Raw genomic sequence first — 60,948 nt, 5'->3', positions numbered from 1 at the left:
GGGGCGAGCCGGGCTGCCGGCTGGGGGAGGGCCCGCGCAGCCCTCTCAGACAGGCCCGCCCGGAGCCCGAGGCGGCCCTACAGCTCCAGGGGGCTGGGCCGGCCTCCCCCACCCCTTGCGGGGCGGGAGCCTCGCTCTCAGTCTTTGAGAAGCTTTTTTTTTTCCAGCTTTCCCCTCCTCGGGCCCTTCCCTCCACCTCATGTAGGAAGGGGTTGAGGTGTAGGGAGGGAGGGGGGGCCAGGGCGGGCGCCTTCCCCCCCCACCTCTCTTCAGGAGGAGACTTTGCTGGGTGTGAGTTGGGGGGGAGGGTGGGGATTGACTTTGGGAATTCTGGGGGATTCCTCTCCCATCTAGAAGTTAGGGGAAGGGGAATGCCCAATTCAGAGAGACATGGGGGCAAGAAGGATGGGGGTGGAGGGAGTTCTGGGGCCATGCATCCATCATCTCTGGGTGGTGGTGGTAGCTCCAATAGCAGAGAGAGGCATAGACTTGTGTCCAAACACAAGAGGCACAAGTCCAAGCACTCCAAAGACATAGGCTCTCTAGCCCCTGAAGCAGCCCCATTGAGCACCATGATCAAGCCTTTGGTGGAGTACGACGACATCAGCTCTGATTCGGACACCTTCTCTGATGACATGGCCTTCAAGCTAGAGAGAAGAGATAATGATGATCGTCGGGGTACTGATAGGAGTGACCGGCTCCACAAACATCGCCATCATCAGCACAGGCGTATCAGAGAGCTATTGAAGACCAAACAGATAGAGAAGGAAAAGAAGTTAGAAAAAAACCAAGAAGTCTCCAGCAAGTCCGTGTCCACGAAGGACCGAGTATCTGGGACTTCTAAACGACTGAATGAAGAGAATGATGAATACGGGAAGGTAGTGGTGTCTAAGAGTAGCAGTAATAAGGAATCCAGATCAGCCAAATTCCATAAAGAGAAGACTCGAAAAGAACGAGAGTTAAAGTCTGGACACAAAGACCGTTCCAAAAGTCATCGGAAAAGAGACCCACCCAAAAGCTACAAATCAATAGATAGCCCCAAACGGAGATCCAGGAGCCCTCACAGGAAGTGGTCTGACAGCCCTAAGCAAGATGACAGTCCTTCTGGAGCATCTTACAGCCAAGAGTATGATGTTAGTCCTCCAAGGTCTCATACCTCCAGCAACTATGACTCCTACAAGAAGAGCCCAGGTGGATCCTCGAGAAGACAGTCAATTAGTCCACCTTACAGAGAGCCATCAGCCTACCAGTCCAGCACACGTTCACCCAGTCCATACAGTAGGCGGCAGAGGTCAGTGAGTCCTTACAACAGGAGGCGATCATCCAGCTATGAGAGGGGGAGCGGTTCATATGGTGGTCGATCACCTAGTCCCTATAGCCGAAGACGCTCTAGCAGCCCATTTGTGACCAAGCGCTCTGTGAGTCGGAGCCCTCTCCCCAGGTATGTAATCTTTTCAAATCTTTACCTTGGGAGAAAATGGGTTGTGGGGGATAAGGGCTGGAATGCATTGAAGGACCTTTGCCTCTCAGTAAATAGGATCACCAATGACCAAGAACTTTTGTTGTTAGCTATTTGTGGGAATAGATAAGCCCCTCTAATATCTAGCAGATCTAGTTTTCCAAAAGCAGAGCGTTTACATGGTAAAAACTATTTGCCATGGTGGTCCTAGCTCCTTTCTTTGGTAACACTTTCATCTGCAAGGTTCAATGTGAATAGCCACCCAAAGATGGTCCCACCAAAAAAAGGATGAGACACTGTGGGGGAAATCCATATTTTCTAGGTGTTGTGTTTATAATTGTGGTCCAGATGTCCTGAGCTTGTCAACCTATTCTTAATTTTTAAAAAATTCCATTTGTTAGTTTGAAGATGTTTAGGCATGTTCATATTCAAATTACTAGCATTCTATTTTCATCATCCCTATTCCCTTTTCATATTAATCTTAATCCTTCCATCTTGTGTTTAAAATTTATCATAATATTTTCCCTACTTTTGACAACACAATAAGATAGAAATATGTAATGAAGAGAAATAGGTGTCCTTTTAACTCCATCAATTTACCTTGTGACCATGGACTAATCTTTTCCTTTCAGTAGATTGAATTAATGCCTAACTTGATGATGTCCTTAGGAAAAAAACATGTTCCTTTCTCATTTGAGATACACAGCTTAAAAAGTAAATTACTTATGAAAAAGTTTTTATTTTCAAGAAATGGTAAGCAGCACCCTTTTTTTCAAGCATACTTTTACATGGTGTTAGTATTTTTACTCCCATTTTTAAAAATGTGTGTGTTAGATAACACTAAACTACCCTTCTCTTTTTATGTGCCAATATAAGCTCTAGGAATAAAGCATGGAAGAATCTAGCACCATTCTTACAAGAGTTTTTTGCTAAATCAGTGATGATATTAGACAAAGTCATGTATAATATTTCTTCCAACTCTAACATTCTGTTGAGCTATGAGCCTGTGTAATGGCTCCTTTTTTTAAGGGAGCTGGAGTATTTTTAAAGAATTAGTTGTTTTGTTCCAGAGTATTGACTGTTTTCCTACCAAGGTAAATTTTATTGAATATTTCCTGGTAGTTATAAAGTAATTTCTGAAGATATCATTGGTCCATTGGATTTGGGGCTACAGAAGTGTGCTAATTTGTAAAATTAGGGAACTCTCTTAATCTCTAAGATATATTCCAACTTCACTCTCTAACATTCTTGAAATCCCAAGCTTCATTCAGGGCTCAAAATGCAAGAACCACATTCTATATGAGGTATTTGAAGATCCATGTTAATTGTTCCACTTCCACCTTCCTGGAATTACTTTCTGTTTTTGTATACTTTGTATACATTTTGAATTTACTTTTCTGTGTACATGTTGCTTTCTCCCCTCACACCAATGGAATGCTTCTTAAGAGTGGTAATTTTTTTCTTTTTGGATTTTTGTTTTTTCAAAACCTAATATAGTTCCTGGCATATAGTAAGTGCTCAGTAAATGCTTGTTGAGTTGAACTGAAGAAATGCCAGTAATAACTTTTTCTGAGTAATGGTTTTGGATAATGATAGAAAATACTCCATCTCATTTTCTGTTTCTTTCCTCAACTTTGTTGAAGTTTGTCTTAGAGTAAAAAGTTTTTAAAATAGAAAGGCATGATGCAAATTTGATGCATATTTATTTCCTGGAGTTCCAGTCATTTCTGTATTTTTTTGTTAGTTTTCCTTAAAAGAGCCTTGCCTTTGCATCAGTGTTTGGTGTTGTCTTGTGTGTGCATTCCAACCTCATTTCATTGGCAGGTCAAATGGTGCCAAAAGTTCAATGCATACTTGTCAGAGTGGATGGAACATGAATATGTGGTACCTTTCTGTGTCCATCCTTGTTTTTCTTTTTTTATACTGTAAGAAGGAAGTAAACACAGTAGGCACTTGAGATTTTTTTTATAAATTTAAGTTGGCAACACTATTAAATTAAAAAAATCTGCATTAGAAATTACTATGTTGTAAACATAGTGGTATTTCAAATGCAGGTGGGATTGAACTGGTTTAATTTAGTATCATAGATTTAAATTTGGAAAGAGTCTCATAGACCATCTAGTTCAGCCCCCTTATTTTATATCTGATGGAAACAGACCCAGTGAGGTAAAGTGACTTTTCCAAGGTCACAGAGGTAGAAAAGCACTAGAGACAATATCAACTCAAAGTCTTTGACGTCAGAGCCATTGTACCGTGCTGCCTTCCCAAGAAGTTAAAAGATAGAATTGATTTTTTCATAAAAATGAAATTGAGACTAACATGCCTCACTTCAACCTCCAATATACCTTTTTTTGTAAAGAGCTTGGATTCGTATCTGACACAATCATAGTTCAGAAAGTCTTATGTTAATTACTTTCAGTATTTGGCTCTCCAAACATAGGGATATAATAGGACCTGGACCTAGGGAGAAGTCAGAAGCCCTGGAGTTTCTGTCACTTAATAGTTGTGTGACTTAAGTCAAGAAATTTAACCTCTGGACTTTGATTTCTTCTTCTGGCAACTAGAAATTATAACAGTTGCCCTGTCTCCATCATAGGATAATTATGAACATCAATTTAGTATATATTTTAAGTGTTTATGTACAAAATATTGTGGGAGATAGAACATAGTTCCTATTCTTGAGGAGTTTACAAACCTAGTATTTAAATTGAAATACATGAAAAAAATTAGAAAATTGTGAAGTGTACTACATATACAAGAAAAGATGGTAGAATTAGTACTAATAAATAATACTAAAACATTTTATTGGAAAATTTGGTTTAATTCTATAACATTGATGAAAGAAAGACAAAAGACAAAATTTTGGCTGTAGTGAATAGTCTTAAAAAAGAGTTTATGGAAAATGTTTCAGAAATTTTCTTTGGAAAGAGGAAGGAATTTCATTTTCTTTTATAATGACAGAAAAGAAATTTTTTTTTAGTCAGATGTTTATTTTTATTATTATTAGATGTTTAAAAGAGGAACATTATTAACAGTATTCCTCAAAGATACATTTGATAAATCCACCTACAAAATTTTTATCTCCATAAATGTGCATAATTTGACAATGGGTTTATGTTGAACACTATAGAATATCATGGTAAAGTTAAGTTTTCATCAGTAACTTTTTGGAGCAGACTTGCCAAATTACTGTAAAGGATGTTGATGATTAAAAATAGACTGCTGGGAGAATTGGTGGTTTGTCCAACTTGATTTTTAGGAGAAATGCTTCTTATACTTCCAGGATTTCATAGACAATTCAGTCTAATTCTATTTGACTTCAGATTTAATTTAGATTTCTCTTTTATCGATATATTTTTCAATTCAGATTTAATTTAGATTTCTCTTTTACCGATATATTTTTCTATTTCTTCATAGTTTCCTTTAAGGAAGGGAGGGAGGGAAGAGGATGTGGTAGTAAAGAAGTGCCCTGCCTTTTTATGATCTGAGTTCCTGAAAAGTAGAATGTAAATCAGAACATTTTAAAAGGGGAGCAGGAAGATTGACTCCTTTTATTATTTGATAAATCCTGAGTTTAATTATTTTTGTAATACAACACTAAATTTTTCTGCATTTTTAAAAATTCAAATTTTTGTCTTTACATTTGGATACAGTAGGGAAACACCTGTGATATTTAAACCTACTAAAAATCCAGAGTAGATTGCTTTAGCCTTGAAGAATTTGTCAGAAGTATGTAAGGTAAACAGCTCCTAGTCAGAAAATTTGGGTATCTGACACATGCAAATTATTTTTATTTCTTACAGATGATCATAATTTCAGGAATATCTTTAACATTTTTACAACTTTCTGGGCAACTAGATGGCTCAGTAGAGTACAGGCTTTGGAATCATGAGTACCTGAGTTCAAATCCAGCCTCAAACAGACTTGAAACTTAATAGTTATATATGAGCTGGGGCAAATCACTTAATCCTTATTGCCTCCCCTCTCCCCCTTCCCCCACACAAAAAATCTTCAGATATTTTCATAACTTTTAAAAGTGTTTGAAATGAAAAATCTAAAATCTTTGTGATTTTATATTATTATTTTTATTACCCCTTCAAGAATACAAAAAAGAGTCATATTTCCTTAACCTAGTGAGTAGAGAAGAGCTTCACTTAAGTGAAATGAGGAAAATTTAGACAAAAGCTATTTAACAACTTGAGTGTTACAAGTGTAACATGGTATTGTTAGATACAGGTACACGTGTGTGTACACAGTTAGATATTGTAGTGGATAGAGTTCCAGGACTGTAGATGCATCTTCCTGACTACAAATATAGACTTAGATACTTACTAGCTGTCACTTAATCCTGTTTGCCTCTGTTTCCTTATCTGTAAAATGAGCTGAAGGAAGTGATAAACTATTCTTTGCCAAGAAACCAAATTTTTGCCAAGATAGTCAGAAACAACCAAAAAATAACTAAATGATAATAAATTCTTGTGTTCTAAAGGAATTAATTGCTATCGACTTATTTATTAAGGTAGATTATAGAACCATTGATGAAAAGCTAGAAGGGATGTGAAGGGGCCAAACCTTCCGATTCTTTTTCTTCCATCTCTCTCTCTTTATTTCCCCTCCTTTCTTACTGTACTTCTTTCTTTCTTTCTTCCTTCCTTCCTTCCTCTCCTATTCCTCCTCCTTTCAGGGAAATTGAGGTCCAAGTGACTTACCATGGTCATACAGGTAGTACAAAACAGGCAGAGTTTGAGCCCATCTCTGAATCCAGAGCCAGTTTCTTCTATTATATTCCACTATATTAATTTGAGTAATGTTTTTTCCCATCTGCCAAAACTTATACTAATTCTTCTTTGTTTGAATATGACTTTGAGAGATTAATTTTTACCATAAGTCTCTTCTCCCTACAGGAAATCAGTGAAATCTAGAAGTAGAAGTCCTGTATATTCTAGACATTCATCTTCCCACAGCAAAAAGAAGCGATCGGGTTCACGAAGTCGACATTCTAGTATCTCGCCTACCAGGCTCCCATTAAACTCCAGCCTGGGAGCTGAACTCAGCAGAAAGAAAAAGGAGAGGGCTGCTGCAGCAGCTGCTGCAAAAGTGGATGGAAAAGAGGTGAAGGGGTCACCTGTAATTTTGCCTAAAAAAGAAAACATCTCAGGAGAGACTAAAGAAATAAGCCTTGAGTCTAAAAAATTATCTAGAGTTTTAAAATCTGAAAAATCTGCTTCAGATACGGAACTGGTAAACTTAACACATTTGAACACAGAGATCAAAACTTCTTTAGATCCAGGAAAAGTAAAATTGGATGAGAATTCTGAGAAGAAGCATCTTGTTTCTACTAAAGACTTGAAATCACAGGGATCAAAGGACTGTAAATCCATAGCTTTGAAAGAGGAGATTGTGATTCCAAAGGAATCAGAAACAGTGGAAAAAGAGGCTCTTCCACCTCTCCCCACAATTACTTCTCCACCCCCTCTGCCAACCACCACCCCTCCACCTCAGACGCCTCCCCTGCCACCTTTACCTCCATTACCTGCTGTTCCACATCAACCACCTCTGCCACCTCTTCAACCAACTTTTAGTCAGGTCTCTAATTCTGTTACCCCAACCTTGTCATCTTCTCATCCAAGGACATCTGCTCTATCCTCTCAGGCAAATTCTCAGCCCCTTGTACAGGTTTCTATGAAGACACAGATGTCTTTGACAGCTGCTATTCCACACCTGAAAACTTCAACTTTGCCTCCTCTGCCACTTCCACCCTTACTTCTTGGAGAGGATGACTTGGATAGGTGAGTCTACTAGATAACTTTATTTTTTTACTAGATACCTTTTTAAAAGTTAACTCTGATGCTCTGCATGTCAAGCTATATGTTTTATATTTATGTTTAGATCTATCTACTTTATCACTACTTTTAATATCACACGAATAGAGTACATTTTTGGTTTTTGACTTTTATTGGAAAAGGGCAGAATCAGGGCTTCCATCAGTTATAAAAATTTGTGGAAATAAATGAGGCATGTTAACCACATCACTCATTTTATTTTTCAGTAAAACTGCTTTTGATTCAAATCAAAGGTTGTTATAGCTACTTTTAAAGTGAGGCTGCTTGGAATAATGGATCAAAAGTAAAATTGAAGTAGGTAAGATCAATCTGCATTTCACACTTGCTTTGTGACCATGAGTCAAATCACAGGTTTCTCAATCATAAAAATGGAGTTAATATCTATAAAACCTACCTTACTAGGGTTATTGAGGGGTCCAAATGAAAGAATATACATAAAGTGCTTAATAAACTGTTATTGACCAATTTCTTTCTAAAAGGTAAAGAATAGATAATAATTCCAGAATCTTCATAAATGAGAACAGTTAAGTCACATGGGGTTATAGAAGGGTGGTGTTGAATCACAAATTTGATTTTATGGTAAGCATTTAAAAATTGATTTACCTGTGTCCTCTGAGTGACTGACTCTAGGTACTACCAAGCCGACAGAACTGTTTAACAATTACATGTGCTATGGCAACTTTGTTTGTTACTGTTTCTTGCCATTAGTTCTTTTATTCCCTCTGAATCTGCATTGCCTTCATTGCAACATTCTTTCTTCGTACACAGAAAAACTGGTCCTGCTGAATTTTTCACTTTCGGATTTCCGAAGTAATATTGATAGTCTAATATCTTTCAACTCTTCAGATTTATTTTCAGTCATCCTCAAAATAATATAGATGTGACTTTTAAGGAAAAGAAAGATATTTTTTTTTGTCTTTTTCTGTTTGTATCAGCTCATAGTAATTTTTTAAAATGACTTACCATGTTGTCTCTATATTAGCCAGTAATTATCACCACAAGATCTTAAATTTAGAGCTAGAAAAAGGACCTTGAAGATCCATCTAGTCCAACTCTCTTTCCAAATGAGGAAATTATTTGCCCAGAGTCATGTAGCTAATAAATTGTTAGACGAAGGATTCAACCCAAGTCTTCCCAATTCTAAGTCCAGTCCTCTCTCCACTACATCACAGTGCCTTCTTATATCAAATACCAAAAATTTAATCTTAGCAGCAATACAACCACTTTGCCTGGAATTCATATAAAAACTTTTGTTAAAAATGCTCAAACTCCTCATATATTAAACATGCATTTAAAAAATGTAGTCTTATTGAGAAGGGAAAGTATTGGTCTCTACTCTTATCTATAGGCCTGAAGGTCTTGATTAATATTAGTTTTCATCTATCAGTATAAATTTGTCTTTTGGAAGCACAATAACTACTTTTCAAGTCAAATTGAAATTCCATTGAATATTTTTCAATTACATAATGTGTCCAGCATTTGATTTTGCTTCTAGGTTATATTGTTCTTATTAAAGACATAGTGAAATGATTATTTTTTGAGTGTGGGATGAAATGGAAAGGAGAATAAAATTGTCATGTGTGTGTATGCAAGAAAAGTTGAGTATGGGACAGATTTTGGGAGAGCAGTAAGAGCTTAATAGATCCTTCATTGAATTAGGAGAATTGGCTTAATTAAGAGATCTTCACCCTTCACCCCTTATCCCCCAAAAATCTCCCATTAGTAGTATATATCTATTTTGATTTTGACAAACGCCTTATTTTCCTCTTTTTGGCTTACTTGTTTTTTAATATGCTACTATATTGGGTACTTGTAAAGATAAGTGAGTTAGTAAGTTGAATATTGGGAGTAATTGAGAATTTTTGACCATAGCATTAAGGGTATTTATCATTTGCTTAAATTCAAGAGTTTGCTTCTGTTTTTAAATAAAAAGAAGTTAGTGTTGTCCCTTTGTATACCAGCCCTTCTCGTTTATATATGAAAAACAATTCAAGAAACTGAATTTAGTGTTGTGCTTTCCTTTTGAAGAGAAATTAAAAATTTTCTTTAAATCAAATTTGCATTTTATTTTGTACAGAAACTTGCTAACCTAGGTCTCAGTCTAGGAATAAACTAATTTTGGGGCTTAATTTTGTTTCATTTCTTGTAATAAAGCTAAATATCACTGTATAGTAAATACTGCTGATTCATGATTTCAGAAAGCAGAAACTGCAAACATATAACTCATACCCACTAATCTTTTGTTAGCATTTTGTCAGAACAGATTAATTGAGAATTTCCCCTGATAGGTATAGTATTCTTGGAAATGGCTAAGTTTTAACCTCTTTCATTGAGAAATAAAATAAATCTTTATTTCTTTTCACATGTCCCATCATACTTTCAGTGTAGCCTATCTTTTGCTGACAGCCTAGTTCATCTTGAAATTTATCTGTGTTTATGTTATCCAAAACAAAAACAAAAACAAAATCACCTGTTTCCTGATAAATCTTGTGAAAAACAGAGGAGTGATATTTGAGATCAGATTTTGATTCTTATGATAGCTATTTACTATTGATTCCCTGGTTAAATATTTTGCTGATGCATGTCAATAGCTTTTGTTGCTTTTAAGGATTTCAAAATTGAATAGTGGTTCATTTTTCATCAGTTTGTTTGCAATGGAAAGGAAAGGGTAGGTGGCTCTGTTTTTAACTCTGCGATTTGAAAAATATTGATAGTTTATTAAATGCATGTAGTTGATCACCTTTTGTTTAAATTGTGTGTCCTAGGTGTTTAAAAGTTGATATTTAGGTGATATTTTTAAGGTTGAAAAGGACTTTAACCCTGTTTGACAAATGAGGAGGCTGAAACCAGGAGAGGCCAAAGTGACTTCCCCAAGTTTTGCTAGAGGCTTATAAGTTGACTTGTCAGCTAGTAGTAATCTGAGGCAGGATTCAAATACAAGTTCTCCTGACTGGAGGATGGAGGGATTTATCTAGTAGCTATCAACTAGACCAAAGTGCATTTGACTAAAGATTCCGTGGAAAGTTAAAATACTAAAATGGAGGATGGAGGAATTTATCTAGTAGCTATCAACTAGACCAAAGTGCATTTGACTAAAGATTCCATGGAAAGTTAAAATACTAAAATGAACTCTTAGGATATACTCTGATTACATAACTAACCTGTTCAGTACTCTTAACATACTACTACTAAATGACCATAGTCCAAAAGGGAGATGTCAAAAGTTTGTCATGGGGCGTTAATAACAGTTGATTGAATTCAATTAGCATCACATATTTTGATCTGACTCATTGGATAAAGATTTTTCCTGCCTATACTCTTGTGGTCAGATATCTTATTAAACTGTCCCAGTGCCTTTCACACTTCCACCAATGGGATTGGGGAGTATTAAGATTCTATAGACACAAAATGGAATTTGTTTTAATAATAATGGGTCGGTATTAGTTTTGTCCATGTACCTTAATGATATGTTCACATATATTTTAACTGAGATCCACATTTAATATGGAGTTATAAGCTTCAAGTACTTGAAGGAAACCAATATTCTAATTAATAAGCATATGTCTCATGCTGATAATATAATTTTAAATTTTCTTCCCAGAATAACATTTCTCTTTTTTAGATTTATCTCTTGTTTTTAATCACCTAAATTCCCCCATCTCCCAAATAATAAAGAATAGTGGTTTTTTATATGATAAAAGAAAAAAATATATTTATTCTGTGTCCCTTTTAATGGCCACTCAACATTTCCAAATTAAAGAATAGATTTTAAAGAAAAAAGATAATGAGAAAAATAATCAACAAGACGATCAAATCAGAGAAAAAGAAATCTGAAAATGGACTTGATCATCTTGTTGATTGTTTATCATTGCAGTGTTAAATATCTATGGACTCTCCACTTTTGCAAAAGGGCAGGAAAAATTATCCTCTCCCATTTTGTGTATGTTGTGTGTGTGTATGTGTGGTAACTTGGTAACATTTACTTTTGATTGTTTGATGCTTATTGTTCTATTTCTATTGATATCCTTTTTTTTTCTTGGCTCTGCTATACTCTGCATCAGTTTATATAATCCTATATTTCTCTGTTTTTGCCATCTTCATCATTTTTAGAGCACAGTAATATTCTAGTACATTCTCATGTCAGAGTTTGTTTAGTCGTTCCTCAGTCAATGGATATCTACTTTGTTTCCAGTTCTTTGCTACTTCTAAAAGTGCATAACCTTTTCTTTGATAACACAAGAGTCAAACAAAAAAACCCTAGAGATGACAAAAGCATAAATATAAAATTCAGAATTATAGTGAAATGATAAAGGCAAGACACTTTATCCATTGTAGATGTACTTCATATCTACTGGGGATGGGAGGGAGGGAAAGGAGACTGGCTTCTGCGGCATAATCATTTTAAAGTAGATAAAAAGAATTCCTGACATCAGTGGTTGGTAGACACTAAACTGTAGTGAAAAAGTGAAGTGAAGTGAAAGTGAAAAAATCTCTTTCTTTGGAAGTTAAAAAAATAATAATAATTCCATGTCCTTTGTATCCTTTTGACTTCTAGATGTAGGTACTTTAAGTTTTTTTCTAGTAATTTAGAATGTAAATTTATGGGTAAGATATGCCAGTTTTTCCAGAGAATGGTTCCTATTATCTTTTTAGACATATTTAATTAGTTGTACTTTTCTGGATGTGATGTAATACAGCTAACTTGTGCTGTTTTAGACTTAGTTGTCATGTTTTTCTAATATGGGGTTAAAATGATGAAAGACAGTGAGAAGGATATTTTTCATAACAAAGTAGTAACTTTATTCATTCTTGGTTCTTTATATATTGAATAAAATTCTTTCTCAATGGTGCTTTTGGAAAACAGTTAGAATTCTCTACATAAAGTACAAAGTGCTTTTAAAAGTATATTGAGGGAGATAGAACAAAGATGGTGAAGCAGCAGGAAGAAAAATCTAGCTAGCTATCCATCACACATACACATGCAGAGACTTCTCCAAACAAAAAGACAGAGGGAGACAATCCTTGGGAACAGAGTCTGGCCAGAGGCTTTCTAAGATGGAATATTTTAGTGCGCTGGGACTGAAACTGAGCCTAAAGGAGAAGAGATGTCCCAGATAATACCAGGACATCACAACCTTATGCAGGGGGTGGGAACAGGTTCCAACTAGCAGCTTGATCATTTACTATTGAGACACAAATCTGGACAAACTGAGAGGACTGGTATTCTAAAATAAGGAGTGGTCACAGACCCTAGCTATAAACAAGGGATTAAGCAAGTTCAAAAGCAAGTAGCAGCAAGGTTCAGATTCTAGAAGCAAACCAATCATTTCCAACTTTAATCTAAGCTAAAGAAACAGTTAGATGAGAGCAATAGGTCTTTAGAGTCAGAAAATTCATTTTCCTGAATTCAAATCCAGCCTTAGATACTTAGAAGATGTGTAATCCTGAACAAGTTGATTAACCCTGTTTTCTTCATCTCTAAATGATCTGGAGATGAAATGGCAAAGCTCTCAAATATCTTTGCCAAGAAAAACCCAAATGCAGTCATGAAGAGTCAGAAAATAATATTTTTCTACTGAAAAATAACTGAACAAGAAGCCTAATCTGAAGCTAACAGAGAAATAAGCAAGATAGAAATCCCAGACCAAAGGAAGCCACAGTTTTGTTTCTCTGAACTAGTAGAGTTTTCCAGCTTCCTAATAACAATTGAGTCTCTCTACCAGCAGTATATTTAAACTCCAAAGGAGGCAAGTATTGGCCTGTTGAGCAGATTCAAAATCAGATGAGAAGAATCAGAAGAAGAGAGGGCAAGTAGTCATTAGATTTACCCTGGATCAGCCCATTTAGGGAGAACTGAAAGATAGAAGATGTCCATCCTGAGTTGTCACAATACTTAATACCCCAAGAAAGAGTAGTAGCATCAGTCTGATGTTTCCTCCAGAAGTGAACAGGGCTTAGCCTAGAAGAATGAGCAGATTTTTAAAAAAGAATCCTATTGTAAAAAGCTGTTATGGTGACAGGGACACTCAAGACACATCTAGGAAAAAAAAAAAAACTTCAAATATGAGTCCAAATTTAATTAAGACTTTTGGAAGGATGAAGTTAGAGGTGAGCTTTTATAAATGAAAGTAAAGCACTGGGAAAAAAAATAAGGAAAGAATTAGACCTATGGAAGAAAAATTGGAAAGGTAACAAACACTTTGCAAGTAACAAATTCCCTGAAGTTAGAATGGACCAAATAAAAGTCAATGCCTTCTAGAGATAAGCAACATTAAAATAAAGTCAAAAGACTGAAATAAATAGAAGAAAATCTAAGTTTTTTAAAACAACTGACTTAGAAAACAGGTTGAGGAGAAAAAAAAAAAAAAAAAAAACTTGAGGTTCTTTGGATTACCTGAAATCAATAAGGGGAAAAAAAAAAAGCCCAGACATTGTAATTTAAAGAGTTCATAAAAGAAAACTAAGCAGATCGCTTAGAAATAGAAGACAAAGTAAAAATAGAAACTTACTTTTACTTCTTAAGACATCTCAGGAACTTCATAGCCAAAATCCAGAGCTTCCAAGTCAAAGGAAAAAATATCACACACAGCCAGAAACAAATGATTCAAGTACTAAGGAACCATGGTCAGGATCAAACATGATTTAGCAGCCACCACTGTAATGCAGCAAAGAAGGGGCAGTATTCCAGAAGGTAAAGGATATGGGCTTATAGTTAAGAATAATTTAACGTAGCAAAACTGGAATATGATTCTACAGGTGAGTTGGGAATATTTCTTTAATGAAATCGAGGGCTTCTAAACATTTCTGATGAAAAGACTAGGGCTTCTTTTTTTTTTTTAAATTATTAAAGCTTTTTATTTTTCAACATACATGCATGGACAATTCAACATTAGCCCTTGTAAAAACCCTGTGTTCCAGTTACCCCCTTCTTCCCTACACCCTCCCCTAGATGGCAAGTAGTTCAATATATCTTAAACATGGTAGAAATATATGTTAAATCCAATATACATATACATATTAATACAATTGTTGTGCCACACAAGAAAAAAAGAAAAGCAAAATAAAATGCAAGCAAACAACAAAAAGAGTGAAAATGCTGTGTTGTGAACCACACTCAGTTGCCACAGTCCTCTCTCTGGGTGTGGATGGCTCTCTTCATCACTGAACAATTGGAACTGGTTTGAATCATCTCATTGTTGAAGAGAACCATGTACATTAGAATTGATTATTGTATAATATTGTTGCCATATATAATGATCTCCTGGTTCTGCTCATTTCACTTAACATCAGTTCATATAGATCTCTTCAGGCCTCTCTGAAATCATCCTGTTGAAGACCAGAGCTTCTTAAGAATGTTGAAGTATAAATACAAGAACAAGAGATATATTAAAAGGTTAACATAAATGAACAATCATAAGGGACTAAACAAGAATAAACTGCTTACATTCTAACATGGGGAAATGATATATGGGTCCCCTCTTAACTCTATTATCATTAGGAAACACAATAATCTAATTAACAGAAAGCCTGAGTGAGATCTTGTTAAAATACGTCTTTTTAAAATTAAAATTTATTTTCAAATCCACATTCTCTCCTTTCCTCCTAAATCCTTTCCCTCATTTGAGAAAGGAAGAAAAAAAACCCTCTTATGAACACACATGGTCAAGCAAAACAAATTCCCCCATTGGCCATGTCCAAAAAGAAAACAACCCTGGCTTCAATTTTATATTTATATAATTTTTTTTTTCCTTGGGTCAGTCCAGATTAAGTAATTTAACGAGGGTCACACAGCAAGTATCAAATGTCTGAAACCTGATTTGAATTAAGATTTTCCTTACTTTAGAGCTATCTTCTAGCTAGCTGCCCAGTTTCAATTATATTTTAATAATAAAAGAAGACTAGAAAGGGCATGAAGAATACACCTAGGAGAGGGGAGGGGAATGGTAAGAAAGGGGAACATTATGGAAAATTATCACACAATGAAAGTATACAAGTAGAAGTCTATATAAATAAGGAGGAAGGATTTAGTCAATTGGTCCATGAAACTCAGTCTCACAGTGTTTTCTTCTCTCTTCCAATCTGTGCACAAATTGGGTACAAAAATATATTACACTCAGCAGGGTAATAGGGAAAAGAGAAAAGAGAGTTTAAGGGAATTATTAATCCTAAGCAAAACAAACTTTAAGGATGTACAAAAATATTTAAAACTCTTTTTTGCAGTGGCAAAGAATTGAAAACTGGGGGTACCCATCATTTGGGGAATTGTTGAATATTAAATTATGGCATATAAAAGAGATATACTTTTTTGCTGCAAGAAATGATGAAGAGGGTGATTTCAGAAAAACCTGGGAGGATTTGTATGAACTGATGCAGAGTTAAGTGAGCAGAACCAGAACATTGTACAAAAACAACAGTATTGTAAAATGAAAGCAACTTTTGAAGACTTATGAATTCTGATCAGTATAATGACCAATTAGGATATCCTGATATAGAGGTAAAAGAGAATGCATAATGAAGAATTTTTTTTCCTGCATACCCTATGTGGAAATTTGTTTTGTTTGACTATATATGTTTGTAACAGATGTTTTGATTTCTTTTTCTTTTGGGGAGTAGAAGATAGGACAAGGATTATTTCTTGAAAAAAATTTAAATTAAAAAAGTTAGAAATAGAATTAACTGAACGTCTTAGCTTCAACTTTTTTGTAGATGAGGATTTATGTGATCCTTATAAATATCTTTCTCAGTGTATATTTGTGTCTGTGTGTGTGATAACATACTACTTGTCTTGTAATATGTTAAAGTAGATTAAGAAATGAATAGGAATTTTCCAGTGTGCTTCAGTTAAAGATACTGTCATTGTATCAATAGCCCATATTGAACTCTTTGATTGGAATACAAACTATTTCTTTCTACTGGCTGCCCTAAAAATGAGCTTGATGAAATTATTCAGGTATTTTTCCTTCCTCTCTGTGTAAAAGATCAGAATAAAGACTATTATTCTACTAGATACTTCCTTCAACAAGTATTTATTGAATACCCTTTGTTAGTCACTGTACTTAGTTTACTACACTATTGGAATATTAGTTTGAAATTTTTCTGTATTTTTTTTTCTCAGTTTCGTATTTTTTCCCTTTCCAAAATACCATTAAATATACAATTCCCACTTTTAAATTCTTTCCACATTTTTGTTATTAGAGAAGATTTAAGTTATTGAACTCTTAATGGGCAGATGCTATGTTACATTTTTTTTGAGTCAAACTATAGAAGAGATGATGAATGAGCTTTTATATATTTGCAGTAATAATCTGTGAACTGAAGGATTCTGCTTGCTTTCATTTTAGTTCATTTCAGTGAAAAGCTAGAAAGGCATATGATGAATTGAGAGGCAGGCAATATGATATAGCATAAAGAAAACAGGAACCCTGGATTTGAATTCTGGTTCCTTCACTTACTAGTTTTGTAACCTTGAACAAGGGTTGGATAGCATTTAATTTCTCTGAGCTTTAGAGATAATAATGCTATGACTTAAATCAGAGAGTTGTTATTGTGAGGACTCTAAAATTATTCAGTCAACTCAAGTGGCTTCCTTTTGCCTCTGAGATAAAATATAAACTATTCAGTTTAGCTTTTCAAGCTCTATACAATTTGACCCCAATATCTTCTCTGAGATCTAACTAGATTGGGTTTGCTCCTCAAACACATGATACTTCTTTCATTTTCTTGCCTTTCCATTGCCTTTCCCCATACCTAGAATACATTTTCTCCTTAGTTCCACTTCAGAATCTTTCTCATCCTTTAAAATGCAGCTTAGGCACTATGTTCTTTGTGATATTTTTCCTAATTTTCCCCTAACCACTAGTACCCTTCCTCCCAAATAATCTTGTGTTTATAATAATATATATTTGTATTTATTATGTTGATAGATTAGTGTAAATCTAAATGTATTTTGTATGTATATATATATGTATATATATATATATATATATACATATACACACACACATATGTGCTACATATATTTGCAAAATTACTTATCTGCCTCATTAAAATGTAATTCCATTGCCAATAGAGATCATTTGCTACTTTATACTTTTATTCCCAAAAAACTTGTACAGTGCTTGCTTGACATTTAGTAGATACTTAATAAATACTTGTGATTGATGGTTATATAAATGTGAACTTATAGAAAGCCAATAAGAATAGAATTTGGTAAATAAATCATAAGTAATACCTTATCTGTATTCTGAGCATTCTTAATTTTACAGATTTGTGTTAATTGTATATTTTAAAAGAACAATAATTTGTAGTAGTATCTCTTATTCTTCCTCATAGACAAGCTTCATATTCTTCATTTGTACATCCCTTTAAATAGCTATCATCTCTCCTCTTTATTCTGTTTTAGTCCAAAGGAGAGTCTTCCTCCAAAACCTATGAAGAAGGAGAAAGAACAAAGAACTCGGCATTTGCTCATGGACCTTCCTCTTCCTCCAGAGCTCCCTGGTGGTGATCCATCTCCTCCAGATTCTCCAGAACCAAAGGCTGTCACCCCACCTCAGCAACCATATAAGAAGAGACCAAAGTAAGTTTTTTCCAGGAATACACATTTCTGTTTTTGCCTTAGTTTTGGTCATAATACTCAGTCAATTCCAGTGGATTCCTGTTTCTCATAGTGTTGAATATAAACTCCATTTTTTAGCCTTTAAAACTCCTTACAATCTTGCCCCAAACTGTCTTCCCAGCTTCATTTGTCTACATTAGGCTAGAAACTCTTCAATGTATGCTCTTCAAGGTCACACTGGCTTTCTCTTTGTTTTTCCTAACTTCATCTTCTACCTCTATATGTTTTCATTAACTGGCCCCCATGCCTCCTTTTTCTCTGCCTTTTTTCCCTTCAAGATATAACTTAAGCACTGCCTTCTGTTTGAAACTTTTCTCTATCTTTCAGCTATCATTGCTCTTCTACCCAACCAGGCTAATCTGTATTTAACTGGTTTGTATTTACTTTATATCCTATATATGCTTAGATATGACCTTGTTGTCTCCTTGGTTATATTATAAGCACCTTGTTAGGTGTTTTTTCATTTATTTTATATGTATCTCCAGAACTTAGCATAGGTCAGCATGTAGAAGTTTAATACATGCTTGTTGATTGATTCCTGTGCCATCCAAGTTAAACCAATAGAATTACAGATGATAGTACTGAGCCTAAATTCATCAGCTATTTATTAAATGCCTGTTGTACATATAATAATGGCTTAAAACTCAGTGAAAATGAAAAATAAGTAGAATTAATCTTTAATGACCAGTTTGAAGCCTTTTCTGAAATATTTACAGTAGACCTAGCAAACTATATTCCTAATTTTTGTTCCTTCCTATTTGAGTCATATAGTTTTTGAAAATTTTACCACTTTTCAAGTTGAAAGTCAACTCATTCATCCTGGTATGTTTATTAAATAAGGAATACTTTTGTTCTTGAAGTAAAACAAGCCTTTTTGATCAAGATGACCAGTATAACATAGAGACTAATGAAAGAATAATAAACAAGAGATCTAACCTGGCGTAATAAAATTTTTTAAAATTCCTTTTATTATTATTAATATTTTCCAATATAAAGAACAGTAAAAGAAAACTATGACACTGAATCTATATTCTCTGCAGTTTTTAATATTTCAAATTTTATTTGAAATTTAATTTGGTAGTTTCCACACCACTCGGATTTTTTTCTGTGCCCTTCTGAATTTCCTTCTCTCTTTTGTGTATTTTTGAAATATGTTAGTGATATTTTTTTTGTTGTCAATGTCCCTTTTTCCTTCTCCTCAACTCTCTCTGATTCCCTTTCCCAAAGAAAAATTCTCCTTTATAACATATACATGTAGATAAAAGGGAACTTTATTATGAGTGAAAGCTTTTATTAGAATGAAGAGTAGTGATAATGGTGCAAAAAAAGAAGAATGTCATTGAAACATTTCAAATGTTTGAAGAAAGTAAGAAAGAGTAGAAGAAAGTTCAGTAGGGAATACAGATAAGCCAGGGCAGTATTGGTATTAATATCTGTTTTGAAGTAATAATATGTAATTTTTCATAAGGCAAAAATGATAGGGTCAAGTAAAATAGATTCTCTTCCAGCAATTCTTAATTTTCTTTGTGTGTGTCATGTACTTCTTGGGCAGTCTGAAAAATATGTTTAAATCCATCAAATAAAATATAGAGGATTACAGAGGAAACAAATTATATTGAACTAGAATTATAAAAATACTAATGAAACAAGCTTAGGGTTGAGAATCCCTTCTCTAGTCGAGAAAGTATTTCTATTCTGCCAAGAGGTAGAAAGCATGTATTCATTACCACTTTCTTATGTATTTATTTATTTTTAATGCACATTGCTTTATGAATCATGTTGGGAGAGAAAAATGAGATAAAAGGGGAAAGTCATGGGGTGGGGAGGGGAACAAAAAAAGAAGTGAACATAGCAAATGTTGATTTAAATTAAGTCTCTGTAGTTCTTTTTCTGGATGCAGATGGCATTTTCTATCCAAAATCTATTGGGATTACCTTGGATCATTGAACCACTGAGAAGAACCAAGCCTTTCATAGTTAATTCTTGCACATTCTTGCTATTACTGTGTACAGTGTATTTCTAGTTCTGCTTGTTTAGCTCAGCATTGGTTCATGTAAATCCAGGCCTGTTTAAAATCAGCTTGTTGTTCATTTTTTATGGAATAATAATATTCCATTACCTTCATATTTTAAAATTTAGTTTAGCTCAGCATTGGTTCATGTAAATCCAGGCCTGTCTAAAATCAGCTTGTTGTTCATTTTTTATGGAATAATAATATTCCATTACCTTCATATTTTAAAATTTATACAGCCATTCCCCAATTGATGGGCACCTACTTGTTTTCCAATTCTTTGCTACCACAAAAAGAATTGTTATAACTATTTTTGTACATGTTGGTGGTTCTTTTCCCTCCTTTATGATTTCTTAGGGATACAGACCCAGTTGTGGCACCGCTGGGTCAAAGGAAATACACAGTTTTTAGCCCTTCGGACATATTATCACTTGTGAGATTATGATTGGTCATTGCACTGATCAGGATTCTTAAGTTTTTCATGATTGTTGTCTTTCACAATGTTTTGATCATATTATAAATTGTTCTCCTTTTTCTACTCATTTCACTCTCTATCAATTCATAAAGGTTCTTCCTGTTTTCTTTGAATCGAACCCTTTTATCATTTCTTGTACATTCATATATGATAATATATTCAGCTACAATCCTATTATGTTCATATGCAATAATTTATTCAGCCACTCTTCAGTTAGGTGTAACTATGCTACTATAAAAATTATCAGCAATTTCTTTTAAATTTCTTTAAAATGTTGTTGAATCAGTGAATATCACTTGTCATTGGTTACATTGGTTAGACTAAATATTTCCATAATCTTGAGAACAATCTTGCCAAGGGGAAAATCAGTTGAGTATTTTCCTTTGAGGATATATTTTCTTATATCAATCTTGTAAGTCCAAGTTTCTTTCTGAAAGTACTCTATTATTTAGATGTAATTTTTAAAAAATGTATAAAAGAAACAATGAGTTTATCTTCAAAGCATTTTTTTTTTCAGTGAGAATATTTTATTTTTTAAAAAGTTTTCTTACTTATAGAATCTGTTGCCCACGTTATGGGGAAAGGAGACAAACAGAAAGTGATTGGGGCAAGCGCTGCGTGGACAAATTTGACATAATTGGAATTATTGGGGAAGGAACATATGGACAAGTATACAAAGCCAAGGACAAAGATACAGGTAAAACATCACTATACCAATTCTTTGATTTATATTGGAGCATTTTTACTAGTAACCAGGGGACTGTTAGTGCTGAATAAAACGTACACATTTGGGAATTTTAAAAAATTGCTATAGTGACCCAGAGACCTTGTCTTAAAGGATCTGCTCTTGGACCTATTAAACTTAATAACTGCATTTTCAGTTTTGCTTTTATGATCCATGCTTAAATTGTAAATAAAATAAGACTTAATGGCTCCAAAAGCATAGAGTTCATTTTCCATTATGCAAGGACTGAAAGTGGTCCATTGTGGATTATCTAATCTCTGTTGTTTTGAAGTTGAAGCATTTGAATTGTTGATGCATTTAATTTTTCCATTCTACATATTTTTTCTTAGTCTTACCTAGCATGTAGAATCAAAAATTAAGTCTTAGAAATCATTAATTAAATCCAAGGTTAGGTATGGCATCATAAACTCTTTGATGACAAGTATTACATTCTACATTTTTAAGTCATATGAAATGATTAGTATGTTACTTTGCTTTTGGTAATGTTCATTGTTTTACTTGATAATGGCTTGAAAGAGATGGATTTTGTTTTCTCAGGAGAACTAGTAGCCCTAAAGAAGGTGCGACTAGACAATGAGAAAGAAGGCTTCCCAATTACAGCTATTCGTGAGATCAAAATTCTTCGACAGCTGATCCATCGGAGTGTTGTTAATATGAAGGAAATTGTCACAGATAAACAAGATGCACTGGATTTCAAGAAGGACAAAGGTAGTTAGCATAGGAATGTGTAAACACAGCAGGGTTATTTAGAATTATCCCTTTATCTAGCTTGATATTGGCATGTTTTGACCAACTCATAATTTAATCTGCTTCCTTTGTGATATGTAAATTAAGATGATTCCCTTGGGTTTAGAGCAGCTTATTTGATAAAATGCCCATTTTGTTTGATTTTTTTTTTTTGCTTTATTTATAGAAATAGTTGGTAATCATTGTCTTATGATCTGTGCAAGGGTTTCTTTCTTAAATAATCAGCTACTTCTAGTAGTAGATAATAGGAATGGAACTGTCCACTTTTTACCAGTCATAGGTGGATAATGGGTGCTTTCAAAATACAAGAATTTTATGCTACATCAGAAGAATATGTGCCTAGAATTGTGACTTTTGTCACTATTTTATGAATTGAATTTTCATCTTATCCTCCTCTGTATTTGAAGTTTCCTCTTACATTGTTGAACATTCTTTTTGTCAGTTTTTCAAAGCTAACTTGGAATAGTTTCAGAAGACATCTAAAATGATGAAGGGGATTTAGAACAGGGGGAATGGAATAAAAAGATAGAGAACCAAAGGTGGCTTATATTTTGTGAATAAGAAGGTGGGTTAGATTCTTCATCTGGATAGATGAAGGCTGAAAAGGAATAGGAATGGAATTTACAATATCTTGAAGAGACTGGTAAGGTGAATAGTGCAGAGGTTCACAAAATCTGGAATATTAGAATTAAGGAGGCATTGCTTGATGTTTGAAAACATTATTTTTAAGGCACATATACAACCAAGTAATAAAAAATATGGGATTTAGAGTATAAATTCAAATGAGATTAAGGAAAGCTAGCTATATTTAGGGGTATGGCTCATACTTTTTGACATTATGTAGGACACTTGTGCCTATTAGTGCCACTCAGAAAATCTGAGACTAAATTTAAATTGATATCTGATCTGATCCATAATGACTATTTATATTCTAAATTATGTGTCCTATAGGCATCCTTCTCTGCTAGATTTGAAGGTGACAGAATTTCTTACTTTTTATGGGTACTATCTGTAATATTTCCCTTTCAGATTCATACATATCTGTAAAACTATAGGATTAGAGTAGATGATCCATATCTCTTTTAGCTAAAAAATTATGTCTATTAACAACATACATAGGCTGTATGAATATCGTGGAAATCTTTTGTCTACCTTCTAATATTAAAGGTTAACATCCCCTGACTGAGAGCATGTGTTTTATTGAAGTGTGATTGTGGAAAAAGCACTGGACTCTTAGAAAAAATAAATCAGAAAATTTGGGCTTTTAATTCTAGCTTTGTCACTTAAGAGCTATTTGACCTTTTCCAATTTACCCAACCTTGCTGGACCTCAGTTTCTTCATCTATAAAATAAAGGGGTTGGACTAGATGAAGTTTCTAGCAGCTCTGTGATTTTTTTTTTTTTAACAAGAGATGGGAGATTTTGAACAGTTTTTCCCTTCCTATTTTTAAATGTCATATTTCTTCCTTAGGTGCCTTTTACCTTGTATTTGAATACATGGACCATGACTTAATGGGGCTGTTAGAGTCTGGATTAGTACATTTTTCTGAGGACCACATCAAGTCTTTCATGAAACAGCTAATGGAAGGATTGGATTATTGCCACAAAAAGAACTTCCTACATCGGGATATTAAATGTTCCAATATTTTGCTGAACAACAGGTAAAAAAAGTAACTTGATTAAAATAAACTTTTTCTTCTTCTCTTCTTTGCTCCACTTTAGTTTCAAACTAAGTATTATGTGTATTATATGGCATTAATTTTATGCAATGCTCGTCTCTATTCATTGAAGGAGTGATAGTAATAAAGGAAAAAGCACAAGCTTGGAGTCAGGAAACTGACCTTAATCATAAGCAGTCCTAAAAACAATTTCCTGCATCCTGGTATATGTTATTTGCTTGTTTTGTAAATAGTATTTTATTTTTCCCAATTACATATAAAATTAGTTTTCAACATTCATTTTTATAAGAATTTGAGCTTCAAATTGTTCTCCCTTCCCCCTCCTCAAGACAGCAAGTAATCCATTATAAGATGTAAATGTACAAAAATATCAAACATGGGGAAAAAAACCCAAAACAACAAAAAAGTGAAAATAGCATATTTCAGTCTGCATTCAGATGCCGTAGTTCTGTCTTTGGATGGATAGCATTTTCCATTATGAGTCTTTTGGAATTTTCTTAAATCAGTGTTTAGCTGAGATCATCTAAATGTCATAGTTTGTCATCACATTGTGTTGTTACTATATGCAGGATTCTCCTGGTTCTGCTCACTTCACCTAGCATCAGTTCATGTAAATCTTTTTAGGTTTTTCCGAAATACATCTGCTCATCATTTCTTATAGCACAATAATGTTCCATTACATTCATTTACCACAGTTCATTCACCCATTCCCCAGTTGATAGGCATTCTATCAATTTTCAATTCTTTGCCACCATAAAAGGAGTTGCTATAAATATTTTTTATACATGTATATCCTTTTCCCTTTATGATCTCTTTGGGACACAAACCTTATAGTGGTATTACCAGATTAAAGAGTATGTATGTTTGATTGCCCTTTAGGCATAGTTCCAAATTGTTCTCCAAAATGGTTGGATCGGTTCACAGTTCCACCATTAGTGTCCCAACTTTTCCAAATTTTCTCCATCATTTATCATTTTCCTTTTCTTTCATATTAGTCAATTTGATAAGGGTGAGGTGGGTATCTGATTATATTGTTGAAGGAAATCTAGTTCAAGTGTGATATGGACCAGATAGTTTGTGATCTCTTCCAGTTTTTTTAAAAATTCTTTTGATATTGAATTGCCCAGAATCTTGCCTTTTAGAAATCACTGCAATAATGACAAAATAGTAATATAATAGCCCAGATAGTCTCAGTAAATTCATTCTTCTTCATAATATCATAGGGAATCACTCTTGGTTTTGAACCCCTAAACAATTTCTCCATTGCTCATACTAAAAAACTCTTTCCATTGACATTTCCTTAGACCACTTGGAATACTTTTCCTAATCATGTGCTTTCAAAGAATTAGGACTGAGGTATGTGTAGTTATTTCTGGATTTTATACATACAGTGTGGTAGAAATCTGGTGGTTAGAAAGCTATTAGCTTCCCACAGTGCTCTTTGATTTTGTTTGGCTTCTCCTAGATAAGCCTACAGTATTGATCTCAGATTACAGATAGTTCAGTGGCCCCAAATCTGCCATCCAGAGATCAAAATATCTAGATCTTGACTTAGAAACTTTTCAGACAGTCGAAAGTAGTTTTACCCTATGATCATTCTATTCATATTCAAGTTCTATTAATTTCATTCTAATTATTTAAAGGATTGCTCCAGGGCTCCATTTTGTAACATAATCTTGACGATTTGCCTCTCTATCCATATCCTTGAGATTAAAGGGAAACAAGAGTCTACTGGCATTTTTAGAGGAGCACATCTATGACTTTTCATTGTTTCTTTAAAACGTTTACCAATGTGATATTACTAATGTAATGGCTCACATAGGAGGAAAAATTAATAATAACTAAAATTTATATAGCATGTTAGGCTATTGCAAAGCATTTTACAGATATCTCATTTTATTCTCACAACAACCAAAGGAGAAAAATGCTATTGTTATCCCCATTTTTACAGATAAGGAAACTGAAACAGACAGAAGTTAAATTACTTGTGCAAGATCATACAGCTAGTAAGTATCTTAGGTCTAATTTGAACTCAGATCTTCCTAATTGAAGGATCTGTGTTGTATCTACTGTACTACCAGCTATCCATCTTAAGAACAGTGCCAGTGCTATGCAGGGTATTCTAAGTTCCTGTAATTTCTACCTTGGATTTTTATCTTTTGGTACTAGTTTTATTGTTATTGTTAGAGGCCTTAAGCATGTAAACCTGTTTTTGGTCTTCTGTGCTTTAAAAATCCTGTCCAAAGACACAGTAAATGAAGTGAATAAATGAATGAAAAGCATTTATTAAGTGCTTACTATGTATAAAAAAGTGTTGAGATATGAGAATTAAAAGAGGGAGAGATCTTTTAATCCCAAACTTATTTTTTACAGGAAATTTTAAATTTAAGAAAACAAAGTGGCATAGTGGAAGGAATGCTAATTTGGAATCTTAAAGATCTGCATCCAAATTACTATTTACTACCTATGTCACCATCAACAAATTACTTACTCTCTCTGAGCTTCAGTCTTTATAAATAAATGAGAGGTTCTTAACCTGGGATCTGTAAACTTTCTTTTAAAAAGGTATTTCAGGTAGCAAAATGGTTAGCATACTGGGTCTGGAATCAGGAAGACCTGATTTCAAATCTGGCCTTATATTTATTAGCTGTATGACTCCAAGCAAGTCAGTTACCTTCTGTTTGCCTCCGTTTCCTCATCTATAAAGTGAGTACATACCTATTTCCCAGGGTTATTGTGAAGATCAAATCAGATAATCATTATAAAGTGCTTAGCACAGTGCCCAGCACATACTACATAAATATTATCTCTCATCATCATTATCAGAATCACATTGCTAACTATATTTCTATATAATTAGTTTCCTTTAAAATTTCTTTTCTTTCTTTTTTTTTTAAATGAGGCAATTGGGGTTAAGTGACTTGCCCACGGTCACACAGTCAAGAAGTATTAAGTGCTGAGCTAGATTTGAACTCAGGTCCTTCTGACTTCAAGGCTAGTGCTCTATCCACTGCGCCACCTAGCTGCCCCAAAATTTCATATATTTTATGTTTTCAAAAACATTCTTAGGAATCCATAAGCTTCTCTAAACTGCCAAAGGAGAAGCAAAAAAAGTCAGGAACTTCTGCACTTGATAATTTCTCTAGACCTTTTCAGCCTTAAATATCCCTTGTTCCTAAAAAAAAATATGATTTTCTTTGGGATCATCATATCTGAAATGAATGAAATAACATTTATTAATGACATTCTATGTGATTAAAAAAAGCAGAAAAAACAAAAAGCAGCTAGTCTCTGGTCTCAAAGTGCTCACATTCTAATTGGAACTAATACATCTGGAAAGGATCAGGATAGGACAGATGAGAATGTCTAATGATCCTTAGGATTCAGGGCAGAGCACATGACCAGACTCAGATTCCTTAGGGCATAGCAGTAAGGCAGGTGAATTCATCAATTCATCAATTCCAAGGGCATGGCAATAGGACAGATACTAACGTTTGAAAGTATCTTTCCAGAAGGAATGTAATTGATATAAATTTACTTGTGGATTCCCTGTGAACAACTGTGTCTGATCAGGAAATATTTAAGTTGATTTCCTGTCTCTGTCTTCCCAATTTATATTGTGACTAATGGAATTCTGGAATATTCTTATATGTCTCTATGGTCTTTCTTTTGTCACAGTTTTTTCACAAGTTTCCTGTGACAACCTCATTTCCCTATCATTTTACCTGTTAAGATCTAACCTGTCAATGTCAATAACCAAAGGCTGGTCATTGAAGAAGGCACTAACCTTCAAAAATGAGTTGTTGATTCTTCCCTAGGAGATGATAAAGATTAAAAATATAAGTGATACAAATACATTTATAATTGACCCATGATGTTAAATGTTTTGGAACTGATATCCAATAGGATAACTATGTTCACCTATAGAAGCTCCCTAACAGTACTATCATTTAGAATTCTTACGTCTTTATTACATTGAGGTTCTGTGCAGAATGCTCTGTTTCTAAATCTTTTTTTTTTTTAATATTTGTTATTTTTATTGGACAAAAGAATTTCATGGGAATATAGACTGTACTTTTTATTTCATTGGCATTAAAAGCTCCCAGAGGGGAACTTCTACCAGAACAGATTGGTTTCTTTTCTGCAATTTGTTTTAAGTCTCAAAGACTTTGTTAGCACTGAGAGATTAAATAACTTGCTTAGGGTCACATAGCCAGTACATATCAGAGGCAACATTTGAACCCAAGCCTTTTTAACTTTGTGACCTATTCTCTTGTCAACTACACCATACTAACTTTCAGTAGGTAATAGTAAATGTCTGTTAGAAACATAGTCTAAATAGGGCTTCTTAAACTTACGCCGCTTACAACCCATTTTCTCTTGAGAAATTTTTACATGACCCTGGGTATATAAGCATATTAAATAGGTTTACAAATCAAATGCTTACTGATAATAAATCATAATTTCACAACTTCCACATTCAGTTAGGAAAACCTGCATGGGGTTTTAAACCATAATTTAAGAAACTGGGATCTAGAAGGCTCTAATCAGTAAACAAATAGGGAGTCATAAAATCATAGATCTAGAGCTGAAAGGAACCTAGAGTGCAAAAGAAATTAGATATCTCTGCCCTCAAGGAACATAATGATTAATTGGAAAGATAAAACTAACACAAATGAAACTATTAGAGAAAACGTAATTGTTATATGTTATATGGTATAAAAATAACTGCCCTAAGTTATATATCTCAGGCAGATGAATGATAAAAAGAAAGGTCTTACATACATACCATAGTATTGATAAGAAAGCTTTTGTTTTTGTTTTTGCTTTTTTGTGGTAACAGTGGACTATGAATAATCCTTTATATTTGTTCATATAATATAATCCTTAATATAATGCCCATTCACTGGTGAATAAATGGCTGGGGAAGGTGATATGTGATTATAATGAAATAATGCTGCTCTATGACAACCAGAAAAGTATTGGAAGACTTATAAGACTGATGCAGAGTGCTTTAAGCAGAGCTAAAAAAATAATATACACAACGATTATATTATAATTGGAAAGAACAACCACAAAAACATATTGAAACTTAATATTGTGAAGTTATAGTGACCAAGAATAGCCTCTAAGAAGAGATATGAGAAGACATCTTCCACAGAAATAAGAGGCTATGAATGTGAAACAGTGTATTGTTAATCTTTTTGTATTGGTTAGTTTTGCTGAATATTAACCTTTTATTATAAGGAGAGATATGGAGAGATGTAAGTGATTTAATAACAAGATATCAATAAAATTTTTAAAAATAATAACCGCAAAAGAAGTCACATATCATTGTTGACTTGGAGTAGTCAAAACTGCTTTAGTCTGAAAAGATGATACCAGGAAGCAGAGAATTGTGGGGACAGGTGACATTCATCATTGTTCTTCCCTTCTTCTCTATTCCCTCAGGATCAGGATTAAGAATATATTTTCTATAACTCATGTTATTCCTGAATTATTAGGTTTTCAGAATTGATATTATTTTCAGATATGGCATGAGGGCCATAGTTGTCACTTACTGAAAATGAAAATAATTATTTGTTTATTTTCCAGTGGACAGATCAAACTGGCAGATTTTGGACTTGCTCGACTCTATAGCTCTGAAGAGAGGTGAGGTGCCAATCAAGTGAAATTATATTGAACTTTGAATTAGTCCTTATCTTGTGATGCTTTATAAGCATCAAGAATTGTCAAGAGTTCTTCTATTAATCATATGTGTTACAATTGTTAGGCATATTTAAATACTATAAGGTGACATAAGTTAATCAAAACTTTTCTTTATTTAAACAACTTAACCAGAGATTGAGTTGGAATGAAAATCTTTACTTTCCTGGCTATCTTTTGTCTTCTTTCCTATTCATGTTATTTTGGTTTCAATCCATTGTTAATGTTTTAAGAGTATTACTGTAATAATCCCAAATGCAGTAGAATAACAAGCAATTATTACTATTTTCATTTATTTGTCTTAAGTGATTTAAATTTATTGCTGGTATAAAAATGTATATCATGGTTGCTTTTTATGTTTCAGTCGTCCTTACACAAATAAAGTTATTACATTATGGTATCGACCACCAGAACTGCTGCTAGGAGAGGAGCGCTACACACCAGCCATTGATGTTTGGAGTTGTGGGTAAGGACTAATTCTGAACTTAAAGGAATTAAATAATCTTTAATTATTTTCTCTTATTACTCCAAATTTAAGGTATCCATCTTATTCTGATCATAGTTCAGTTACTGTTTGTGTAGATCCTTATTCCTTGTTTGTTAGCTTCCTTCATCTCTGGCTTTCAGGATATAAAGAAGTGAATATAAAATTATTGGCAAAATCCCAGAAAATTCTGGTAATTGTTGAGTGATTTTTCCAAGACAAACACAAACAGGCCATTTTATTCCTGTCCCGTTTTTTTTTTTAAGACTTAGTAAATAATGTAGGATTTCAGTACATTTTCTCTTATGGCCCACCACATTACTCCTGCTCCCATACATAATTTCCAGTATATTGTAACATCTTGTCCTATTTCACCTCAGTGAAAATTCCACCATCTTAAAAAGATGCATTGTAGGATTTGTTCTCAGATTCAGGAATGATGAAAGAAAAGCACAGCAACTGTTGGAGCCTACCAAAATCAAATGTAGCTTTAGTTAAAATTTTAGTGATTCAAGCTGGGTGTGTTTATGTTCTGGACTATTTGCTTTAATAGTATTAGCATTTAAATTGTCACAACTAGGCTCTAAAGTTAACGCCCCATTAAAATGCACAGAGGAAGTTCATAGCTCTTTTGCTACTGTTAGTTCAGTCTGTGCAACCTGCATCTTCAGTGCTATGGCAGGGTGTTCATTACATAATGAAGATGTCTCTCCTACTAAAAGATTGGAAACTAGATTTTAAAAGAATATAACATAAATACCTAGACAGCTAAGTAAACTAGGATCTTTGAATCAATTAATTTAAATTTTACTTGGCTTTCATCAGTTGCAATATGTTTTTCTATACGAAAAAACTTCTTGTTGATCCATAGTACCCATAGATGAAGAGGATATCATTGGAGGACTTCCCTTCAGAGATTTGTGAATTATCTCTGATAGTTGCTCAGTTTGCAATTCACAGGAAAACTTAGAATGGCTGGCATAGCAAAATCCACCTGGAGTCTTAAAATCCAGATGTGTTCTTTCTGTCTCTTATGTCATTCCCATTATAACACTAAAATTAGAACTTAGTTGACCATTTAATAATCAATTCAGGATTTAGAATTAAATCCACCTTTGGAGTCTTTTAGCAAGATTGGCTTTTTGTGGCTATTGGGTGTTAAGAATTTGTTCATCAGCAGGCACATTTCAGAAATCCACTAAGTTCTGTGTTAAATAGGGAAAATACTTTTTGTTTAAGCCATCAAAATTTTTCTTGAATTCAGTGGGATCAAAGAAGTACAGAATTTAAAGATAAAATCTTTTTAGGTTTTGGTTTTACCTTGAGACCTTAATGTAATTTTGCCAAAGCATTGACTAGAACAGAAACTTTTCCTCAATACAGGAAAGTGTATTTGTAGGCACGCTTCATTTGAAAACTCTTTCTATTTAAAACAATATTGGCTAATGAAAAGAAAACAGTACCAAGATAGTTGCAGTATAATATACTTATATACAGATGCGTTGAATGAAAAGAGCTCTATCAGCCTTTTATTTTTTGATTAAAGTTTTTTATTTTCACAGTATATACATGGATAATTTTCAACATTCATCCTTAACAAAACCTTGTTTCTAATTTTTTTCCTTCTACCTTTTCTCCTAGACAGCAAATATTCCAATATATGTTAAACATGTGCAATTCTTCTATACGTATTTCCACAAATATCATACTGCACAAGAAAAATCAGATCATAAAAAGAAAAAGTGAGAAAGAAAACAAAATGCAAGCGAACAACAACAAAAAGAGTGAAAATACTATGTTGTATCAACCTTTTATTTAAAAATGTTTTATTGGAGCTTTTTGAAGCCTCACAGTTATTCCCAACATGCCCCATTCACCAATAGAAACATCTTTTACAACAAAGAAAAACAGTTAATACAAACCAAATGATACAGTGATAACCTATGAAAATATTTCATTTCAATAATCTATTCTGTCATCATTTAACAATACAATTTTTAGTGTCTGGTCATTTTCTTTATTGACATTAAAGTATATAGGGGAGATTGTTTTCTTTATGATCATCATTTCTTGGGTTGTTTTAAATTGTCTTTCTTCCTGATTCCTTACTTCTGGCCCTAACTATTTTTGTTCAGAGAAGTCTACTTCCTCACTATCCGTTTGAGCTTGAACACCTTGTAATTTGGCTTCTGTCCCTGCTACTTTATTTAAGTTGCTTAACAATTCATCAGTGATTGACTCCCTAACCCACAAATTCAGAGGCCTTTTCTTAACCTCTCTGTAACATTTGAACCTTACTTGATGCTGTTGCCTCCTTTGACTTCTCTTATACATGCTCTTTTGTGATTCCCGTTCCATTTTGGCTATTGGTTCTTTCTCTAGATCTAGAGCACAAATGTCGTTGTGCTCCAAGACTATACTTAATCCTATTTTCTCCATATACTCTTCATTGATTTCATTAACTTCCTCAGTTGAAATGATCATTTCTATGTAGGCTACTCACAAATCTGTATCCTCAATCTTTTAACTTCTTTTCTGAGTACTAGCCTCTTATTTCTAGCTACATATTGTATATCATGTGAATTGTTCCACTAGCATTTCCATCTTAATGATTAATCTCAACATCTTTTTTTTTTCATAATTATAACTTTTTATTCACAGAACCCATGCCTGGGTAATTTTTTACAAATTATCCCCTTTTTTTTTTAGTAATTTTTTATTGATAGAACTCATGCCAGAGTAATTTTTTACAACATTATCCCTTGCATTCACTTCTGTTCCAATTTTTCCCCTCCCTCCCTCCATCCCCTCCCCTAGATGGCAAGCACTCCTTTACATGTTGAATAGGTTACAGTATATCCTGGATACAATATGCGTGTGCAAAACCGAACAGTTTTCTTGTTGCACAGGGAGAATTGAATTCAGAAGGTATAAATAACCGGGAAGAAAAACAAAAATGCAAGCAGTTTATATTCATCTCCCAGGGTTCTTTCTTTGGGTGTTCATCTCAACATCTTAAACTGATTCATCTGCTACCACTCCTCTGCTACTAGTCTTACTCCTTTGAATTGTTCACAAACCACTCTTCACTCCAACTTCGCTGTTTCCATGTGGCACAGTGGATAGAGCACCAGCCCTGAACTCAGGAGGACCTGAGTTCAAGTCTGGTCTCTGACACTTAACACTTTCTAGCTGTGTAACCCTAGACAAGTCACTTAACCCCAATTGCCTCAGCAAAAAAAAAAAAAAACTTAATATTATCTTTACTCTGGTCCCTTTTTACTTCTTTTGCAGTCAACACCTCCATTTCCATTTCTCCTGTTAGTATTCTTATTTAAGCAATGATTTTTTTAAAGTACCTACTATGTGCCAGGAACTGGGGGTATAAATATAAAGGATGGAATAGTCCCTGTTCTCAGGTTTTATGTTAAATCTTCATTATGTGAACTACTAGTTTTCTAATTGGTTTCCTTGTCACTATTCATCACCTTTCTAATTCAACCTGTACCTTTAACTGAATTAATCTTTTTTAGTCAATCATAAAACTTTTAGTGGAGGGCTACTGAATAAAGTTCAAAACTCAGCCAAATAATTCTTACTCACTTTTAACACATTCTGTTTTGATATTTTTTATCCCTTCTACTAAATTGTAGAATTGTACTGCTGGAGAGTAGGAGTCATGTCTTATTCATTTACCTAAAAATATCCCATATTTAGCAAAGTGCCTTGCCACATAGTAGGTATTTAGAGTCTTTGAATAAGAAAATGCTGATTCATTTAAGCTGTGCAGAACATTAGGAGGCGTAGTGCTAAACTGGATTTGATGCTTTGGTTAATCTGTATATAGTTGTTGTTGTTTTTTTTTTTTTTTCTGAGGCAATTGAGATTAAGTGATTTGCCCAGGGTCACACAACTAGCAAGTGTTAAGTTTCTGAGAATTCAGATCCTCCTGACTTCAGGGTTGGTGCTCTAATCTACTGCACCACCTAGCTGACCCTAATCTGAATATAGTCTTGATCGGGATCCTAGCTGCCAGAAATTTGTTAGTCCTTTAGGAAATAAGCTGTTCCTTGGTACTATGAAGCAGAGTTTATTGAGACACTGTTAAATTGGTTTCAGCATTTACTCTCCTGACCTCTTACTTTTAATCTTCCCAGTTGCATCCTTGGGGAACTGTTTACAAAGAAGCCTATTTTTCAAGCTAATCTGGAATTGGCTCAGCTTGAACTAATCAGGTAAAACATGGTGGGAGGGAAGGAAGGAAGGTGTATGTGTATGTGTACAAATGTATTCCTTGGTGTGAGAGTTAATCTGTTCTTCTAAAATCTATGTGTCACGTTGTTAAATTACCAGTTGTTTTAACCACATTGTTAATGATTACATCTTGCTATATGTCAGAGTCTTTAGGACATTCTCCACAAAGTGTTTCTGATCTCCCTAATTAGTTTTGTAAAGTACACTGTTGTAGTAGTATAAGGAAATATGTCTTACTAAGCTTTGTGATTTAGGCGATCTTCTGTTGTACACAGATGATGCCTTGAGCATAGTAGTAGTATCATATGCTGGCTTTGGGGATAGATGTGAGATTCTTGAAGGGCTAAATTCAAGTTCAAGATAACATTGCTACAATGAAGGAGCAAAGTTTTCAAAGTTTTGATTTCCAACTGAAAGCTGATTATCATGCTACATCCATTATAGATGTAAAAAGGTAGTTTAACTCTGCTTATTTGTGACAGTCAAAATTCTGGTTATCCAAAGCAGCTTTTTTCCCCTGCTTCAAGTTGACTTCTTGACATCTAATACATTTTAGCATCTACCTCATCTGATGGACATTGGTTGTAGTTTGTTGTTTTCAGTTGTTTTAGTCATGTCTAACTCTTTGTGACTTCATTTAGGATTTACTTAGCAAAGATACTGAGTAGTTTGCCATTTCTTTCTCGGTTCATTTTACAGATGAGGAAACATTGATTGTAGTTTACGAAATGTAAATTAATGTTAATATCTAAGCAAAATATAAGGAAAACTATAAAAATAGGGGAACATTCAAAGGAACATGTTCTCTATTTCCTATTGTTAATGGGATAATTGAAATCTGCCATGGAAATCAAGACATCCCCAAATAGAATGGACATTGTTATTACCATACTGTGAAAATTAAAGCATATGTTCTTTCATTTCTATTAACATCAGTAAGCTACAAAAGTGAAAAGGCTATTGCCAGTTTCAGTCATGATATTTATGCTGGTATTCTCTCCCCTATCCTCAAATGTTTCAGAGAAGGGGGAAGGAAGGCTATCTCTTGGAAAATGGAGTTCTCAAGATCTCATCTTTTCAATTTATCCTTGAACTTAATCTTACAAGAAGCCCAGACCCTCAGGAGGTAGTAGTTATGTGTCTGGATTTTTCAGAAAACATATGGCTGGCTGACTCCTTTGCATGTTTTCTGTTTTGCTTCTAGTCGACTCTGTGGCAGCCCCTGTCCAGCTGTGTGGCCTGATGTTATTAAGCTACCCTACTTCAACACAATGAAACCGAAAAAGCAATATCGTAGGCGACTGCGTGAGGAATTCTCTTTGTGAGTTTGACAGAAGTGGGCAATTTATACTTGATAATGGTAGCATAATCTCAACTATTCTTAGTATATAGTATGTTATATAACATTATGTAACATAATATCATATTGTGTTGTCTTCAATATAGATATCTACCCCCTCAATGATTTTATGCTATCCATTGTTATAAAATATTTATCTTTGAGACATACAGCTTTTTTGTAACTTCAAGGGATTTTGTTACTGATGTGTATTTTCACAGATATTTAATGGACATATTACTATACTAGCATTACTGTCATTATTCATATTGTTATATTCTGCAACACAAAATTGGTAACTTTTTTGTTAATGAAATTAATGTTATTTTGAAGTTTTCCCTAAATTCACCTTAGTTCTTGATACATTTGTATATATTTCTGGGTTTTAAAATTCTTTATTCAGTCATGTCTCTGTATGAGTTACCTAAACTATTCTTAACTATTTCCCATGAAGTGTGTTAGTATTACTGTTTTTTCCTCACTATATATGGAACTAATCATTTCAAGACCTTTTAATAGGAAGCTTTAGCTTTGAAAACAGTCTGGTCAGTTTAGACTGATTTTTTTTTTTTTTTTTTTTTGATTTCCTTCTACAGTATTCCTTCGGCTGCTCTAGACTTGCTCGACCACATGCTGACACTGGATCCTAACAAGCGCTGCACTGCTGAGCAGGCCTTGCAGAGTGACTTTCTTAGAGATGTTGAGCTCAGCAAAATGGCTCCTCCAGAGTAAGTGCCCCTGCTCCTTTTTCGCTAGATCCTTGATGATGTGGAACTGAGAATCATTTTTGTAAAGTTCTGAACATGTGAATAGTATTCTGAGGGAAATCAAGTAGCTTATAATATCTCTAAAAGGAAGATAACTGAATTCAAAAATTAGAGAGACATGAGGGTAAATAGATTTGTTTTAGCTCAGTTTGACTTGTTTCCTTTTCCTATTAGGTCTCTGGCATATTGTATAGTTTCTTTCTCTTCTGTGTGTCCACTTTCATTTTTTTCTTAACGATTCCATTCTTTTCTACCCAACCCAAAAGAAAGTGAGGTCCTCTAGAGTGAAGGACTTAGAGTCAGGAAGTTCTTGCTTCGCCTCTGGAGCTCACTAGTTTGTGACTGTGAACATAACTTTCTAGGGCTTTGTCTACTAAGTTATAGAATGATGACAATCTATATTGGGGTGCTACTGAAGAAATCCTAGATCCTCAATGTAATGATGTAACTCCCCATCTTAATTTATAATGTCTCTCTCCCTTCTCTAGTATCTTCTGAGAACCTCGACATGATTGGCTCTGGAGTCAGAGGACCTGGGTTCAAATCCCATCTCTTAACACTACCTGTGTGACCTTGGGCAAGTCACGTAACCTCCCTAGGCCTCAGTTCCCTGATCTGTAAAATGAATGGGTTAGACTAGATGGTCTCTGATATCTCTTCCAAATCTAAATATATTTTGAATCATAGAGAAATCCCAGAAGCTCTTGTACTCTAAGGAATGGTGATGGGTTCTGTTTTTTGACCAGTAGAGCTGATAGACAGATAGCAAATCGTCTGGTGTTTGAACTTGTAAAAAAAAAAAAATGTTTTAGGAGAAAGAAATGTGTAAGATATATGTGAAGTCAGTAATTAATATGTTAGGTTCTTTTTACTAAGAGGCTTTCCAAATTCTTTTCTTATACTTTAATATTGCTTGAGATACATGAATTATATAGAGATTTTGTTTTACAAAGTTGGTTGGGTTTTTTTTTTTTGGTATTGTGTCATGAGATTTGACACAGAAGCTATTTGCAATGCTGTATAAAAAGGTGATTGAAAATACAAAAAAAAAAGAAATATTGAATCTCATGGATAAAGAAATTAATGGTGTTTTCTTGGGAAGATAGAACATGAGTAAAAACAGAAGGACTTTTTCTTTTCTATTTCTTAATTTTTTTTTGCCCTTTCAAACTAACATTAAGGAGTGATTCCAAAATAATATTGGGTTTTTGATATGCTTTGCAAATAGTAAAAATGTTGGTCTGCTCTGATTGTACCGAAATTTAGCAGACATCTTTTTATGGTGGTAAAAGTCTTTAGCCGAGTAAGGAGAGTGGTGTTTTAAAACTATGAATAGAATCTGAGTTAAAATATAAAATTTGGTCTTTAATATTATGAATACCTTCATCCTGGTTTTAGGAAGTTCTCCCTCTCTTTTGTGTTCTCCTCAACTAAGGTTTATCATAAGACCTAGCCATTTTAATGGAGGTTTAATAGTAATTTTAATGGGGGGCAGCATGAATAGTACAAAAGAGCATTGGATTTAGAGTGAATAACTATGTTTGAATCATGGCTCTGCCATTTAATATCTTTGCAATTTGAAGCAAATTATTTCATTTCTCTAGATATCAGTTTATTTATATTTAAAATAAAAGATTTGGAATAGGTGATTTTTTAAGATCTCTACTTCTAAATCTTTTATTACTAGTTTGTTTATCCAGACTATTGCCTAGATTTCTTTCATTCTTCTTCTTGGTCAATATTTGTATGTTTTCCTTCTTGTTTTATACTTTCTTTCCCCATTGTATTTCTCCCCCTATCAAACTCCCATACACATTTCCCCTTGCCTTTTTCCAGCCTTCCCCACTGGCAGGATTGCCATGAACTATGGAGCAAGAAACGTCGGCGACAGAGACAGAGTGGCATTGTGGTGGAGGAACCACCTCTGTCCAAAACCTCTCGAAAAGAAACTACCTCAGGAGCAAATGTGGAGCCTGTGAAGAACAATAGCCCAGCACCACCCCAGCCTGCTCCTGTCAAGGTGGAACCTGGGGCTGGGGATGCAATAGGTCAGTGTAGAGGATTTCGTGTTTGTTACAAGCACCATTCTGGTGAGAGCTACTATTAAAAGATCACACAAAAATCATTGTACTTGACTTTTAAACCTCTTCCATTAAAACATTAGTAAAAATGTGGCATCTTTCTTAGTGAGAGAGGAGAAAATGATACACAGCCTTGTGCATTTAGGCTAGGGAGAACTAAAACATCATCTTTATTAAGTTTAAAGAAACTGAGTTAACTGTATTTTATTGGCTAAATGCTTGATAATTTATTTTTCATAAATCGGACTAGGTAAACCAAATGTGACCTACTACTTAGCATCAACTTTAACATAACACACTGTGAAACATTGATGTCAAGTGAATAGTTCTTTTGAAGACTTATCATGGTTTTTTGGGTTTTTTTGCTATATGTATCAGAGATATTTTCTGAGTTGAGTATATCCAAATATGTATGATGAGCTGTTATAACAAGGTCTTGCTATAATAGCAGCTTTTCCTAGACAACATATATTAATTTCCCACCCTTCCTAACCAATCTTGTCTCTATCTGGATTCTTACAGTTTACAAAGTAAATGCACATTTTTAACTACTCATCTGGGCATAAAATAGTAACTCACAGTAAGTGAATTTTAAAAAATTGATTTAGTGTGTCTAGGTGCTTTCAAGTACATCAGATAACAGTTATCATGAGAAATGAGGATATAGAGTGAGACGTTCAATTCAAAGTATCTGCTGGAATGGAAGAGACTTGATTTTGCCATTTCAGGAGGGTTAACCCCTCTTTTCTGCCTCCTCCTTCTGTGATGGCTCCACTGTCTCTCCACAGGCCTTGGTGACATCACACAGCAGCTGAATCAAAGTGAACTGGCAGTGTTACTGAACCTGCTACAGAGCCAGACTGACCTGAGCATCCCTCAGATGGCACAGCTGCTCAATGTCCATTCCAATCCAGAGATGCAACAGCAGCTAGAGGCCCTGAACCAATCCATCAATGCCCTCACTGAAGCCACTTCTCAGCATCAGGATTCCGAGCGTGTGGCCTTGGAGGAGACTGTGAAGGAACCCCCCCCTGCCATGGTAGCCCAACCCTCAGCAGAGCAGACAACCCTTGAAGCATCTGGCACACCAGGTGACGTGCAGAATGTGCTGGCAGTCCTCCTGAGTCAGCTGATGAAAACCCAGGAACCAACAGGCAGCCTGGAGGAAAGCAATGGAGAAAAGAGCAGTGGGCCACAGGGGCCTCGAAGAACTCCCACAATACCACAGGAGGAGGCAGCAGGTAAACAGACCAGTCATGAATCTCATTGAGCTCAGGTGCTGTTGCCCTCTTAAAAAAAAAAAAATCTCTTATCATTTTCTTTTTCACACCAATGGCTTTGGGTTTGTTTTTTCTGTAACTTTATCTGCAGAGGAATCTAGCACCAATGGCATTCTGCTTCCCCATCCACTTTCATCCCAAACTTTCAAAGCCTATCGAAAAATACTCTGTACATACTTTTTTCAAATTCCCAGGAAGTAGGTAAGTAGGATCCTTAAGGTGTATATAAGCAAAGAAATGGCAACTGTGGCTGATGATTCATCTTGTACCATCATATGTATAGTTGCCAAGCTAGACCTAGCACATGAAAATTCTGACTTCCAAATCTCTGGGCCATTATCATATTTTATTTCTATGCCTGTAATGTATTGAACTTTAAAATTGCTGGATACCACAGTGTGTACATGTAAGATAAAAAAAAAAAAAAAAAAAAACAAGGAAAATCAGAACCATTTTGGAATGTTTCCTAATTAGACAATTCATACCATGTGTTTTCTTTATCAAAAATAGTAGTATATAAACTTCATTGTTTTAAGCTCCTTCCTTTGCGATGGATAATGCAAAGGGTCCCTAGAAGGAAGTAAGCCTTGTTTCAAGATAAAAGAAAAGAAACCTACCACTCTTTCACTCACTCATATAACCTCCGAATGTGATTTTGGGTGATGGAAGAGTGCTTGAATTTGGTTTGTAAAAATTGCATACATATCTGATAATGTTTTCAATTCCCCAACAGTTGTAGTTATCCATTTAGACCCCAGAATTTGAAGAACAACAAGAATTCAATTCACTAGTTTTTCTGTTTTAGGTTCCTGATTTCAAATTTCATGTGGTATAAGATTTGGGATATGGGTATCTGATCTCCACATGCATATACATACACTACAGAAAAGCACCAACATGAGCCAGTTAGAAATGTTTAGACTTAGAAAGAGAGCTTAGAGTTTAAGTCCATCCCCCTCATTTTATTGTGGAGAAAACACCCAGTGACTTGGCCAGGATCATACAGCTATTTAGTAACAGAGCCTAAGACAAGAATCAGTGATTCAAGTGTTACTTTAATCAAAAGAAAAAAATAAAATTAAGAGGTTTTCACTCCATGGGATAGTAAAGAAAGCTAATATTCTCACATTCTGATACACACATAGTCTCAATTCTAATTAAAATTGTTAAGAGGAGAAGTATGTTCCATTTTAAATAGAATACAATGAAGGAATCCTACCTGATAATTAAGCCAACAAGCAGTTCGCTAAATATTGAAATTGTGAGTTAAAATTAAGTCCTGGCTGCTCTTAGAGCCATGATTTGATGGATATGCTTTGAGAGGTGATTGTAAATGTCACCTCTTTAATTACCATACCTGCCACTGGATTATCTAGTTGATGTCTTAACCATGTCTCTCCCTTCTTGTTTCCCTACTGCTGCCTTTCATTTGAATTATTTTGCTGTTTGTTAGCATTTCCAGCAGAGGGCAAGCTGGGGATGTGAGAAATGGTGAAAGGCTGTCAACTTAGCTACAATTTAGCTGCTTTTGAATTGCTGAGTAAAGTTTTTAAGTCATCTGTGTATTTTCTTAGCACAGATCACTGAGAATTGACAGTGCTATCAACCCTCAAATTCTTTAACTGTTTAATAATATACCATGTAAAAATGTTATCTTTATTTTTTATTCTTTCAAGGAACCTTATTAACCTTATTGATTATTTTCATGCCAGCCACAATGCTACTTCAAACATATAAAAAACAGAAAAAAGTGTTTGATCTCAAGAAAGAGTATTATTATTATTATTATTATAAGATAACTGGGTTATTTACATGAAAGATAAAATTTAATTGTGAAAAGAGGTACAATTGAGAGAATATAAATGTTTACCTTCCATTACAGTTCTGAATTTTCAAAGTAGCTTGCCCCTGAATTAAAATATATGATTTTTAACATATGTAGTCCAAAAAATGTTTATAACTAGGACTATGGACTTTCATAGATAGAAAAGGGGCTGGTGGCAAAGCCTCTGAAATTTATGTATGTAGGTACTTGTGTTATCAGCCCTCAGTTATATAGGTGTAGACTTTTTATCTAAGTGTATACTTTTTAATTTGTGGCTTTTCCATGGCTAGATGTGGTTTTGGGGTTTGGGGTTTTATTATTAAATTTTAAAAATCTCTACCACTTAGTAATCAGTCAACCAGTCAGTCATCGAATATTTATAAAGTGCCTACTCTGTGCTTGGCATCTAAGCACTATGCTAATTATATTCCTTCCATTTTCCCAACCCAACCTTATATATGCATAGATAGTATTTTTTAACTTTTTAAAATGCTTTCACATGTGTGCTCAGGGACTTCAGATTTATTTTAATAGTAGCTTTGCCAAATATAAATAAAACCCATGATGTATTCTAAAGTCAAATAAAAACTATTTTTTGGTTTATCTGTGCAACTGCTGTCCTCTAGTAGCTCAGATAATCAAGAGTGAGTATATAAGAATCCGTACATATACTTTCAGTGGCAACAGACAGGAACATGTGGTTATTTGAAAAATGCACTATTACAAAGCTTTAAACCTTTCTCTTTAGTAATATGGCCCCCAGAATTCCAAAAGATTTAATCTTACCATAGGAGTTTTACTCACAATACTTTTAGTGTCCATCAAGTAAAAATATTTTACATCACACCACACTGGGTCCAAAGAAATTCATTATCTGATTCTAGCTGCTGAGGCGATCAAACTGAGCTGATGTTGGGGGCAGGGGGGAAATATGGGGACTAATCTGAGGAAAACAATGATATTTAGAGCTACAAGCCCACGGTATTAACTCCTCTCTTCTGTAAACATGTAGCATTCATCATCGTTGTGATAAATAAATTTTTTTCAAGAGTCCGGTGGGTGCATGACACTATACATGGCACTATCAGATTGTGCTTACAAAGGAAAAACTGGTGCAGGTAGGGCAACAGAAAGTATTTCTTTGTAACCAGATATTAAAAATGGGCAGTATCCTTTTATCATGAAATGGGATGCTGAATGGGAATGGGACAATAAATCTTTAGAATGTCCCATTCCTTTGAAATGTGAAAATGATTTAAAGTTGGGGATACAGGTATGGATTTCCTCGAGTACAAAAATAAAAGGTTTGCCAGTTCAATATATCTATCCTGTGTACTCTTAAGATCTATTTCAGGTTAATATTGTATCATCAGACTTTCTGTACAAAAGATTCTTCCTTAGATTTGAAATTCAAATGTGTTTTCCCTTCCCACTTTTCCTATTCTTGCTTTAAAAAAATTTTTTTAACATTTGATCCAACAGCTTAAATTGAGCTTGATCAAGGGTCTACAAGGTAGAAGAATGGTTCCTTGAAAAAAAGCGGTGAGGGGATCTGCTCCCAAAGAAAAACCAGAAAAGTGCCTTAAAGTTTAATAATTTTATGTCAATCTGTAGCTATAGCATGCGACTATTTTGATTATTTTTAAAAATTATTTTCTATACAAGTTTCATTTTTCTAATCCCAAGAGTTGATTTTTTTTTCCCCCACTTCTGGGTTGCTTGTATAGGTGTGTGGGTGTATATGTGTGTATGTGTGCACGTGTGTGTGTATAATCACGTGATTTTAAAGATGGTGTTTAAAAGAAGTAACCCTTCCACAGCATGTCCTCCTCACATTCTTCCACCAGAGAAGAGACCCCCTGAACCCCCTGGACCTCCACCGCCGCCACCTCCACCCCCTCTGGTTGAAGGCGATCTTTCCAGCGCCCCCCAAGAGTTGAACCCAGCTATGACAGCCGCTCTACTGCAGCTTTTGTCCCAGCCTGAAACGGAACCTTCTGGCCACCTGCCACATGAGCACCAGGCATTGAGACCTATGGAATATTCTACCAGATCCCATCCAAGCAGGACTTACGGAGGCACTGAGGGGCCTGAAACAGGGTTTAGTGCTACTGACACTGATGAGCGCAATTCCGGCCCAGCCTTGTCAGAACCTTTGGCCCAGACCCTGGCGAAGAGCAGGACTTTCTCAGGCTCTGTGAGCCATCTTGGGGAGTCGAGCAGTTACCAGGGCACAGGGTCAGTGCAGTTCCCAGGGGACCAGGACCTCCGATTTGCCAGGGTCCCCTTAGCATTACATTCAGTGGTCGGGCAGCCATTCCTGAAAACCGAGGGAAGCAACAATACAGTGGTCCACACAGAGGCCAAATTGCAAAACTATGGGGAACTTGGGCCAGGGGCCACTGGGGCCAGTGGTTCAGGAGCCAGCCTTAACTGGGGAGCCCAAGCACAGGCTACTGCTTATGGAAAGCTCTATCGGGGGTCTGGGAGAGTCCCACCAAGAGGGGGAAGAGGGAGAGGAGTTCCTTATTAACCAAGAGACTGGTTTCCTGAAAGACTCCTTCCCTTTCCATCCCTTCTTTCTCTCCTCTGAACCTTTTAATGAAATCGTTTGCCAGATTGAGGTAATCGTCTGCATTTGGCTACTACAAAGCTGTTTGTCTTATTTCTTGCTCAGTTGCTGCTAGCGGGAATTCTACATAGTACTGATGTGGGCATTTTGCTAGCCAGACCCCCTACACTGGGTTGGGGCCAGAACATGAACAACGTTAGCCCTAGCTGGCAAATGCTGATGAAGAGGTTTGGGGAGGGTCATAAAATTGGAAACTGTTTTAGCAGCTTAGAACCTGTCCTACTTGGACAGGAAAGAAAAAAAAAATAGTTACAGCTCTGAGGCAAAAATCAGAGAGGAGGCTCTTTTGTTTTGTTCCCTCCACCTTTCTACCTCTTAAGTGATTCTCTCCCCCCCTCCCTTCTCAGTCTTCTGTTTTATAATTTTAAAAAATAAAATTTAGAAAATTCAGCCTTCTGCATTGAGCAAAAACTGAGAATGCATTGGCTGGTTTGAAAAAATGCACCCTCCCATCTGCCATCCCAACTTTTTGCTTTTAAGTGAATCCCTTTTTCTGTTAAGCTGCTAGACACATTTCTCTTTTTCTGATAAATTTCCTGTCCCTGAAGTTTGTTCCATGTATGCCTTCTCTACCTGCATCTGAAGCAGGTTGCAGAATGTGATTGTCTTGGACAAACGTGGGCTTTTTTCTCCCTTCCTTTTTTGCCCCATTTTGGAAGGGTCTTTTTTTTTTTTTTTAAACCTTTCAAGACTTGTGTGGGGAAATTGAATCTTTTAGAAGCTCAAGAGCCCAGGATGATTCTTTAACTTTTTTGAAATAAAGGAAAGGAAATTGAAACCCCAACATTGTTCTCTGTAACTCTTCAATTCCAAAAAAAGGTTTAAAAATTGTTCATAAACCCTACTCAAGTGGGGAAGGTGCTACATACCGGAGTTTTTGGTTTGTAAATGGGGACAGCCCTGGATATTGCTGCTGGACTGGGGTTACAGACAGTGCCTCTGTACTTAGCTAAAGATATAGCAGTTAGTGTACTGTTTACACATATATATTTTTGATGTCAGAAAGTATTTAAAGATCTTTCTGGTTCCCACAGAGCATTGAAATATTGTCAGAAAAAAAAAAGGAGGGGGGGACAGACAAGTAAAAGGACATGTAAATTTAATGTAGAATGGGTGTTTTTCCTGGAGATGTATCAATACCTGGTACTTTATTATTGTTATTAAGTTTTAAATTAAGGAACTGGGGAGGGGGGAGGAATAATTTTCTATGTACACATACCAATACCTGTGCCCTGCCAGTCCTTTTTGAAGGTTCCCCCAGAGAAATTTCATGTTTATTTTAGTTTTGATAAAGCAGGTAGTATTGTGATTGCCTGATTAGAACCTTGCCTTATCAACATGAATTCAAAAAGGGAAATGTTCTGAAGCAGGGGAGGGAGAGGGTTACATATGAAGGTATATACCTGTATGCGCTTCATATTGAAGAACAGATAATGAGTACCAGCATACGTAGTGTTTCAGAAAGGCACATACATTCACACGAGACTTTATCTGCATAGATTATATTGATTTCTAAAAAGGTAGACCCCTTTTATGAATAAAGGCAAACATTGGCTATTGGTTTTAGCAGTCTGGGGGAGGATGTGCAGAATTCAAAAGAAAGAATATGAAAGCAGTTCCATAAGAGAAAAATACACTTTTTTTTTAAGAAGAAATCTCCAAAGACATAACGTTTATTATTTTTCCCTTTATTGCAAATGGCAGAGTTCTGGTGTGTGTGTGTTTATTTTATTTCATTTTGGTTTTTGGTCTGTTTTTTGCCCATGGTGATACAACACTGATTGGAAAGAGGATTTTCTAAACCATTCTGGCCTGATATATTTCAGTATCAACATGTCCTACTGAGTTAAGCTCAACCTCGTCAACACAGTGTTGGTGACCTGCATTAAAAGTCTTGAGCTTCTTAGTCTCTTGACTTTGGAGTCCTCATATATGGGCCTTTATATTTGGGATTATTATCTGAATTTGAGGCACTTAGCTTCAATCCGCTCTGCCTTTAATAAAGAACCTGAGCTTGGGATACTTTCACAAGTATCTGAAATGAAGTAGAATTGGTTGCCCCATCCAGTCTGAATAAAATTCTCTCTACGTTTTCATTGTAATTTGGTTGTCAACTGTCATCTATCACAGTTTTTTGGTGTGTATTTTTCCTCACTCCCACCATTGCCATTTAAAAGAAATTATGCCAAATATCTTAAGCAGTGTGTTTATTACCTGTTGTGACCTGTACCCCCTTCTGAGATAAGGGGATAGGTGTGTTAGCATGTGTGTATGTGTGTGTGATTTCCTTCCACTCCTCCATCGTCTAAACTTTAAAAAAGGAAAACAGGCGTTGAGGATTTTTGAATTTTTCAAGGGAGAAAATCTCTTAAATACCCTGGATTTAGTGGAGGAAAAAATAACTATGAATTGTTCAGCTATATTTAAACGTGGTAAAAACAAAAGTTTGACAATCTCATTTTGCTGTTAAAAGAATACAAAACAAAATAATCTAACCCCATTAAAATGGGGAATGGAGTTGGGTTTTTTTTTTTTTTATTGTACCATGAAGAGGAGAAACATTAAACATTATTTTGAGCAGATGAGACATTTTATTCCATTTCTAAATAGGGGATGGGAGGTAAAACTGTTTTGACCAGAATATTTTTTGTCATTTTGGGAAAATGTGACCCAATTTTCTTAAGTTGCTCTGTCCATAGAAGGAATGATGTTTTTTGTTTTGTTTTGGTTTGGTTTTTTAAATGAGGGAAATTATATGTGCTTACAATAGGACAGTTAGCACCAAGTTGGGTAGGTCTCTCATTAGGCTGTTTCCACTTTAAACATTTTCTCTCTCTCTCTCTCTCTCTCCCCCCTTCTCCCCCCCTTCTCTATATATAATATACATGTGTGTGTGTGTGTATATATATATATATATAAATATATATGTGTGTATACATATATATGTATGTGTATATATATGTAATATACATATAAAGTTACAATGCTAAAATGGTTAATAGGTTTTGACAAGAGATTGCTATAGCAGAAATGTGTCAGTGACCACTTTATTCTTCTTTGAGTTGGTTTTCTGACACGATAAACCCCTTCTTTCTCATTTTTTGTTCCTTTCTTCTCCCTTCCCTGCCCCCTGGGTGTACCTTTGTCTATGTACAGATATTTTGTAATATATTAAATTTTTTTCCTTTCAGTTTATAAAAATGGAAAGTGGAGATTGGAAAATTAAATATTTCCTTGTTACTGTACCACTTTTGCTCCATTGCATTTCCTTCTTCTGTAGCCTCTAATCAGGCATGATAATATGTAAAAGTCATTTTCTTATTTGAAATCAGGCATTCTCAATCTAGTGCCCTATAGACTTGAAACTACAGAATTGGGTGTTTTCCACTTAAGGGGCAAAGCAGAGGCAAATGGTGTTTGAGAATTAAGGAGATGGGGAAATTTGGAATTGAGATGTAATTTTAAAGAGAAAACTGAAGTTGAAGTCTGTGAAGAACAGTTGAAACATAACTCATGCAAGGTTATGCAAATAAATGATTATGCAAATTGTAGCACTGACAAACCACAAAAGTTGAGCTTCATGTACCCTGGCTCCTCCATGCAGGAGAGGTAAGTGGGTTTGAGCTCAGCTGCAACTAAAGGAAAATAAAGTAGGAAACCCTTTAAAGTGAAGGAATAGCATAAGTTTCAAGCCAAACACTTTCCGTTCCTGTGATGGTCTCTATCAAAGAGATTAGATATAAACAGTTGCCTTTTTCTCCTAGTTGGCAAGCCCAGGAAGCAAGTCAAAGACTCACTTTGTCAGAGCTATGTTAGTGGCAGATTCTTCTCTTATATAAACTTCAGTAAATCTATCCATCCTGCATGGCAAAGGTTAAGTATTAAGTTCTTCCTAATAATAAGTTTATCCAACCTATGAATCTAATAAGATTCAAAAGAAAGTGAAAAGAAGATGTAGTTACCAGAAAGTTTAAAGAATTTAGGATGAGAAGGACAGTTCCTTGTTGGCCAATGGAAAATTGGTAGGTAGACATAGAAAAGGAGAGCAAAGATAGGAGCTCAAGAACAGGAAATTAATGTTTCCTGTAGCTTGTACAAGGCTGCTTTTTAACTTGCACGTCTTTATTAAAGACCCATTGCTTCTTTGCCCATGACCCTAGTGTTCCCCTAACGTAGAAGTGTTTGGAGCAGAATGAATCACTTTACTAGATATTTCTTGGGGACATTTTGCTAATACTATCCTGTCTTATTTTGATGACCAAGTCCCAGCAAAAGCAAGTTCTAGACAACCTAGCAAACTGGGCCAAGAGTAAGGCACTCCTGTCCATTGATTTCTCATTAGCAGTTAGTAAGAAATGTCTGGTCTTTAATATTAAATATTCAGACCCAATATTTACTACAAGTCACTAAACCTCTCAGCCTCAGTTTCCTCATCTGTAAAAAGAGACTACTACATGACTTCTAAGGTCCTTTTCAGCTCTAAATCTAAGATCCTTGGAGTCTCCAATACTTCCTTTTAAGAGCACCCCTCTTTTTTATATATATGATGTAATCTTGCAACTCAATTCCACAAGTTCCCCTGCCACTTTGACATTTATTTTCCACAACCTTAGACTTTTCCTGTGTTGTAGGAATTTATCTCTAGTGGAGTCAGAGGAATTTCTCAGCCTAAGATATGGAAAATAAACTGGATACTTTGTTATTTTAAAAAAAGAAATTAGCACACAGCCTTACCTCTTTTTGGTTCTGCTTCATTTCTTTGTTCCAGTCTCGTTTTTTCGAAAGAGCCTAGGGTAGGTTGGAGAATGAGGAAATGCTTTGGCCTTCTTTCCCAGGAGAGGTTCAGTGCCCTCTCTCTTGACTTTTATCAAGGAGATGAGCAGGGCAGTGTTGGGATATGATGCATCCGAATTGGGTGCTGGTCCCAGGTATAGGATTTTCCTTTCTCCTGTTGCTAATGTCCTTAGGAATATTTTCCAGATACAGTGAGTTTATTCCAGAAAAGGGGAGGCACATGGCATGGTAAATGGGAAAAAACAAAGATTTTGGAGTTATTTGGCCTAGGTTTGGATCTACTAAAGATCTTCATGAACTTGAGCAAGTGTCATGCCTTCTCGACCTCAGTTTCCCAGGAGGAAATTGAACTAGATGATCTCTGTTCTTTTCAACTAAGTTTTTTATGTCTAAAGAGAGACAGGCTTGGTATGTGTGACAGTTATTGACATTATCACACAATATATAAACTTTGTGCCAGCCTATGCCTAGGCTTGCCAGAGGGATGCATTTCCCTGCTGGGTACCCAGGGCTAAAGTGGTTGCCACTGGGACTCTACAGGAACACGGCAATGTCTTAGAAAGATTGTCCACAGGATGGTATGCAAATTTTCAGCTATTTGGAGTGGGGTACTTTGTAGGACAGAGTAGAGGAAAACAAATGAGACTATAATACATTAGAAGGACTCTGACTGTGCTGGAAGTTTTATTTATTTTGTGAGAAGGTAGAATGGAAGAAAAGATAAATTGGTTTCTTGAGTGTCCTCCAGCTGGGCAAGAAGGCAGCAGGGGTAGTCTTCCTGTACCACCCCAAGCCAACTCTAAGGCTTGTTTCTTCTATCATTGACATTAAAAAAACTCAGATATAGATGGTGTCTTTTGGACACAAGACTTGGTGTGGCTGAAGGGGAATGGTATGAGGGGGTGGTCTTCTGCCCATGGTAATATCCTGGTAATTAATTCCTGGGGCACTTAGATCTGAGCCTGGAAACTTGATTTCTCTTATATGTCCACCTCAGAGATAATGTTCTAGAGCCAAAAAGGGGATAGAAGCTAGTTTGGGATGAACAGTCTGTGTTACTCTCTAGGAAGGGTTCACTTGGGGTAGATTGTCTTTTAATGGATCTTTTCTTACCTTCCCTGATTTTGTTAGCCCCAGAGCTGTGCTGTAATTTATTCTTCTAGGAAGAGAATACATGGGCGTGACCTATAATAGAAAAGTTATATTAAAATGCAAAGAACTTTCCCAGGAGAGTTACCCTGGAATTTCTTTGGAAATCTTGCTCTGGATTGGTTTAAGTGGGCTTTGGTTTGAAGACAAGAGCATGGTTAAAATGATTCCTCAAAGGTTCCTTCCTACCTGCTAGTCAAAGAGAAACCAGAGACTTTCTGTGCATATCCCATTTCCCAGGGAGTCAGGAAGTAATTTCTTGTCTCTCTCCATCTCTTGAGAGACTATAAAAGGATAAGAACAAGCATTAACTAAGATAGAATGGGTCAAAAAGCCTTGGTTTCTGAGTGAGCTTCAAGTCAGAGAATAGTCTGATGAGCTCTTTCCAGGAGTAGATTCTTGTACGCTATTAACATGTGAGACTCCTTGAGTGGCTGGCTATAAACTAAACTTCTGAGACTAAAAGGGTTAGAGAATGAGGGAAAGTTGAAGTGATTGATGAGGCAAAGTAATATGGGGCTGTGCTAATATGGATAGCCTTTGACAAAAGCCAGTAGCTCATTAATTGACTGCAAAAGAGGCTCATTGTAGTAGATGCTTGAGAATGAGAGCAAGGATTTTTTTTCCCCTCAGCTTTCACTTTTTCTAGAAAAAAAATTAGTTAACCCTGTGGGTTAGCTAAATATTGAGAATGAGAAATCTTGAGTCCAAAAATTCAAGCCTTTTCCAGCTTCAGGAACACCTGACTAACCCTATACTGGAATAATTAATTTCTGCTAGGTGACCTAAGGAGTAAAGGAACATGGAGAGTAAAGAAGTTAAAGGAAAGAGGAAGAAATACAGAATAAAGGAAACAATTTACGATATCCAAGAATCTAGAGTGGAGGAGAACATTTGAATGAATTTTTTTTGTTTGTTTAGATACAGTTTCTTTTACAGAATTATTATTTTAGTTTTCAAAATTTATAAGATTTTGCCTTCTTGTCCTTTCCCTTCCCAAGATGGCAAGTGATCTAATATAGATTATACAGTCATATTAAACATTTTTCCACAGTAGTCATGTAGTGAAAGAAGAATCAGAACAAAAGGCAAAAATCATGAAAAAGAAAAAAAAGTGAAAATAGTATGCTTGGATCTGTATTGGGACTCCATAGTTCTTTCTCTGGATGTGGGATTGCATTTTCTATTACAAATCTTGGAATTGTCTCAGATCTTTGTATTGCTAAGAAGAGCTAAATCTATCACAGTTGGTCATTGCACAATATTGCTATTACTGTGTACAGTGTTCTCCTGGTTCTGCTCACTTAGCTCAGCATCAGTTATGAATGATTGATTTCAAAGGAGAGGTGAACGTTTTTTGTGTCTTAGATTCCCCTTCTGGTAATGTCTATGGACCCTGCTTAAAATACTGTTTTTAAATATATAGGATTACAAAGGAACCCTATTAAATTGAAATAGTAATCAAACAATTTTTCTTAAAAGTTCACAGATTATAGGTTAACTTTTGCTTTCTGGGAATCCACTGTGCTTCAGTGACCAATAGTTATCCCCCTGAGGTTAGAAGTATAGGACTGGCATGATAGATTTAGGTTTCAGGAAAGTTTAGGTTGAGGAAATCCTACTTGAGAAGGCCAGGCTTAGTCAGGTACAAAATTCATATGATGACCTTGATTTAACTTTTTTTATGCATGCCAAGTGAGTTATTCTGGAATAAGAAAGAAGAATAAAACCCATTTGAATGGTTGAGGGGTAGGGGAAGTTGTCTTACTATAAGTGAACCCTAACCAAGTTCCAATGGGTTTTGTCCTCTTCAGTGTACCTCTAAATACTTGATTAAGGCTAGAGAAGAGTAGACAAGACAAGATCCTAAAAGATTGAAAGTATCAGGATGTTTGACCTAGAGGAAATGAAGCCATAGCATGGAAAAGTGGGTCACCTTCTACAACACAATTACTTTTACAGTCTTTAGTCATTCATTTAAAAGGAATTGTGTGGAAGATGGTAAGATGTGTCTTTTTATTATTATGGAAGGCCATCCTTACGAAGGTGAAATTAAAATTAGGAAAGCTTTACCATGTAGTAAACACTGGAACCTCATGAGGGGTTGCCTTGAGATCTCTCTATCTGGAGACTTTTAAAAATGGGCACAGATGTATCTGAAGTTCAGGAGATGAAGGTCTGGGATTGTGATTCTGATTCTAGGGATTCAAGTCATGGATTGTGAATGCAAGAAGTGATCATGGGAACAAAGAACAGAATAGTCCTCATTCTAGCACTTCCCCAAAGTGGGGAGGTTGAACCTTCACACCCTTTGGGGCTTGTTTGAAAGTTGAGGTATATGACTTTTGGTGGGTAGTATTTTTTTTTCTTTTTGTAACTTGCTTTGAAGTCAGACAACTGAATTTGTGATTTTGAAGACACATCCAATGCCAGATTGGTGAGGGGAATAGTCTGAGAGGTGAAACAACATATGTATGTCCCTGGTTGTTTTGCACACATCTGCATACATACTGAGCACATACTATCCTCTGTGCTGTTTCTTCCTTTCTATTCCTTCCTTTAGTCCTTCTTGAAGGATGCTCAGGGCCTCAAGAGCCTTTGAACTGGTGATATCAGATGTAAGAAATCAATTTTTCTAGGAAAAGGCAGTATGGTATAGTAGGAAGGACATTAGACTAAAAATTTGTCTGACCTCTTAGTTCTTGTCCTTATTTATAGAATTTCAATGAGGGAGCAATAAACAATAGTAAGTGTCTAATATCTACATATTTGAACAGAGTCCTGAGGAGAAATCAAAGATGGACCCATCTTTTTTTATTAATTTTTTTATTATTATTATAGCTTTTTATTGACAAAACATGTATGGGTAATTTTTCAACATTGACCTTTGCAAACACTTCTGTTCCAACTTTTCCCCTCCCTCCCTCCATCCTCTCCCTTAGAGGGCAGGCATCCCATACATGTTAAATATGTTAAAGTATATGTTAAATACAATATATGTATACATATTTATACAATTATCTTGTTGCACAAGAAAATGGACCCATCTTTTAAGAAGCTCCTGAATCCTACTGGAGAATGTGGGAGGCAGAGACAAGAACCTTAACAACAACAAAAAAGCAACTTCAAGAACACTAATGAGTAAATGTTTATTTTTACTTTTGGATCAGGCCTGTGATTTGGAAGGATGGGAGAAGAAAGACTCCCAGTTTGGAATCTCCCTCTAGTGATAGAAATCATTAATTCTGTAACTTACAATCTTAGAGAGTTTCCTGGGATACTGAAAAGTAACCCCATTTTCACAGTATGAGTCAAAGACAGAATTTAAACAGGTTTTCCTAACTCTAAGATATCATTCTGATAAAATGCCTCTCAGCAAACAAATCAAAATACTGAGGGAAATGAGAGTAGAGTAGGACAGACTTCTTGAGGAAAGTATATTTTGAGACATTTGGAAGAAGAGGAGTGATATAGGGTGGTAAGAAATAGAGCTTCTAGATACTTGGCCTGGAACAACCAAAGGCATGTGAATGAGAATGAGCCTGCCCTATGTCAATGAGACTGATGTGATTAGAACCAGTTGATACTGAGAAATGAGGCAGGTGATTTAGGGCAGCCTTGGAAGTCAGTCTTCTAGCTTGACAGTTTAGAGATACTATATGATTTTGAGCAGAGGAATGACAATGACATGTAATTGTCTAGTCATGAGGTAGGTGATGAACTGGACTAACATAAATACCCATGAGACTAAAGGACAGGATTAGAGGAAAATCTAGAAAGATACTTTTAGCGGAAATAATGAAAGTGATAATTCCATTGTTATGAGCCTCAGAAAGTGATTATATGGTGATGTGGGAATTGAGAAGTGGTATGTTTTGGTTTTGGGTAGGAAAGAGCATTTCTATATATATGAATCTATAAGACAGGATAATTTTCAGCATGGAGGACATATGTAGTGTGAGGCTCAATAAGGTAAGCACAGCAGAGTGGCAACAGCCTTGGATCTGAAGGTCAAAGAACAAAGTTCTAAAGTTTTGGCTCTCCTGTGTTAGCTGTGTCACTTAGACAATTAGTTCACTTCCTCATTCTGGCCTTCACTTCGCCTTATATATAAATGAAGGAGTTGGACTTGATTTGATCCATCCCTTCAAGCTCTAAATCTGTAATCCTTAATCTTTTTTGCCCCAGTCTTCCCACTGAAGATAATAGAACTCATTTGAAATTCTGGAGTGAATTGTAGTATTCTTGGAGATGGGAAAAATAAGAGAAAGGAAGACGCAGTAGTAGCCTTTGTATCTTCATCCCAATAGCCTTGTTTATTGGAGGTATGCCTGACAGGTTTTTGTCAATTTGTCCTGGTCTGGGAAAGAAAAATGTGAAGTTTTGCCAATTTTTCTTTCCCCTTTAGAGCTTTGAAAGTAGGGTGTATCCAGCCTGTGACAGCATCTGTCTATGGATACAGCACATTCTTACTGAGTGCTTGGAAGGCCTTTCTCTCTCTCTGTCCCTCCCTTGGGGTCGTTTGTATCTCCTTTTTTTTTTTTTTTTTTTTTGCTCCCACAGCCATAAAGGGGAGGGGGGGCTGTTTATTAATTGGGTTGGGAATGGGGAGGGGACCAGCAGGGGACTCTTTAGTGTATCGGGCGGGGGTCTTGCTGAACGAGCCCATTAGCCAACCCCACCGGCAGCTGAAACGGGGCTGCAGCCAAGTCCTCTCTGTTTCAAAAACTCTCCTTTGCCCGCAGCAGATCAGAACAAGGCCTGCGGGAGCCCTTAGCTCCTGATTGCAGCTGTGAGGAAGGACAGAACAATTTATAGGAAGCCAAGTGGCTCCTGTCTTTCTCTCTTCCTCTGACTTTGGAGAGGAAAGAAGGCTGGGTCATTATAATAGTCTCATTTCTTAAACACATACCTCTGAAGGGTTTCCTTAAAGGAAATGAACACAGCCAAAAAAAAAGTATCTGTATTAGGGGAGTAGTAGATATAATATTATGCTGTGGACTTTTAAGATCACATGTTCTTCTGCCTATTTAGTCACATTATATGAAGGATCACTACCTAAGAACAAAGGCCAGTGCATACTAATAATATTGAAGTTAGAAGAGGGTGTTGAGGTAAATGTCTCACTTCTTGTTCCCATCTAAGTAACTTCTCTCTGCACTTCAGCAAAGTTTAAGTTGGAGAAGAAAGGGCATGCTTTTTTAGAATCACTCTGGACAGAAAAAGAGGCTCTAAGAAGGCTTTTATATAGGTCCTCACTAGACCTCACTCATATGTCCTCTTTCTAAGTAAGAGACACAATAGCAGGTCTGTCACTTTCCAGAGGCTTAGATACTTCACTGCTAAGTGTTCTTCAAATGGGGTTCTGTCGAATGATAGAATCAGGGAATATTAGAAAGTAAAGGAACCATAGAGATCACCTATTATAGCCTCTTAGTTGTATAGAAGAAAAAGGAATTCCTCTCAGCCAATAGTGAAAAGAATAATTTGTCCAGAGGTTCCCTGGCTATTTAGTTGGAAGAGCTTAGGATCGGGAGTCAGAACAGAACTCAGCTTGCTGCTCTTTCTACCGAACCACTTTTTTCATTTTATATACACATATGTATTTATACATACACATATATGTGTGTATATATACACACACACATATACACATATGGAGAGAGAGAGACAGGGAAATGAGATACCCAGGCTGATGTTTGGGAGTGGTGGGGGATTTATTAGGGAAAAGGAACTAGAAGCTTTCTATGCATTTTGCCACTACATGAATAATATGCAAATGGCATACAAATTGAGAGAAAAGCATTTCTAGTCGATCCCTAGCTCATTTGGGAACATGACTATTTATGCTTATGACTGAGGATTCTGATACTCTCCATCCTTATTCTTGAAGTCTATAAGGAGTGGTGGTCTTAGGACATCCCCAGCCTCCCACCGGGGAGTGATATGGCCAAAAAAAAGGGATTGCTAGTGGCAGGAGAGATTTCTTTCTAAGTTTGTACATGATACAGATACGATGAAATGCCAAGGAGGGAGAAGGAAAAATAGAGAATAGACTCATAACAAAGTTAAAATAGTTTCTGAAGCTGCAAAGGTTCCACTGGCACTCAGAACAATGGGATTCCCTTTGAGAATATAATGGTACATATATATGTCTAGGGGAGGAGGCAGTACTGTTGTAAGCCAGTACTTTGCTTTGTGTGCATAATTTAAGAGTCAAATTGATAAGGAAAGTGAAAGGTTCCTCATTTCTAGTATTTTCCAAGATATAAAGAGATTAGAGCCAGTTAGAGAGCTTGGACATCAAAGTCCCTAGTCAAGGCCAGGGGTACAGAAAGAAACAGAGTGAACAAGTCTGCTGAAAAGGTAGAATCCAATTATTACCCGTTGTATTTCCTTGTATTTATCATCTGGTCCTGTCCACCTCAAGGCTGATGGGAGTAAGGCAAGGCAAAAAATGGCGTTGACCTTTATGTAGATTAGTCTCTAGCTTGAGGGCAGAAAATATATCTCTCAATCACCTGGATTACACCAAATAAACTCAGCGTTCAAGCCTTTTCCTAGGTTTTTTCTAAAACTATGTTTCAGAGAAGTTAGAGTATTCTACAAAGGACTGTGATAGGTTTACACAGCATCCATTCTCTGACTGGAACTAACCAACCCAATGTATGCTTCACCTTTTCTGTAAAATTTGCACGTATAATTTTGTGATTTGTTGCTTTATTATTTCTTTTGATTCACGTCTTGTCTCCTTCATTGGACCAGTTGCTTTAAAAAAACAAAACAAAACAAAACAAAAAAAAAAACAGAGATCTATGTCTTTGCCATCCAAGGGTGGGAGTAATTATAATGGGAGTAATTATATCATATATTTGTATAACACCTTAAATTTTCACATGTATTATCTCAACTGAGATATAATAAAATATCTCGCCTTAATTCTGTGAATCAGGCAGCTAGGAGCCTATGACTTATCCAAAGTCACATAGCAAGTCAGTAATAGAATGAAGACTGGATTCCAAGTCTTCTATTCCACAATGCCTCTAGGAAATGGTGTCTGTTCTTTACTCAGTTCTTCAAATGTCTAATATGAATGAATGAATATCATTTATTAAGGGCGTACTTTGTATAAAGTGCTAAGTGCTGGGATACAAATAGAAGAGAAAAACAATCCCTCCCCTTAAAGAGCTCACATACTAGTGGGAAAAACAATATATGTTGAAAGTTTTAGTTTTACATCAAATGGAAGGGCCCTCATGATCCTTAGGATACGGGGATAAAGCTGATATTAATACCTCTTTTTTAGCATCATGTCCATTGATAAAATAATGTTTCTGATTTTGGACCATATGACTAGGGCAAAGATTTTGTTGTCAAGAATTTTCTTTTCTGAGATTTCAATGGATATGGTTTTAGTGTCTGCAGGAGCAGTTGTCAGACTGCATCTGAACAGGGGCTATTTCCCAGGATGATGGCTGCACTGAGCTAGAAGCATTGCTAGTCCCAAGGGTCTTGGATTTGGGGTCCTGGGTTTTTTCACTAATCTGAAGCTTATCTGTCAAGCATATACTGCCTCCTATGTCTTCTCTTTCTGTATGACTCCTAGATGTTAGGAGTTAGGGTTCAAGGAGCATATATCAATTAAGTGTTCCCTGCTGGGAATAGCTTCTCTGATCTAGGGTTCCTTCCTTCGTGGTTATAATATTGACCTGCTTGTCTTTTCTTTCTTTGTAGAACAAGTTAATAGCAGGAAGGAAGGCTCCTGAGAAATGGGCACCATGCCTACAATAATCTAACATTTAGAGCCCTGGCAAACCTCTTGGCATCCTTCTGGAGGTTTCTGGGATTCTGAAATCAGGTAAGAGAGTCTCACAGCTTGGTAGGATATCCCTCAAATTCCCCTTTCTCTTGTCTCAGTGACTTAGGAGAGCCAGGCTAAGCTTTTTTTTTTTTAATCTTTTTTCAAGATCTCTGGAGAAAAAGATGATGAAGTCCTGATTTGGTCATTAATCCTGTTACTACAAATACCTCTTATTTAGAAAGTCTCACAACTACTTCCATATAGCAATCTATTTCTTTCTCATTGTTCCATTCTCACTATCTCACCAACTGTTTACTGCCTTTTGGATATCATCAGAGGCCAGTAGCTAAGTAGTCAGTAATCATTAGTTTTCTTTTCTCCAGGCAAGGTTTCCATCTTTTCACACCCTACTACTCTTTACTCTCCGCTCCTTTCTTCTCCTCCCCTTTTTTGTTAAGTGGGGAAGGGGATTGGATGGGTCTGGGATTTCATTAATTAGAATTTTCCATATGGAAACTTCCTGCATATCTCCTGGAATTTTTCCAGGTACTGAGAGATTTTAGTGATTTACTCATGGTCACCTAGGTACCAGGCTTTTCCTCTTCTTCCTTTCAGGCAGGGATTCTTCATTTGGGACTAAGACTTCAAAGAGTATGTGAACTTGAAAGGGAAAACAATTACATCTTTGTTTTCACCAAACTTTGTTTTCCTTTGTAAGTCTTATGTATTTTATATATTTTAAAACATTCTTTTTTTTTTTTTTTTTTTTTTGAGAAAGAGTCTTTAGACTTCACCAGGCTGCCAAAAGATAAAAAAAAAAAAAAAAGTGAACAGCTGCTTTCTTAGGGATATTCAACTGGAAATGCCCACTACCTCTGAGCTCTTGGTCTCCATTTGGTCGCATTTTGATTATCATAATACTGTGTCTTTGTCACTTAGACACTATCCCTGAAGAGACATCATACATAGTATAAAAGATAAAGGAATCTGGGCTGGGGGATTAACTACTTGGGGTCTTATCCTCATTCTTTCACTTACCCACAGCATGAATTTAGAAAAGTCACTTAATCCCTGGAATTACCATTTCTTTTGGGTACCCCATGGAGTTTAAAGGATCATTTTAAATAAAGGTTACCCCAGAATAGGACCATTTAGCCTAGGTGAGGGGACAACACATAAGAGACCTCAGAGCCAGAGGAAGGGGTGGGGCTGTCGCTGTCTGAATACCCCTAAAGGAATAAGCAAGGCAGTCTGATGGAATAGATAGAGAGAAAGTAGGAAAGACCTATCTTCATCTTCTTAACTAATTTACTTTTCTACCTCTCTTTCAGGTCTTGACAAAGACCCAGCACATCCTGGGTGGTGAGTTCAAATCCTGTTCCAGAATCTATATAGACTTGGCAGCTGTCTTCTTCTTTTACTTCCAGCTCCTGGCCCAGGCAAGTCACAGTGAAATAACCTTATATAAGTCAACTTGGTGCCCTGCCTGCCTCTAAACAGGACTTCCTGACAGCCAGCTCAGAATAATATAATGGTAAAAGTGTCTTTCCCCTTCTCTCTCCATATTCCCAAAGAGAAGACAGTCCTTATTCTTTGATTACTTCCTGCCCTAGTGGCATCCATTTCTGATCACTTAAAAAAATCTTCTTGCTGCAGCTTTATATCCCACAAACAGAAAAGAGTCAGTTTTCTCATTTGATGGGTATGGGAAGAAGGGACTAGTAAAACACAGTATGGAAGATAGGAAGAAAAGGCCCAACCCTGCACGAACTAGCCCTTTTCCATCAACACCAGAAACCCTAGGGAGTCATTTTACCCAGTGGCCTGAAGACCTGAGGGCATGTCCAGCCAGCTTGGAGAAGGGAATTTGGATATGCCCCCAAGGAGAAGGAATTGAGGCTGTGAGATTCCACTAATTCCCAGAACTTCCCCAGGGACTGCGGAGTATGTTGGCCATAAGGAAGAATCAGTCACCAGATGTCACTCCATCAGAGCTCAGGTGTCCACCTGGGCCCAGTGCCTGTGGAGAGGCAGGAAGGGATCAGGGCATTTCCCCATCTCCAGGCTAGTCCTTCTCTGCACTAGGCGTCCTCCCTCTCCTGGTTCCTTCTCCAGTCAACTACCCGTCCCTCCCACAAGGGCATAGTCCTGAATGTGTGTATCCAGTGGGGACTGAGTGCTTCTCTGGCAGCGCCCTGTCTGAACTTGCCAGGCCTGATGGAGTGATAAGGCAGGTGCCACAGGGTCAAGAGATGTCCTTGGAGCTTAAAAAGCAGCAGTTAGGTACAGAGTTCTGCTCTGCCCACCTCTGGCACCACCTGTCAGCCCATGCAATCTGACCAGCTGTCACCTCTGAGCTGCGGCCTTGATGGTTAGGACAAGGGATGTGAATATGGAGTGGGGGTGGGTGCAGTTTTGATTTCTGCCACACGAGGGCACTGCCTACCAATTTAAAAGCCTGCCCCATGGGCACTACTTAGAGGGTAGAACCTGAGTAAGGGGGCATGTTTTCTCTGAACTTCTCTCAGGACTCTTCCATTGAGAAATATAACATCTGTTTGGAAACCAAAGTAATAATTTCCACTGTTTGTCCTTTGCATGGAGATACAGTAATAGTGGATGGAATCCTTGGACACTTCCCAGAAGTCTAACATCAAAGACTTCTCCCTCCTCTTGTCTCTGACTCTATCTAGGTCCCAAGTACCCTGAGCCTCCCTGAAGACACTAAGGATATTCAGACTTTTAGTCTAAGTTTTAAGTTTAGTTCCTCAAGTGTCCAACATGAGCTTTCAAAGGGCACCCCATCTATGTCTTGGCTCTGAGCAGAGCAACCCTTCTACCATCCCTGACATTGTTGTTCAGTCATGTCCAACTCTTTGGAATCCCATGGACTATCGCAGCAGGCCCTTCTATTCTCCACTATCTAAGTGTCCAAGCGCATGTTTATTGTTCCCATGACACTACCTATCCATCTCATCCCTTGCCATCCCTGTTTCTTTTAGTCCTCAATATTTTCCAATATCAGGGCCTTTCCCCTTTAGTCCTGTCTTCTCTTTATGTGGCCAAGTATTTAAGCTTCTGTATTCGACCTTCCAGCAAATAGTTTGAATTAATTTCTTTGCATCTTGGTAGATTTGGTCTCCTTACTATCCTAGGAACTCCCCAAAGTTTTCTCCAGAACAGTCTTCTCCCTGACAATTGAGGGAAATATTTCCCTTCTCTGGGAAATAACCTTCCTCTGGGTTTTTCCCTGACTTTG

The 60,948-nt window shown here is 35.9% G+C and overlaps 1 protein-coding gene across 4 annotated transcripts; it reads left to right on the top strand.

Annotated features, from left to right (window-relative positions):
* Window positions 1-356: 356 nt before the first annotated feature.
* On the top strand, window positions 357-59,127 carry CDK12 (cyclin dependent kinase 12). Of its 4 annotated transcripts, none has more exons than XM_051994620.1 (16): window positions 357-1,441; window positions 6,364-7,248; window positions 17,705-17,881; window positions 20,964-21,103; window positions 21,689-21,859; window positions 23,370-23,559; window positions 29,173-29,229; window positions 29,648-29,749; window positions 33,925-34,002; window positions 35,226-35,342; window positions 35,957-36,088; window positions 37,964-38,175; window positions 38,997-39,449; window positions 43,161-43,937; window positions 57,623-57,746; window positions 59,021-59,127. In XM_051994620.1, the coding sequence occupies exons 1-14, from the start codon at window positions 372-374 to the stop codon at window positions 43,844-43,846; spliced, it is 4,470 nt and encodes a 1,489-aa protein (XP_051850580.1). In that variant the 5' UTR covers window positions 357-371; the 3' UTR covers window positions 43,847-43,937; window positions 57,623-57,746; window positions 59,021-59,127. The 4 variants fall into 4 exon arrangements, with proteins under 4 accessions (XP_051850580.1, XP_051850578.1, XP_051850581.1 ...); XM_051994618.1 differs by having other exon boundaries at window positions 43,134-43,937; XM_051994621.1 differs by lacking the exon at window positions 43,161-43,937.
* Window positions 59,128-60,948: the final 1,821 nt, after the last annotated feature.

The sequence above is a fragment of the Antechinus flavipes genome, chromosome 4, assembly GCF_016432865.1.
Source record: "Antechinus flavipes isolate AdamAnt ecotype Samford, QLD, Australia chromosome 4, AdamAnt_v2, whole genome shotgun sequence".
Taxonomy (NCBI): Eukaryota; Metazoa; Chordata; class Mammalia; order Dasyuromorphia; family Dasyuridae; genus Antechinus; species Antechinus flavipes.
This window is presented reverse-complemented; position numbering and strand designations above follow the sequence as displayed.

Coding starts and splice junctions, on each gene's coding strand:
- CDK12 (XM_051994618.1), top strand. CDS start 372: ATGCCCAATTCAGAGAGACATGGGGGCAAGAAGGATGGGGGTGGAGGG. Junction 21,860..23,369: donor GGATTTCAAGAAGGACAAAG/GTAGTTAGCATA, acceptor TTTCTTCCTTAG/GTGCCTTTTACCTTGTATTT. Junction 35,343..35,956: donor CTGCGTGAGGAATTCTCTTT/GTGAGTTTGACA, acceptor TTCCTTCTACAG/TATTCCTTCGGCTGCTCTAG.